The sequence below is a fragment of the Aethalodelphis obliquidens genome, unplaced genomic scaffold (assembly GCF_003676395.1).
Source record: "Aethalodelphis obliquidens isolate GAN/ISIS:26980383/991018 unplaced genomic scaffold, ASM367639v1 scaffold14, whole genome shotgun sequence".
Lineage (NCBI taxonomy): Eukaryota > Metazoa > Chordata > Mammalia > Artiodactyla > Delphinidae > Aethalodelphis > Aethalodelphis obliquidens.
Window position 1 is genome coordinate 13,918,765 of NW_020837958.1, and position 59,624 is coordinate 13,978,388.

Sequence of the window (59,624 nt, forward strand, 5' to 3'; positions counted from 1 at the left end):
AGAGTAAATCCTAAGCGTTCTCATAACATGAAAAAAATTTTTTTCCAGTTCTTTAATGTCGTACAGTATCTATATGAGATGATTAATGTTAACTAAACTTATTTTTTTTGTTTGGCCGCAACATGCAGCTCGTGGAATCTTAGCTCCCCAACCAGGGATCGAACCTGGGCCCCTGGCAGTGAGAGGACTGGGTCCTAAACACTGGACCACCAGGGCATTCCTATTAACTAAACTTATTGTGATAATCATTTCATGATGTATGTGAGTCAAATTTATACAGTGCTGTATGCCAATTATATATCAATAAAACTGGGAAGAAAAAAGGAAAAATTTTTTTTAATTAAAACTCATAATTAGATAAAGAAGTGAGCTAATGAACAAGAGATCTAAGCAATTTTCAAAGCTGGGAAATTTGCTGTTTTCCCAATAGACTAAGTTCTGGTCCCCTGTATCTCAGAGGCTATGTCTAAAGGCTACTGGTTTAAACAAATAACATACTACCCTCGTGAGGTTGATATTTTCAATTATACGGGTAAGTATCTGATAACAGATGACACTCAGATTCAGAGTCTTGAGACATTCCAAGTTATATATGGAGCCTAAAGAAACCAAATACCAGTCTTCTATTTTTATTTACAGATTATTTTATTGTAAAAAGATAAGCAATTACAGATCAGCCTGTTGCAAAATCAATACTATATTAGCATAAATGTAATTCCAAGTTTTAAAAACTCTGATCAGTTCCAAGCAGGAATAAACATTAAGCCATGATGGTACTGAAGTTATTTTCAAAAGACACCACATTGTGCTTCCTATAAGGAACTTAGAAAAATTTAAATTTCTGAGTGGATTATCTTTATCTTTTCTTCTTATATAATTACAGCCATATTTTTATATAACAGGCCATGATATGATATGTAAACATATTAATTTCACCAAGATTTTTTCATATCAAATAAAATCGTATTTCTGCTAGAAACTTTCATTCTAGTCATTTTAAGTAAATAATCAGCTGTCAAAAGCAAATACACGTTTCTTTCAAATGATTGTTAAGCTCTAACGTTCACTTACCCCTAGGAAGATAGCATTAAAAGCCATTATTACGTTATTCGCTGTAGAAAGCTGGGATTATCATTTTACAGACATAAACTTGCATTTGTATGTCTGGCGCAGGAGAATCTTCCATCCAGCGATGAGTGGGCATGTGTGTCAACATTATGCTTTGCTTCATAGGCGGACGGACGACCCTCACAGATTAGCTTTCTCCCTTGCAGCCAAGTGAGACCCAGGATTTACATAGGTGTGAATCGCGCTCTGTTTCGAAAGACCAAGACCAGCAGGTTACTTAACTCACTTGGGCAGCAACTCAGTATTTATCTTAGCTTTAATCTGTGCTCAAATGAAAATAAGCATTCAGAATTTGTTCACCTTCGACTGTCTTATACTGCCCAGGGCTAAAACAAGGAGCATGTGCTTTCCAGGTGAGTTCTTTATATCTCAAATGAGATTCTGAACAGCTGCTTAAGAAACGGAATAGCTGTCCCTGAGGAGAATCATCATAAAAGGAAACCCAACTACGCCCATCCACGACACGCCCCCTCTGCCACAGCCAGGATGCTCTGGGCTCACCTTAGGTTTCTCAACGTTGTATTTATCCAAAAGAGCCTGGATGCGGGCCCCATAGTCAGGATGGACATCGCTGAAGTTCTTAACCTGTAACCAGGTGAAAATAATGTAAACATTAGCCTAGCCCTCACTACACCAGTCCCCAGAGTCCGCCTCACAGGGTCGACTCCAGAGGGGAGGACGGACGCTTCCACGGGAGGCAGAACCACACAGCATTTACCGACACGGAGGAAGGCTTGCGTCCTGGACATATACTGGCTGAGCAACCTTGCCTAAGTCACTCATCTGAGCTTCAGTACCCACTCCTCATGAAATCAGTGAGATACCTAAATCTACCTCATACAGTTCATATCCGCTCCCCAGAAAAATAAGTGGGATGAGTAAATCTACCTCGTGGAGTACCGTGAGGAAAACGCGCTATGAGGTGAGCTCCATTTACAGCAGGTAAAGAGCTGACCTCGGAGGAACGCAAAAAGTTACAGCGATTTGCATTAAGAAACAGGCCCAGACACTGCCTGAATTTAAAGTGAGATGTACAAACACTGGCCCCTGCTGGGCAACTAAGCATACTTCAAGCAGGAATTCCTGACCGCGGGCTGATCCTGAGGTGGGGCATCAAGAACCCACAGGGGGCCTTGCAGCTTCAGCATATGTGAGAGGAGAAGGCCAAGGGGTCAAGCCCAGTTCTCTACTTACAAACGGTCTTATTCATTCTTATCAGTGAGATGAGAAAATACCCACACCACCTATCTCACAGAGCGACCGTCAGGCTCTCTGCCCCAGACAGCAAGAACTACTAGCGCCCAGGGACTTAAAGGGTTATCTTTCATACACGCCCTGGTGAAACACAGTTATAGAACCTTGCCTGCAGATAGAGCACCCAGCCTGCTGGTACATATCTCCGGGCCTTAGAACACATCCCAGACAGCTGCCCCCATGAACAGAGAAGCGGCAACCAAGAGACAAAGAAATAGCCGGGGTTCCTACATCTACAAGAGGCTAACTCCCCTGCGGCAGGCCGGGAGACCACAGCAGAGCACACAACACAATGAGCGACCATCAGAAATACCCTGGTGCCTCAGCTCAAAAGTTCAGCCTGAGTCTTTGGAAGCAGCTCAGTTCTGACCCCAGAAAACGTGCAAGTTTCTAGTTTCTTCCGAAGGAGGGTCAGGCATCACAACATCAAGTAGTCAGACTGACTTCAAATCGCAAAAATGTAATCTGTATTTCTTATCACCTGAAGTCTAAGCAAAATTGTGGCAGGACCCACATTTTGACATTGGACATTACTCTCCTACACAGAACTTGGCTGCAGTCAGACTGAACAGCATAGGAGACCATTCACCCTAAACTCAACTAAATTATTATACACTGGACAAAGAGCTAAGGATCAATGGATATAGCATATATACTGGAGGTAAAACACAGAGAGAAAAGAATCAGAGGTTGATTGGGGATTCATACTAGTTTTTTTAAGTGTGCTTAGCTCAAGTGAAATAGAAATGACACTTCCATGGAAGGGTTTTCTCACACAGCTGCACTCTCTTCTCCTGCCAGCAGGTGTCACCCTTCGGCTTACAAAGTATCGCTCACCGCTTTCTTCTGGATAAAAAGTTGTGCATCTTTCAGATGGCCCGCTATGTTCTCACACAGGCGTTTCCTCTGCTCCTCATTCAGTACGTTCAAATAGAAAGCCCGCACCTGCTCATTGAAAATAGAGTGCAGGGAATCAAATAACCACTTGAGCACCAACAAAACTCACCCAAACACCACTTTTGAAATGAAGATGCAAGATTTCTCATTGGTATAAGAATGAAAAAAGGTTTTAGAATTTAAGAATAATTTAAAATTATAGTTGAAACTGTCATGTGTTGAGTTCCTCACTTTTTATTTTATTTTAAGCAAAACAGGAAGATAATAGCTCATAACTTCTTTTTAATAATGTCCTTTGCAGCCACTGCTTATAAATCTCTTATAAATAGAAGGCAGTGTTGCCTACAATTAAAAATGCCACCACACCTTAATACTGACAAGTGCAGAATGTGCAAACCGTCATTAAATGTAAGCTTAACGCAATACAACCTTTGTTCAATTCACCCAGAACCAAAGGGGAGGAAAACACCCTAACTTATTAATTAGGTCTTTAGTTATTCAGAAGCCAAGATTTCTTGGAGAAAACAGATGTTAATAGTGGTATTTTGCTTAGATTATTGGGTTTAACCTCTAAAATGACTATCAAGAAGTTAAAATAAAAAGTAAGAGCTTAGTATTAAGTATATGAGTCCTAACAGCCTCTGCTCATTTCTGAAATTAACCATTTCTAAGTTATGGCTATGATTCTATTCTACATTTCTTTCATTCACTCATTGAGCAAATACTTATTTCTCATGTACCTATAACACACCAGGCACTACTCTATGTACTGTTCTACTAATGTTTATAAAGTCCAAAAATATCCAGTTATCCAAAGTAGCAAATTCATAAAATATCAAATATTCATAATTTTTCTGTTATCAAATATCAGAATATAATAATATTTCTTAAAATCTGAGCAAAGTCTAAATATAAGGGACTTCCCTGGTGGCGCAGTGGTTAAGAATCCGCCTGCCAAGGCAGGGGACACGAGTTCAAGCCCTGGTCTGGGAAGATCCCACATGCCGCAGAGCAACTAAGCCTGTGCGCCAAAACTACTGAGCCTGCGCTCTAGAGCCCACAAGCCACAACTACTGAAGCCCGCGAGCCACAACTACTGAAGCCCATGCACCTAAAGCCCGTGCTCTGCAACAAGAGAAGCCACCGCAATAAGAAGTCTGCACACCACAGCGAAGTGTGGCCCCCGCTCGCTGCAACTAGAGAAATGAGACGGGGTCTTCTCATTGTGGTGGCTTCTCTCATTACAGAGCATAGGTTCTAGGTGCTTTACCCACTCCAACACTTTTACCACAGACCTTTAAGAGCAGGACCAAATTCCTCTAAAAGGAAAAGTGACATTTTTACTAGTCTATACAAAGTTAGAGAATGATTTTTTTCTTTTTAGGTGTAACATGCCTACAGTAAAGGGTACTAAACATAAGTGTGAAGTTCAATGATTTTTCAGTGGACACAAATGTGTCACAACCACCCAGATCAAGAGAGAACATCACTCACACCCCAGAAGTCCCCCTACCATACTCCCCCACCCAGTCATTATCCCCTTTCTCCAACTGCCTCCCCAAGGGCGAATTTTTTTGACTTCTAATATTATAAACATTTTTTACTTCTCTTTCAAATGTACACAAATGGAATCATACAGTCTATATCCTTGTTCTTTTGCTCAATGTCATGTTAGTAAGGTTCATCTATGGTAATGTTTGTTGGAATACTTCTTTAATTTTCATTGCTGTACACTGTGGGAATATACTACGGTTTATTTATCCAAGCTTTTGTTGATGAACATTGGGTAATATGAATAAACAGTGCTGTACATGTCTTCTGCTGCTCATATGTACACATTTCTATTAAGAATCTATGTAAGAAAAAAAAAGAATCTATGTAAGAGTGCACTTACTAGGTCAAAAGACACGTACATGTTTACCTTCAGTGGATATTGACAAACAGTTCTCCAAAACACCTGAACCAATCTACACTCAGGTAAGAGTTAGAGTTGTTTCTCATTCTCGCAATACTTGGTACACAGTCTTTTTCAGTCTAGTCATTCTGGTGTGTATGTAGTGGTATCTCTTTTTAGTTTTATTTTGCATATCCCCGATGACTAGTGAGATAAACTACTCTGTGTGTTTTTCAGTCATTTGGATATTTTCTTTTGTGAAGTGCCTGTTCAAGTCTTTTGCCCATTTTTCTATTCATTTGTCTGTCGTTTTCTTATTGCTCTGCAGGAGTTCTTTACATGTACTGTATATGAGTTGTTTGTTAGTTAGAGGAACCGCTAATATATTGTCCCACTCTGTGGTTTGCCTTCTCAATCACTAATTGGTTTCTCATAAGAAAGAGAAGTTCTTTTGCTCTCTCTTCATGACTGAGTCTGATAACATCTATTGCTCTATCTGCCAATTCAGTAATCTTCTCTTCGGCCATATTTAATCTCCTTTTAAGCTCATTTACTAAATGCTTAACTTTAGTTGTTGCATTTTCCAGTTCAGTATGTCCATTCAATTCTTTTTCATTTTAATTTAATTTAATTTTATTTTATTGGCCGCATTGCACGGCATGCAGGATCTTAGTTCCCCAACTAGGGATGGAACCTGTGCCCCCTGAGTGGAAGCACAAAGTCTTAACCACTGGACCACCAAGGAAGTCCCCTCCATTCTTTTTTGACAGATTCAAGTTCTCTTATTAAATTCTCCATGTTGTCAACTGTTTTCTGTTTTCCTGAACATATTTGCAGTTATTTTAAAACCTATATCTGACAATTCCACTATCTGGATCTTCAGTAGGTTTGTTTCTATTGCCAGTTGTGTTTTTTTATCCCCCTCTTGCTTTTTAGGTATAAGGTCTTATGTGTTGGGTATGCCTGATAATTTATTACTGAATGCTGGGCATTTGCATATGAAAAAATACAGAGATAATTTGAGGCTCTATTTTCCTCCAAAGCCTTATGTTTGCTTCTGGAAGAGAGGATAGAGGGAGATCATCTTAATCCAGTCTGAGATTGGACTGGTATAAAACTGAGTCTCATTTTTTGTAAAGGCAAGTTGATTTCAGGTTTGCCCTTATTTCTAGGACGGCCCTTCAGGGATCCAACTGAGTGCCTGGGATGTTAACTAGAGGCCCTCTTCCTTAGCAGGTCCTGAACTCCAATTTTTATTCCCTCCAGACCCATGAAAACACTGTAAACTCTGCTCAGCATGTTGGCCAATACTTACAAAGTAATAAATGCCTCATGAGAAAAGAAGAACAAATATCAAGCTCATATCTCTGCACTTCTTTTCTGTTCAAAATCTTGGCCCCTCAAATTCTTGCTGCTTTTATAGCTCTCCACAGCCTTTTTGTATCTTATCTAGCTTTCCAATGTTCTCCATGAGAGGACAGGTCTGACACAAGCTTGTCTGTCATAAGCCAGAAGCATGAGTCCACGTGAATCATTTTTAAGAGTATAAACCTGGATCTTCCTATTTATATTCCATGTGACTCTTACAGTTACAGGATTATGCTATGAAGCTATAAACAGAATCTTGACTGCTTAAAAACTTGAGTTCTATATAGTGATAAGAAAATCTCTCAAAATAAGAATGATCATACAGTAAATTTTAATGTGTGAGCAACAGCCTCATTATCTAAATTAATTTTTACAGAGGTTGTATTAGCTAGCTTAACACTGGAATAGACTTCAGGTAGGTAAAATTTTATGAGAAGGAGGAATTGTATTGTAATATATTGATACTTGGTAACCTACATCACCAAGAATAAGGCAGTTACTATAAAAGGCTTTTAGGAGACATTTAATTTCATCTAAAAATGGTTTATAAGGTACAATAAAGTAATTTCTTTTTTATATACTTGTATACACGTAAGGGCCTTTCAAATAACGGTATCTTCATAGTGAATTAATTTATGTATTTAAGTATATTTTACTGGGAACACACATTTACAAATTGAAAAGCTAGAATAGGTCCCATTCTAATTTAAATATTGTTTAACACCAACTACCCAAGCAGAGATCTAAGACAACTATACTTTTTAACTTTATCCTTTTCTTACGTGTGGTATAAGTTGCACTGGGCACATTAATGAGGTGGCTGCTCTTCAGAGTCAAAGGGCCTCTTCCATGGCATCTACTAAAAGAACAGCCCCCAGGCAGCCATAGGTGATTAGAAAGAGGGTGGGCACTTGACCCCGGGCAGTTAACTAGAGGCTGGCCAAAGGCCAATGATGCAACCCACAGTGAAAACATTAGTCCATTCAATCCAATTTCCTCTCTCCAGAATCTGACTGTAGAAGTATTGAGAGAAGGAGTAAAAAAGGACCAAAAAAAAAAAGTAATACATGGAGAAAGAAGCCATAAAGAAGAAGAGTTAGGCCATGGTCATAGCAAAACCACAGCAATGTTAAAACACAAGCTATGAGGCAAAGAGGAGAAAAATAGGGAAGGACATGGTAAGAATGAGTAATTGGTATTGGAGAGCAACAGCAGACAGATGGAGAGTAGCTGAGTCACATGAATGGGGTGCCGTGCAGTGGAAACACCCACACCTTTGCTACTGGGCCTCCTAGTGCTATTTTGAATCCAGTTCTAGTCCCTTAAATCTGGACTGCCCTTCTCAGATTCTTAGATTCAGCTGTACTTAAGCTTTACTTGCCCATTTCTTAGATTTCCACGAGATCACTGCTTCCCCAATGGCTCCCACTTACATCCCGTCAATAAAATTTGGAGGAATTGAAATGAGTCTCCATACCTTGGACTAAAAGGGCATAGTAACACAACTCTTCAACTCCATTTAATACAGGCATTGATTTATGAATAGAGATGCTGCCCCTGAATTCAAGTTAAGGCATATTAGACACTCTAAACAGGGGAATATATGCAGACATTGACAAGAAGAATAACAAAGCAACTCGCACCGCAGACAAAGGAGCCATTACCTGAGTGACATTATCATCGCTGGCACTGTTGAAGCGCTGCACATCCCCAGAACAGTGGGTCCTGTGTTCCAGGGCAGAAAGCTGCTGCTCCGGAGCACCAAAGCTGTTGGGGTAATAATTTGGAGCTCCACCTTTAACAGAAAACCACACAGACTCACTCGGGGAGATGAAACATGAAGGAAGTCTACAAACAGCCAACAAAATAAGAAATAAATTCAAGTGACAATTATATTTATACATACGTGCATACACACACATACACATGCCATGCACATATCATTTTTAACACCCCATATTTAGCTACAGGCAGTACTTGGATTCTTAGAGAATATGCCATCTGCCAAACGCTTGCGGTGGCTGTCTCACTCTGCGTCTTAACGAAGAGATCTCAAATTCCCTTTGAACACTTCAGACGGCCTCATCTCTACAATCTCCTGATGCCTTCCGGTACGAATATATTTATATGAGCTTGGTTTGGTCCCCATAGAAGAAGAGACTCAAAGACATATTTCAGGTTGGAGGGTTTCACTGGGGCTTGGGCTCAGTTCAAAAACAGAATCACAGGGCTTCCCTGGTGGCGCAGTGGTTGAGAGTACGCCTGCCGATGCAGGGGACGCGGGTTCATGCTCCGGTCCGGGAAGATCCCACATGCCACGGCGTGGCTAGGCCCGTGAGCCATGGCCGCTGAGCCTGCGTGTCCGGAGCCTGTGCTCCGCAACGAGAGAGGTCACAACAGTGAGAGGCCCGTGTAACGCAAAAAAACAAACAAACAAACAAACAAAAAAACAGAATCACAGAATTCTTGGGAGCAACTCAAAGTTCTAGCTCTGCTCCAGCTCTGCTCCTTCAATCGCCAGACAAATGAACAGAGCCCTGAGATGTTCACTGAGTGCTGCAGGGTGATGTGGTGGTCAGTGGTGGATCCGGGATCTGGGATTTTTGTCCTCTCCATTCCAGCACGTACTACACTCCTATCACAGGATTCTACTTCACTATTTATTTCTTAATGGTGTTTTAAGATTCTCGGGATATCTATCCTTCCTATTGACCAAGACTTTATTCAGTTCTAGTTTCACTTTCACTTCTCTCTACAGATAAATTTTTAAAAATTTTTTCTAAAATTTGATATTTCTAGTATGTCAGCACCCATTCATCTGGAATTAGGAAAAATAATGACAATGCGATCAAAACATTTATTAAGATTTCTGGAGTAAGTTATGAGGCTCTTTTTTCCTTTTGGCATGTTCATTTTCCCAACTATACCCTGCTTCGGCTGATGTTAGCAGAAGCTTGCATTACCTGAGTACGTGCTGCCTAAACAGAAAGGATGGCCTGGAAGCACAGTAAGTGGTTTGAACAAACCAGTCAGGATTAGAAGTTTACCCAGCTCACTGCCAGAATAGATTATTCTGGGTGGATAAGCAGGAGATGCCTGTACATCACATTGACGAAGGAGCCAAATGCATGTAGGAAGAGAGGGGGCACCCGACTACCATGGAGCCCAGTTATCCACCTAAGAAATTCATTCCAGCTCAGCCACGTCCATGCGAAAAGCAAAGTGCTCCAATAACGAGCCATCACAGTGGTTTTCTGCACTAAGAATTAGCTCTTTGAAATGTGCCAATTGAGTAATTTTAAAATTTGATTTCCAAATTATCTCTCCCTTTACTCAAAGTCGCAGCTGTCTTCAAGTCATTGACTACTGGGAACAATTAAGCTCTTTCATCAAACTGCAAGGGCACAGCCCAAATGGTCTACTTTTAAAATTAGGCAAAAGGTGTGTCAAAGTAGTGTTTTTCATACATATGCCACTATAATAGTAAACGAGAATGGTAAACACAAAGCATTTACTTATTAATGACGTTCCAAAATACACATGAACTGCTCTGATACAGCCAGTCTCAATAATGAAAGGACCGAGGGAGATTAATGAAAAAAAATCACTTTAGAATAAAAACGCAGAAGACAGACACAGAAGTATCCGTTACTTTGGGCAATAACACGCTCCATACCTTTGTAAACCTCAAAGAGCAGAAATATGGCAACAACACAATACAATCATTCAGTGAGCATGTAAACTTGCTAAATACTTGGAAAAGGCTTAATGATAATGGTAACAAAATGCAAGGCACAAAGCTATATATACAAACTAATCTTAAATGTATAACAAGTATTCACAGAAAAGACTGGAAAGAAATACAGCAAAATGCAACAGTTCTGGCCTTTGGATACTGTGACTATATATGGGTTTTTCTTCTTTCTTCTCTTCTTTCCCTTATATTTTCCGAATTTCCTTTAAGGTACATGTATTATTTTTAGCATAGAAAAATAAACTTTGTTTGAATATAGACATCTATGGCTATAAATATAAATCATCAGTAAAATTTCTGAAGGGATCATGTGTCCTTCAGACACATGTAATATGGCATGTGTATGGCAACTCTTGGCTTTTGCATTTCCAAGAGGCTAAGTCCTGGTGACTTAAGAGTGATTTCAGGAATCGTCCACTTTGTGAAGAGTCTTTAAAACCCGCTCCCTAAGTTGGATGATACCCTACAACAGCCAGTGTGGAAAAACCTTTCTCCCTGCCTTTCATAGTCAGATGCACAGCAAGCAAAATCTGAGGAGGGAACTCTCCATAAAACATATAAAATAGATGGAAGTATGGAGAGTCCTCAGGCAGTTTAAACCTTCATTGATGGGCAACAAATAGGAGGTTGGCAGGAGCAGCTGCGGGGCCTCCACAGAGCAGCAGATGCCTGGGGCAGCCTGACGACCCCTGGGCTGGCGGGGCCTCCCGTGCCCTGCCCAGCAGTGCCCTCCACACCTGCGGGGTGAGCCACGGTCCCAGGCCTACCCTGATTGTCCAGCACGCACATGGGGCCGTCACGTTGGTAGCTGGCCACTCGAGCTCGGAAGGGACAGTTCACAGGTATCTGAAGATAGTTGGGTCCCAGGCGGTGGCGGTGAGTGTCGGGATAGGCAAAAAGGCGGCCCTGCAGTTACAAATGAAACAGACTTTGATGGTGTGCAGTAACATACGAAAGAGGAGTGGCCCGTGAACATCACTGTAAAGCTTCAAGCACAAAGCATCACAAAGCCCTGCCTGTCCTCCCAGTAAAGAGCAAAGTCTCTTCTCTCTCATGAAATGAGTTCTCCCTAACTGAACGGTCCTTACTCTTCCACCCCTTGGGGCCAAACAGCCACAAATCTTCACATCTGTTCTAGGTCATAACTCCTTTTTTCCTCAAGTAACAAGTTAGTGCCCAGGCTTGAATGATTTCCTATTCCCAAGGACACATTACATTGTGAAATAAGTTTGCTAGAACCCAACTAACTGGAATCATGAACTAATTCCACTCCTCCCTACTCTCTCACTCTAGGGGAGGGGTCAACCATTTGCTCTTAACAAAAAGAAGATTTCTACAAAACCAACCGTACGGGAAATCATTCCGAAAAAGCACCTCCCATGTTGCATTCTGGTGTATGTCAGATACACTTTGAGCTCTGAGACTTCCTAGATTTAAACAAAATACTACACAAAGAAAGCCACAGTGCAAAACGATGGCCCTACATTGCCACAAGGTCCTGAGTCAAAGATTAAATTACATATTTACCAAGGCAGGAGGTTTTGCCTCACACATATTTACCAAGGCAGGAGGTTTTGTAATTTCTTTCAGTTAGTGTTGAAACAAAAAGCTTTATGATTAACTCCCCATCAATCTTAGTATCCAATTATTTAAATATTCCCATTATTCAAAGCTCTATTACATAAGCAGAGAGAGTAGGAGTAGTTTTCTTTCATTACCTTCATTACTGGCCTTGAATCTGAATGAGTATTCTTATGTCCCTAATTCTATGGGCCAAAATACAAACCAAGTTGAACAGGACAACTGATGTGATTATTTTGTACCAAATCACGGAGGCCAACGTGCTCAATCCCGTCTCGCCATTCTGTCGATAATTTGCTCTGGGCTGAGCGACCCTGCCTCCCATAATCATTTCAGATAGCCCCTAAGGTAACGTTCAGATGACTGGTCATGCAGCCATGCCCAAGACCACCTACACTATGGAAGCTGGTTGCCTCCTTTTACCCAAAACAGACTAACTTGTGCTCTAACTTTACCAACAGGACAGAAGATACAGCTGAGCCAAGAGCAGCTCCTGGATATAGCCTCATCGTGTAATTCTGGTCTTGTGTCACCTTAGGTTTATAAGGCATCACTACCCCACCTGTAGGTGGAGGCCTTCAAAGCTAAGGCTGCGAAATGGGCACAGCAAGGCCATACCCTGACCCCAGCTTGAATGCAGTCCTTACCCAAGGCCCTGTGCCCAAGCTCCTTGCTGGGCCAGGGTGAGAAAGCAGAGCAAAGCTCTCCCACTCAATCAGTCAGGCCAACTTCTCCTCTCCCAGTAAACTGCAGAGTGTGGGAGTGAAGAACGGCTGCACCTGCATCACCAGGTACTCAGGGGACAGTCTCTGTGACTTGCTATTATACTACTGCCTGCTTTTCACCATGGTCTGGCTTACACTTTGGATCCCAAAGTTTTAAAAGTTAATAATCTGACCTGGTTGAAAGGCAACTGAGAACACTGTTCGTTACTGTACAACCACTACCACCTGAACATGCATTAGTTCTCATCAGGGTAATTTCCAAGCCCTCCGAACAGGCTCTCCACTTCCAATCCCTCCTCCAACGACATCCTACATATTCCTGCCGAAAGACTCCTCCTAAGGTCCCATGCGGATTCTATTACATACCTACTCAAAATAGCTTGGACAATTCCTCACTGGTCACCAAATGGCTAAGTAAGTACAACAGTCCTTCCCTATTGTATGGCCTCCTATTTTAGCAGCCAGGACAGTCTATCAATAGATAGGTATTCAATTTATAGTAAACTAAAAACTAACATAAACTTACTTTCTATAAAAGGTTCAAATGTTCCCAATGTCAAAGCAAAAAGTTATTAGTTAAAAAACAAAGGAAACAGCTTGCCTCCATAGAGAGTGACACCTGAACTAGAATCAGACACTTACATAAGAAAACAGCTGTCAGTCACTGTGGTCTTTAAACTTTGTATCATGGTCAGTCCAAGAACATGAAAGATTGATTTACTCAATAATTATTAAGCCAGTTATTTTCCTATTAATTTCTGATCCAAATAAGAGTTTTTCTCTCTTTGTACTCCTGAAAAAGCATACTGGTGAGTGGTGAAAAAATACTGAATGCCTAGGAACATTACCAAAACAAATGGTTACATTAACTCACTGGCTTTAATCAATGGAAACATAAATTGAGTTTGTAAAAATCATCTCTGGGGGGCTTCCCTGGTGGCACAGTGGTTGAGACTCCGCCTGCCAATGCAGGGGACACGGGTTCGTGCCCCGGTCCGGGAAGATCCCACATGCCGCGGAGCGGCTGGGTCCGTGAGTCATGGCCGCTGAGCCTGCGCGTCCGGAGCCTGTGCTCCACAATGGGAGAGGCCACAGCAGTGAGAGGTCCGCGTACCGCAAAAAAAAAAAAAAAAAAAAATCATCTCTGGGTCTCTTTCTACATGTGGCAAAATTCAAGCATCACCATAGAAGAGGAAATGAATAAAGTTATGCTGACCAAGTGTTACAATCAATTAGTGACAGTCCTCCATCCCACTGATTACAAATTGAAAAAGAATATTTTACCCCACAAATACCTAAGGTATTTCTACTATAACTTCTTTTAAATTAAGAGCCTAAATGTCAAAGTCTTACCATATTGAGGGACCTACAATGAAATTTGTTTTACACTGTAATGCTCATTTAAGGATGTTTCAGTCAGTCCCACAGGAACTAAGGACCCAGACAAAAGTTTAAGTGATGTTCTAGTTAATCCTTCATATAAAGGTCATGCCAAATTACACTCTGCGCGCGCACACACTCCCGCCTCAGAACCTCTCAATCCACCAGGTTTACCTGAAGCATTTTGTCAGGGCTGGGCTCAATGCCAGGCGGCATGTTGCTTGGGTCAAAAGCCAACTGTTCAACCTCAGCAAAGTAATTAACTGGATTCCGGTTTAAGACCAGTTTACCAACTGGGATAAGAGGGTAGTCATTGTGAGGCCAAACCTAAAAATAATGCCATATTCACAATTACCAGACAACCAACAGAAGGAAATTAAAGTACCCATAAAAATATCAGCTTTCAAATACAATGAAGCCAATGATGATAAGTGAAAATAACATTTTTGAATCCAACAAAATGATAAGAACTTAAGGTGAGTGCATTCGTTAAAACTTTCACAACAGTAAACATTGAGTCTTTCCCTGGGCAAAAGTACATCAGCTCATCAAAATTTGTTCCCTGCTAATAACAATATATCAGGCCACCCAGATGAACTTAGTAAACTCATCAAACAGGAACTGGAAGGGAAATGCTGGTGAGCCCTCATGCACAGGCCAGGAAACTCTTAAGTGGTACCACTGTGTTTTGTATACAACTTACGAATGCTTGACCACAATTTTTTTTAATTAGTTGCAAAGACACTTAAAAAAGAAAACAGTTTAGTTGTTAACTGACTCACCTTGGTAATATCAAATGGATTAAATGGGAAAGTTTCTGCCTGTTTAAATGTCATGACCTGGATGTAAAAAGTCCAGGAGGGGTAGTTGCCTGTGGCAATGGCATTAAAAAGATCCCGGAGGCCATAGTCAGGATCTTCCTGGGCAAGTCTTGCTGCATCTTCAACAGAAAGGTTTTTGATGCCCTGGTCAGTCTACAGAATGAAAGAAAAGAAGCTCAAACTGAAACTTATTAGCAAAGTTATCAAACTTTAATCAATAATTCATTGAAGGATTATGAGTAACACCAACCAAAGACTGGATTTTCCTCGTAACAGTAATCCTACTGTTCAAAACTGATACAAGTATGAATTTATCACTAAGAAATTCTACTTGATTATCCTGATTCTTCTCAATGTCCAGGGAATCTGTCTACACATTTTATATTTAAAATTAGTCTTTCTTTCCCTTTATGTATTCTATATTATTTGAATTTTTAAAATTGTTGACAGTTTATTTTCAATTTTTCACTCATAGAGAATGCTACATTACTGTCTTCAGACAAGCTAAAACAATTTTTGCTATAAAATATACATAACAAAATTTATCTTTTAACCATTTTAAAGAGTCCAATTCAGTGGATTTCTTTGAGGACATATCTTAAAATGGAACTGTTGGGTCATATGGTAATTCTATGTTTAAATTGAGGAATTTCAAAACTGTTTTCCAGAGCGGCTGTTATTTGAATTTTTATACTCATGCTATTTTCAGATCAGAAAAAAAAATTAAAATATAATTTTTTTTTTTTTTTGTCTGTGTTGGGTCTTCGTTCCTGCACGCAGGCTTTCTCTAGTTGCGTCGAGCAGGGGCTACTCTTTGTTGCGGTGCGCAGGCTTCTCGTTGCGGTGGCTTTTCTTGTTGCGGAGCATAGGCTTTAGGTGCCCAGGCTTCAGTAGTTGCAGCATGCGGGTTCAGTAGTTGTGGCTCACAGGCTCTAGGGCACGCAGGCTTCAGTAGCTGTGGCACATGGGCTCAGCAGTTGTGGCGCACAGGCTCTAGAGCACAGGCTCAGTAGTTGTGGCGCAGGGGCTTAGTTGCTCTGCGGCATGTGGGATCTTCCCGGACCAGGGATCGAACCTGTGTCCCCTGCACTGGCAGGCAGATTCTTAACCACTGCGCCACCAGGGAAGTCCAAAATATATCTTAAAAATAAGCAAATGATTAATGAAATTAAAGGACTTTCCCTTTTTTTTTGCATGAAGTAATTTTTTAAATTCCCTGTTTTATAATAGCTCAAGTCAGTTACTGAGATTGTGCTGAGCTAGTATCCCTCCACCCCAACTGTCTTCCTTTTTTCTTTTTTTTAAGAAATCACAGAGTCACAGTTTGTAGAGCTGAAAAGAACTTCAGTACAGCCGCTCTAAAGCAGTTCTCTGAGTATGAGCAACCAACATCAGTTTTCTGACCTTCTAAACAAGCCATTAAGATCCAAAGAAGTTAAGTCACTTTCACAAGCGCTCCTATTATCATCCCATCCTGCTCTTCAACAGTTCCCACCAGTGTCTTATTCTGAAAGATCCCCAACAAGTCAGGCACCATGGAAATATTTCTTTAGCAAGTCAACTCTGGAAGGCTGGTCTATTTCTACCACAGAAATCCCAACTCTTTCTAGCCAGTGGGAAGGTTTAAACTCTTCTTACTATTAGATCTTCAGGATTAGAAAATGGAAGTCACCATCTGCAGATCACCCAGCTAATATGGTAAACTGTGCAATAATATTTCAATACCTTTCTGATTTTAACTGAATCCCCTGGGTTTAGAAAAGAATAATCTTAGGTCAGAATAATCCAGATTGATGAATCTATGTAGATCTCATGCTACCTCAGAGTCCTCTGCTGAACAGACCCATAAGGAATCCAATCTTTCCAGGACCACTGACAGCTGGGACTATTACCCAACTTTACTGTGGCAGAACTGGAGCTCAGAGAACTTTTTTTTTTTTAATAAATTTATTTATTTATTTTTGGCTGTGTTGGGTCTTCGTTTCTGTGCGAGGGCTTTCTCTAGTTGCGGCGAGCAGGGGCCAATCTTCATCGCGGTGCGCGGGCCTCTCACTATCGTGGCCTCTCTTGTTGCGGAGCACAGGCGCCAGACGCGCAGGCTCAGTAGTTGTGGCTCACGGGCCCAGTTGCTCTGCGGCATGTGAGATCCTCCCAGGCCAGGGCTCGAACCCATGTCCCCTGCATCGGCAGGCAGACTCTCAACCACTGCGCCACCGGGGAAGCCCCCCAGAGAACTTTTAATAATATACCAAGTCACAGTTATCTAGAAGAGGGAAGATTTGAGTTCAGATTGTTTTAACTACAAAGCCACAACATGCTAGCTGTCTGAGATACAATCATTTAGTTCTGCTCTAAGTGACACTGTGCTGCTCCTTTTGGCAATTACAAGCCAATGGGTCAACTGTTTCCTGCAACCGTTCCTTGCCAAAGATTATAGATCCGAGTCATAAGTATAAAGACAGGTGACAGTTTTCCTGTTTGATATACCCACATAAGTTGTTCAGATAACAATTAAAACAGGACAGAAGAAAATAGGTCTTTGGGATATCATTAAGGGGGAGCCTATATTTGTCATGCGTCCACTTCTGTCTCTGCTTATTTTAGCAGTAGTATTTGGAAACAAGTTCTTAGGCAACCAGAGGATTTTTAATAACCTTCTAGAGTTCTCTGGCAATATTACTTATTCTAACCAATGCCAAGATCATACTAAGAGAACCCTTTAAAACACCTCAGTTAATTAAAAGATTCTCAAAAACTTCCCCCAAAGTAACTGATCTGATCTGATTGTATGAAAGCACATGAAAAAAACAAATTTGGGGCGGGAGGAAAGCAGCAGCCAGGCAGGCCAGCACACCCCTCCAACCCCCCACTGCTGCCATGATGCCCAAGAGGAAGGTCAGTTCTGCAGAGGGGTCAGGGAATGAGGAGCCCAAGAGGAGATCTGCAAGGCTGTCAGCTAAACCCGCTCCTGCAAAAGTGGATATGAAGCCCAAAAAGCCAGCAGGAAAGGATAAATCTTCAGACAAAAAGTGCAAACAAAAGGCAAAAGAGGGGTTTCCCTGGTGGCGCAGTGGTTGAGAGTCCGCCTGCCGATGCAGAGGACATGGGTTCGTGCCCTGGTCGGGAAGATCCCACATGCCGCGGAGTGGCTGGGCCCGTGAGCCATGGCCGCTGAGCCTGCGCGTCTGGAGCCTGTGCTCCGCAACGGGAGAGGCCACAACAGTGAGAGGGCCGCGTACCACAAAAAAATTAAAAATAAAAAATAAATTAAAAAAATAAAAAAGGCAAAAGGGAAGCAAAGGGAAAACAGGCCAAAGTGGCTAACCAAGAGACTAAAGATGATTTACCTGCAGGAGACGGAGAAACTAAAAACGAGGAGAGCCCAGCCTCTGATGAAGCAGGAGAGAAAGAAGCCAAGACTGATTAATATCACACACCCGGTCCTATCAGTGGTCCCTGTCTCCCTTCTTGTGCAATCCAGAGGAATATTTTTATCAACTATTTTGTAAATCCAAGTTTTTTAGTAGCTTTAGAAACAGTTTTAAGAAGGAGGAAATCCCACCTCATCCCATTTTTTAAGTGTAAATGCTTTTTTTAAGAGGTGAAATCATTTGCTGGTTGTTTATTTTTTGGTACAACCAGAAAACAGTGGGATATTGAATATGGGAGGCATTGATTGTCTCAGGTGTCAGCTTAACATTCCATAAATGGGGATAGCTTTTATATCCTATAATACAAAGCATACCAAATGGCAATTTGGAGTCAGTTGTGCATTTAAACGTCTTGAACACTTTAAATTACGTCTCTTCCCATGTTGCTTTTGGTAGAATTGTTTCCTAAAGCAAACCACTCCTTGATCTTGGCTCTCCTGGTCAGAATTTTATGCACTCTGCTACATCTTTGGTCGTGGTAGTCCAGTTTTCCTAGTAACTTCATTAACATGCTATAAACAATTGAAAATTCGAGTACATAGTGTATATATGATATTAAATCGTGAATTAGTGGGACTTATGATGTAACGGCACATCAACGTTGGAAGATATTGGTACTTGATATTCCGTTAAGGAAAATTTGCCTCCAAATTTTAAGCTGGAAAGTCACTGAAATAAATGACTCTGTGTAGTTGTGATTTTGTTTAGAAAAGAATCACCACTACATGATTTTTGTAATTTTTTTGTACATACATTAAAAACTGTACAAATTGAAATGTCTGTGTACTGATCCTCAAAACAACCAATAAAATCTCAATTATGAAAAAAAAAAACAGAATTTTTGTTTTCTGACATTTGTAACTGATTTTTCTATGTGCCTTGTTCATGATATATCCTCAATAAATCCTTAAAAATGGATGGATGGGACTTCCCCTGGTGGTGCAGTGGTTAAGAATCTGCCTGCCAATGCAGGGGACATGGGTTAGATCCCTGGTCCGGGAAGATCCCACGTGCCACAGAGCAACTAAGTTGTGTGCCACAACTACTGAGCCTGCACTCTAGAGCCTGCAAGCCACAACTACTGAAGCCTGTGTGCCTAGAGCCCATGCTCCGCAACAAGACAAGCCACCGCAATGAGAAGCCCACGCACCGCAAGGAAGAGTAGCCCCTGCTCGCCGCAACTAGAGAAAGCATGCGCAGCAATGAAGACCCAACACGGCCAAAAGTAAAATAAATTAGAAAAAAAATTATATAAAAAAATAAAGTTCTATTTAAAAAAATGGATGGATGAATTAAAAAGTTAGGAGAAATGTTTTTGGAAAGATAGCATCAGATGTTGAAAATGAGAGTGAGATTGGTATTACAGATAGAAATGCCCCAATTCTGTCTTAATCCCCTCCTGAACCCCAAAACCATATATGCTCAGAACAATGTACTCAGGGCTAGGAAAGGCAAAGCAATATAACACTTTAGTGTTTGCTAACACTTGACTCTAAACTCCAACAAAGAACTCTAGGCTAAACCAGGTAGGAATTTCCTTTTACCTAGCTTGGAGACCTGTATTATCTCTCTTTTTTTTTTTAAATAAATTTATTTATTTTTGGCTGCATTGGGTCTTCATTGCTGTGAGCGGGCTTTCTCTAGTTGCGGTGAGCGGGGGCTACTCTTCGTCGGGGCGCGCGGGCTTCTCATTGTCGTGGCTTCTCTTGTTGCGGAGCACGGGCTCTAGGCGCGCAGGCTTCAGTAGTTGTGGCACGTAGGCTCAGTAGTTGTGGCGCACGGGCTTAGTTGCTCCGCAGCATGTAGGATCTTCCCGGGCCAGGGCTCGAACCCGTGTCCCCTGCATTGGCAGGCGGATTCTTAACCACTGCGCCACCAGGGAAGCCCTATCTCTTTACCTTTGATCTAAAACCTTAGATCTTCCTTCTCCAGAGAGAAAATAATATCAACGTGCACCTGCCGGCACCAAAAATATTAAACCAGAGAGCAAGCACAAAATGAGCACTTTCCCAAATATTTATGGCAGAGCTCCCAGGGTCCAGAAGAAGAAAGCTTGACTGCTGATAGTAACTGTGTGCTATTATCCTCCAGCCACATGAAGAGACCAAAGAGAGACTACACACAGTTCTTCTAATTGGGCAGCATGAGTCTATTCACTCAATCTGTGGTCAACACAACATTCATGGTCCTACTCAACCAGATCAATACTTGTCATCCTTGAGGGTAGAGGTATGGCTAACGTGGGGGAGGCCTTGATTCTTGCCCAATCCTCAGAAGAAGTAAGGATACGTGCGTGGTGGGAGCCTTCCACCACCCTGCCCAAAGGCAACATGTACCTTATAATGGAATTTGCAGTAAACAGCCTTCCCATTCGCATCAACCAGTTTGAAAGTGTGCGACCCATAACCATTCATGTGCCTGTGTCCGTCTGGGATCCCTCGGTCGCTGAACAGGAAGGAAACCTAAGGAACAGAAAAGTAAAGTGTAAAATTTTTCAGTTTAAATCAAAACATTTTGTATTTTTAAGACATTCCTAAGTTTCCATAAGAATCTCCTAATGACATGGAACATACTAGCCAAGTGCCCACAGGAAAGGTTACCATTTGTAAAAGATGACAAACAGAAGAATTTTAAAGCAGAATGATACATAAATCATTAACCTCATGGCTCAAAATTCTATAAAGAAACGTTCAAACAAATCTGAAAACCAGCCTAACTTGCTATTCAAATTTTAATTTAATAGAAAATTTGTTTGGCACTACTTTCCCCTCATTTCCCTAATACAAAGAACTTTACTCCCTACTAGAAACTTTAATCCTTAATATTGCTAAATATCAATTGATAATGATTCTAGAATCATGTAAGGTCTAGGAATGGGGAAAGATTAAGAAAATCAATCATTATAAAACTCTTCAAGGATCAAGAAATCTGAGGAAGCCTCCCAAAAAGAAAGTCAAAAACCAATTCCGATAAAATAGCCAAAACTGGAGAAAAACGTATGAGGCATAATTAAGCGTTCCATATCAGGTGATATAACATAGTGAAAAAAGAGGTGTTCCCACCTGATGCAGAGACTCAGGACGCAGGCTCCAAAAGTCCCAGACCATGTCAGGATCCTTTAGGTGCGTTTGAGGGTTTCTCTTTTGGCTGTGGATAAAGGATGGAAACTAAATGGAAAAAGAGAGAAAAAAAATCCAAAAATTAAGTTTACAGGAATTATGGTGTCTTATACATTGCTTAACGCTAGGTTTACAGATTATAATTTTGAACAATGTAATCCTAGAATTTTAAGCTGCAAAACCCTAAAATGAAATTTGCCCTCTACATGTTTCTAGGGCAAACTGCCTCTTTTTATTCATCTTCCAAGCTCTGCAAGGAAAACTGGACCATTCCCATAACATCAGTGAATCCCGAAATGCCAAACTAAGACCAATGATAATTGTTGTTATTTGACCTTATAAAAAGATATTAAATACAGAAAAAATTTTTAAAAAGGCAATCTAGCCAATCCAAATTCTCTTCTTTCTGCTTTTCCCAGGGCTCTTCCTCAAATGCCAATCTATACAGAGTATTTGAAATCAATTTAAATCAACAAATATCTGCGGAGTGCAAAATACTTCATCACCTACCAATATGGCATCCCTGATGAAGAAAATGGGGGTGTTATTTCCAACAAGATCCCAATTTCCATCCTCCGTGTAAAATTTCACTGCAAACCCTCGAGGGTCACGAACTGTGTCAGCTGAGCCCGATTCTCCAGCTAGAAGATTCAAACGAGAAAAAGGAAGCCTCCACAAGAGTACTTTGCATCCAAGAAGCCTAAAGTCATAAAGAAACACTGGGATCTATCCTTTCCAATTCATTTTCTAGAAGTAAATTAGGTATTTAAGTGCCTGGGTTATTATTTCTACTACCCACCAGCTAACTCAGACTAAAAAGTAAACAAAAGAATTAACTGAGAGAAATGAGAGAGTGTATGTAACAACAGCTGAAAAGATTATCTACTTAACATAAAAAGATAGCTTTGTTCAAACAAGTAATTTAAATTAAGGGAAGAGAATAATTATGAAGATTAAGGTAGTGAACAAAGAGAATAAGTGAGTGTCAAAATTATGAGGTTAATACTACGAAAATGAGTCAAAACATAAATTCTTATTCTTAATTTCATTTACTTTTGCATTCCACAGTATTTTAAAAATGCACAAATTCATGCAGAAACAGAATTAATCAGGCATTGTGGTGTGTTGAGATGCAGTTTGATAGCTCTAACTCTTATTAGCTCTGTAACATCAGGAAAATCACTTACTCTCTCTGAAATAGAAAGAACCCCACCTTGCAAAGGACACCTACAGACTATAAACAATGTCAGTAAAGCACCAACCATGGATGGCATAGAGTTAATTCTCAATAAAGGGCAACTGTTATCATGGCTACTGAGTAAGATTCCCACTTCATGCAACCACTTGTAGGAAAAATTCTTTCCAAATGTCACAGAATTGCAGAGGCGGCCTCTGCATAAGTATGATTTCCTAAGACCTCAACAAACAGAATTATAAGTAACTTTCTACATGTCTTAAAATATTTTTTCTACTGTAAAACCTTGCTATCATTTGAAGAAGTGCTTGTTTTCTATTGTCTGGTAAGTTTTTTCTTGAAATTAAGTTATAAATGCCCCACATAAGGTACACGGTTGAGTTAAGCAACACCAGCAATGCAAACAGACCAACTTACCAACAGTGGAGAAGCGAACTGCAATGGGCGTCCTCTTTCCAATGTGCTCAAACACCTTCGCCTTGGAGTATCTGGTAATGTCATGCGTGACCTCAAAGTAGCCAAAAGCCCCTAAGGAAAAAGACACAGAAATCCTCATCACAAGACCGTCACTCAGGCCATCAGGCCCTCAATAGGCATCTGCATGAGAGAGAAACTGTTGGCTTAGCACTGGCCTTCTGGGAGCTTCCAAGATGATGGGAGAAGGGGAGATAACCAAACACAAAATGATGAGAGCAAAATGCAAAGTCCTAGGTCACTTAGTGCTAAGTTGAGTGCTACACAGCTGGAGCCAAAGAGGAGGAGGAGATGGGTGGGATCAGAAGGAACGAGCCAAGGTTGCCACAAGGACACAGGGCCTGAGAGGCCCCTGAAGTAGAGGCAGGACCTAGGAGAGAAAGAACAGGGTGGAGAGGAGGAGAAAACACAGGGAGAGAAGGATTGAGCATGTACAAAGGTCACCACAGAGCCAAACAACAAAATGAACAGCATATCAAAATCATGAGGGAAAAGACACGCAAAAAAAGCTGGAGAAGATGGAAGAGCAAATAAAGAAATTGGGAAATCCTAACTGGGAGTCCAAGTAAGCAGTTAAAACAAAACAACTTCTTCCTTTCTATCAAGCTTTGTTTTTCCTATTGAGTTTTTAGCTTTCTTTTAAACACCACCCCCATCTTTTGTTTCTCTAATAAAAGCAAGATAAAAGCTTTACAAAAGTTTTCAACAAAAAGGAAAAATCACCACAAACCCACCACACTAACACAACCGTCATCGATTTTGCCCAGTTTATTCCAGTGTTTATCCAGTTAAGTGCACCATCTAAATCTAATTATAATTACAGTATGTCTGTGTCGGTATTTCCATATTTTTACTTCTTCACTAAACTGCAAGATGGACTAAAAGGAAGATTACTTTTATTTTCAGTAAAAAATATTTTATATATAATGTGAAATCCAGGGAAATAACCATCATTTAATTATTGACTCCTCTATTGACAGACATTTTTTCCCTTCCCCCTGGAATGGAGATTTGGCACTTCTATTAAAGGAGCTCTGATCCTTTGAGAAGTAATTTTTAACCCAGGTGTTATGAAACAGTCCTTTTACAACAAATGAACACAGTTCTCACCTGCTCCTTTGGCGTGCACGACTCTCTCAGGAATTCTCTCCCGGTCAAAGTGAGCCATTTCATCAGTGAAAACCACATCCTGAACAAGAAGGGGCCCACGGGGCCCTGCTGTAAGAATATTGAGTTTGTCTCCTATCGGATTACCCGCTCCGGTGGTCAAGACATCAGGTTTCTAAGTGAACATGAGAGGAGAAGAGTGCAAGAGAGTCAGTACAATCACACACTTAATTTCTGCTATCACAGGGCACATCGTTTTGCATTTTTTATACCTTCTACCCAAACTCTTTACATTTCCTGTGTCAAAAGTACTGAAATACTTTTGAAATACAATTGCCTGAAATTTATAGTCAGGTCACAGAAATCCTAAGAAATCTGCTCTGAGCAGCAGGAAGATGGCTAAATAACTCGCCAGCTTGCTCCACCCCTGCTCCAGCTACAGCCGCCGGGCTCCACACAGGAAACCCCAGATACGGATCCTCCCAAACAGATCATATGTGCTGAACATGGAACGTCCAAACTAATAGTGAGACGATGGTCCCCACAGAAGCTATGCCTGTAAATGCTTTCCTCAATCTTATAAACTCTTCCTGACTGCTGCAGAGGTCAAAGCGGGTCAGCCTGTACAATGCATTCATTTCTCTCAAGCAGTGTGTACCAGCTATTTGCAACATCTCTTTTCAATTCCAAAAAAAAAAAAAAAAGTCAGTGGCTTTTATTGTCACTGATAATAAACAATTATTGGTAAGATGGATTATAGTACTCATTTTCTTTTAAACTTCCTTTATTAATTTATTTTATTTATTTATTTTTGGCTGCATTGGGTCTTCGTTGCTGTGCGCAGGCTTTCTCTAGTTGCGGCAAGCAGGGGCTACTCTTCCTTGTGGTGTGCAGACCTCTCATTGCGGTGGCATCTCTTGCTGCGGAGCACGGGATCTAGGCGCACAGGCTTCACTAGTTGTGGCGCATGGGCTCAGTAGTTGTGGCTCACGGGCTCTAGAGCGCAGGCTCAGTAGTTGTGGTGCACGGGCTTAGTTGCTCCGCAGCAAGTGGGATCTTCCCGGACCAGGGCTCGAACCCGTGTCCCCTGCACTGTCAGGCGGATCCTTAACCACTGCGCCACCAGGGAAGTCTCTATAGTATTAATTTTCTAAAGATGCCAAATGTCTCTGAGATGAGATAGGCTGTTTTACGGTAATAAAGAATTCGTTTTCATCCACTCAATTCTCCCATTTCCGTTACATCAGAAGCCTCCCAGCTGTCCCTTCTCTAGAGTGAGGACAGCACTTTTAAGCCTCACATGATCCTGGGCAGCTCCCAGCTGTGGTCACACTCTGCTTTTGACTACAGCCAACTGCCTCTCCCATGACCTCCCCTGGTCACTAGGAAATCAGGGGAGATGCAGAGCTAAGCCACCTCCAACTGGGTGGGTCCAACTCCCAGCCCTGCCAATTACCAGATGTGTGGCTACTAGCAAGTTACTTAGTATTTCTGAGGTTATTTTTCATCTGAAAAATGGACAAAAAATAACTACTTCCCAGGGTTAACACATGGATTAAGAGAACTGAATGTACACAAGATAAGGCCACACACCAGGCAAATACATGTTACTGCTGTACTGGCCATGAGAAAGTGACCTGATACCAGAAACAAAGCATTTCTGGCTTTATTTTTCTAGAAACCATGACAGATGTGTAGGTATCCATCTAGACTCTCTCGCCCTATCCCCTACCCATCCGGCAACAAACCCTTCCAAACTATATGAAAGTTTACATGTCCAGTCTGCAGTTACCACCCAATCACACCACCCTCTTTTGAAGACACACATGCGCTAATAAGTGTGACACTGTATACGTGTTTAAAATCTAAACTAGAAAATGAATCAGAAAAAGAAAGAGTGAAATTGCACAACTTCACCTTTAGTTTAAACCTAAAATCTTGATTTTTCAACCTTGGCTGTCACTGGAATCACCTGGGAACTGTAAGTTTTTTTTTTAATTTATTTTATTTTATTTATTTTTGGCTGTGTTGGGTCTTCGTTGCTATGTGCAGGCTTTCTCTAGTTGGGGCGAGCGGGGGCTACTGTTCGTTGCGGTGTGCGGGCTTCTCACTGCAGTGGCTTCTCTTGCTGCGGAGCATGGGCTCTAGGCACGCAGGCTTCAGTAGTTGTGGCACGTGGGCTCAGTAGTTGTGGCACACGGTCTTAGTTGCTCCGCGGCATGTGGGATCTTCCCAGACAAGGGCTCGAACCCATGTCCTCTGCATTGGCAGGCAGATTCTTAACCACTGTGCCACCAGGGAAGCCCACCTGGAACTTTTTAAAGCACTCGGATGCCTGGCCATCCCCCCTAGAAATTACTGATATAATTAGTCTAGGTGAGGCCCGGGCATCACTGCTATTTTTTCGAGCTCTCCAGGTGATTCCTAAGTGAGGCCAAGATTAACCACCACTAACCTAAAGCTTTTGGATGGTCTACAATTAAAATTGTAAAAAGTCTGAGTAAACTAAGTCTGTCCACCCTTTACATGCTCTTTTCATCATATAATCAAGGCACTAAAGGAAACCTAAAAATGGCAGAGGGGGGGTGGAGGGGAGGAACGTCCCATAAAGGAGAAGAGTATGAGGGAGAATACCAAGCTTAGTAAAAGGAAATGTAAACAGGTCAGAGTGTCATTTACTTTTCTGCATCCCTAATACAGGAAGGAGTTGCTGCTGAGAAACAAATGAGACCACACCACAAGACCCCTCCTCATGACCAGGTCAGTGTGATAAAGTCAAGAATAAAAACCATGCCCAAAGGAGGCAGATGCAGGGCAAGCCGGAGGAGCGAATGAACGAGTGGAGAACTAAAGAATGAGATGGTTTCGCCTGGTGACACTGAATGGAATCTTCGCTTGGCAATGCTGGAACGTTGCCACCACTGGGCCTCCCTCCCCCCAACGCAGGAATCTCCTCCACAACACCCACCCCCTGGAGGAATGAAACCTGGGTTTGTAAGTTACAAATGCAGCATTTGTCATCTCTTCTTATTCCCTGGTCTAATAGATCAATTGTTCTCACTTTTAACACCTTTCCTCACACATGCTAAGGGATATGTAATTTGCTTTTAAAACAAGTGTGGCAGGGAAAGCTTCAACATGGTCAGCAAGACAGAAGGGAGGCCAGTGGGCAAAGACTAAGGAGGAAAAGATCCCCGACTTCAGGGGGTGCTTAGGGCAACATCAGATAAGAAAAACTGACTTCGAGCACAGATAAGAGTATTTACTAGATGAGAAGAAGGACTCAGTATGTTCGCTGAGATGGAGAGAGTTAACGCAATGACGCTTTACTGAAAGTGAGGGTGGAGCTGGGAAACGGACCTCGAAAGCAAATTTTTTTTAATTTATTTATTTTTTTATTTATTTTTTTTGCGGTACGCGGGCCTCTCACTGCTGTGGCCTCTCCCGTTGCGGAGCACAGGCTCTGGACGCGCAGGCTCAGCGGCCACGGCTCACGGGCCCAGCCGCTCCACGGCATGTGGGATCCTCCTGGACCGGGGCACGAACCCGTGTCCCCTGCATCGGCAGGCAGACTCTCAACCACTGCGCCACCAGGGAAGCCCTCGAAAGCAAATTTTTAAAACTCTTTTCTGAAAAAAAGCTAGCTCCATGCAGCGAGCATTGTGATCAGCCCCAGTGTAGACACAATTTGTTTTTATTTTCGTTTGAGCCAAACTTCCAGGAGTCTCAAGCATTTAGAATAATTCTGAACTTGAAGCAGAAAGCAGTGAAAAGCAGCCCTCCAGGGCTGCAAGCAATGACAAAAATGTCCTGGAATGGCAAAACTGGGAAGATGATACCTGCTTATACGAGTACAGTCCGATGAAGCCACTCCCTGCACAAGCTGAGAAGGGCAGAGGTGACGGGGTGGGGGGTGGGGGTGGATAAGGGAGGGAAGAAGAGAAAAAATGAAAAGTCTACAAACAGCAAAGGGAGCAACCATCTGGCAGCGACGATAAGAGCAACAGCGAGGCAGATTTCAGCCAGAGGCTGGGAGAGAAAGGGCTGGAGGGAAAAATAACTCAGAGCTTGTCTGCAGGTCAAGGACACAAAAAGCAGCCACAGCATACCTGGGTCCCATCAGAAGTTCAACAGTCCCAAGGTGGACCCCTCTGCAGGCTGGATGGTGAGGGGGGGCGGCGGCAGGTGGCAGGGGAGCGGGGCATGTGGATTTAGAGCAAGGGCCCCTCAGGCGACTCATCTCAACACTCACTCATTCACCAGCCAGGGTCCCTGTCCTCCCCGTCGCCACAGACCACAGAGGCTGGCAAGAAGCATCCCTGTGTCCTGCACACACAATGCTATGGGTCTGCAGTCTTGGAGGAGGGTGGACAGAGGGCTCCTGAGGGCAGTGAGTGCCAGGAAAACCATAATACAACCATGTCCTGTAGCCTGCGCCCCTGTTTTTCACAAGCATCAAACAAAAGAAACAATATCCCATGACGCAAGCTCTGGGCTTTCTCCAGGAATATGATGGAGTGTGGTTACTGCTGGTCCAAAGCTAATTAGAAAGGACAAACACAGAATCAATGCAGTTGACAGAACTGCATATGTTCTGTATATATTCCTCATTTCCCTCTGTAACTACCATTTCTCAAGCACCTGCCATACACAAGGCCTTATCCTAGCTACCTTCATTCAAGCCTCCCAAGAACCCAGTGAGATAAATGTCATTACTCCCATTTAATGGGTGATGCCACATGCTCAGAGAATTTAAGTAACTTTACACAGATTTCAACGTGGCAGCACACGCTTACCTGCAACATATAACAAGTATGGAAGGGCAAAGATGTACCTGCCTACTTGCTGATTATTGGGGGGTTTTTGTTTGTTTGTTTTTTAACTCAGTGCAAGGTCACTTTACAACTAGAATTTTTTTAAGACAGAAGAGCTTTTCTGTTGCTGGACAACAGAAAAGAGCTCCCTCTCTTTTCTAGAGAGCTCCCTCTCTAGAAAAGCAGCATCAGTACCTGTTAATGTGTTTACATCTTTCTGGCTGCCAATTCCTCATGACATTCATACATGCTTCTCCTGGACCGCTCTTCCTGCCCCGCCCATGCCACCCCATGAGCTGGGCCAAGGGCAACCTCTTGTGCCCCACAGAATAAATATTATAATTGTCTGTGTGCTTCACAGTTTTTCCTCTCTAGACAGCACACTCCTTTTGCATCTATAGCCCTGACACCTGCCACAGTGCTCGGTTACCAACAAGTGCACAACCAATGCTGTGGATCCAACATGGGAATGAATTAAACTATGGACCAATATGAAATGGCCAAGAAGGATTATTTCTAAAAAGGAGGAGGATACAACAATAGTCTATGCCTCTCCCTGCACCTCCCCTCCAAAAAATAAAAGAGAAATATTTGAACTTATAACTTCATATTCTGATCAATCACCTTCAGACAAACTTCTTATAAAAACTGCTGCAGAAATTGGCAAAGAAGTACTTTGGCCTGGCTAAAAACTGGCACCGTGATTAGAAAGAAGGACTCAAAGTTAAAGTAAGGGCTTCCCTGGTGGCGCAGTGGTTGAGAGTCCGCCTGCCGATTTAGGGGACACGGGTTCGTGCCCTGGTCCAGGAGGATCCTACGTGCCGCCGTGTGGCTAGGCCCGTGCGCCATGGCCGCTGAGCCTGCGCAAAGTTAAAGTAAAATTCCACTTTGGCTTTGTTGTTTGTATTTTTTGGCTCAAACTAAGACACGGATGAAGAAATTTTCCTGGGAGGAGTCAGGTTGGCTTTCTCTGACGAAATATTTTATCAACCTAGCTTCCACTGATTAGTGCCCACTGCTGACACAATTTCCAAGAACTTGCTACCCATCTTAGTTTTCCTTTTTTAAATTGAAAAACAGTGGTCATGCAAACCATCCCCAACTTTCAATCCCAACAGAGTCATAACGACAGCTTCATTTTCCCAGAGATCAATACAGAATATACCTAGTATTTAGAGCAAATCACTGTCTATGACACACCCGTGTACAGAAAACCAAAGACAGTCCTGGTCCTCAGATTTCTTGGTGCTCCAGGCCTCTGTCCTGATCCAAAGAAGAGGGGAGACTTCCCCTGATGGGGCAGTTTGGGAAAGGGACCCAGGCCTACACAGGGCTCCACTCTCTCCCCTTTGGAAACCAATGGCTGCAGGCAGCAGCCACTCCTCTGGTCATCTTCAGAGCTGCCTAAACACAAGGGGTAAATAAATTCAGCTCAGGAGAGCCGTCTCAGCAGGCCCTCTTGGCCAAAACTCCTAAGCCACGTTCTCCAGTCAAGCCTCTACCGATAATAAAGGTGATTCTGGATTCCTCTCATGCCACCGACTCCCTGCTTCTCTGTCAGCTTAGGTGTGCAACGTGTACGTGAGAGGCCTAACCTACTAGACGCGCTCAAGCCTCAAAACAACAAACAGCAGCTTGCTCTGCGGGCGTTGTTCTAAACTCTTTACTCGGTGATCACATTTAATCCATCTCTCCGAGGTAAGGACTATAATAATCTCCATTACACAGAAGAGGAAACTGAGGCACCAAGAAGTTATACAACTTGCTCAAGGCCACCCACCTAGAATGGGACAGAAGCAGAATTTGAACCCAAGCAGACTGGCTCGAGGACCCAAATCTTACCCACACGCTATAGCACCTCTCAAAACAACATAGCTAACGTCTCCTGCACATATTCTTCAGGCTGGGTAATTGACATGTATTCATCTACACACACGTTTTAGATAAATGAATTCTCACAGCAATACTGCAAAGTAAGGAGAATTATTATTCCATTTTCAATATGGGAAACCAAAGAGGAGGGAGGTGAAGTAACCTGGCCGGTGGTCAAGCCTCAATCTGAACCCTGTCTGACTATAAAGCCTGACCCCTCACCTGACCCCCTAAAAGTTTAAGCCACATAAACTTCGTTTACAACCACCCTAGGGAGGAGAAAGACGGACTTAAGAGACATATCAACCAATGTAGTGTGTGAACTTTATTTGCATCTGACTTTGAACAAAGTGTTAAAAAAAGAGAGACGGACAGTGTCAGGGGTCCCCAAGACCACCCCGGGTTCAGTGATTCCCTAGAACTCACAGAACTTAGCATCTAGGCATACTCAGGCCGTTATTTATTACAGCATTTAAGTACAAAGCAAAATAAGCAAGGAGGAAAGGCACAATGAAGTCCAGAGGAAACCAGCACAAGCTTCCAAGAATCCTCTCCCAGAGTCATGCAAGACATGCCTAATTTCCCCAGCAAGCTGTGGCAACTCCCGTGAAACGCTGTCTCACAGGGAAGCTCCTTAGAGACTTGGCACCCAGGGTTTGTACTGGGGGCTGATCATAGAGACACCCTCTGACTCCCGGAAGGAAAGCAGGTGTTCAGCATAAATCACACTGTTTGCACAAATGGCTTAGGCACTGTGAGCCACTCTTACCAGTTAGGGTGGTGGGAACCCTCCAGAAAGCCAAGGTCCAGATGCCAGCTAACCTTGCCAAGAGGCCTTTCTAAGGGCAGCAGTCTCAGGCCTGCTTGGAAACTCTTTTCTGCACAGAGACAATCTGGGAAACTGATCATGCTACTTGGAAATGTGAGGATGTGAGGTATTACTGTTCATTTTGTAGATGTGACCACGGTATTATTAAAAAAAAAAAGTCTTATCTTTTGGAGATATATCCTAAAATATTCACAGATAAAATGATACAGTGCCTGCTATTTGCTTCAAAAATGGGGTGGGGGGGAGTTGGTGGGATAGAAATTCATTATTGAAGCTGAGAAACAAGGCACTTGGAGGTTCGCTAAACTATCCTCCCTATTCAGTTCTGGTTTGAAATTTTCCACAATATAAAGTTTTGGGTTTGTTTGTTTGTTTTTCCATGAAGAATCAAAGAGAAATGTCTAAGAAGAGAAATGAGGGAGAAGTTGAAGCAAGGGAGAGGAATAGGGGACCGCATCATACATGAGTGGTAGCCCTGAGCAGGCAGACTCAGCACTGCACTCAAAATATACAACAGACCAGGTGATGAACGCTGGCTCCTGCCCAGACAGGGCTTACTGTCACTAGAAAAAGTGGAAAACCCTAACTTCCATGTCGGCCACTTACTCCTCAACTCTGGATTAAGTCTGATGTGCTTTTCATTTTCAGCATCAGAGAGTGACTCACCTCAATACCACATCACACTGAGGGGGTTTTCTAGCACACAATCAGTGAACTGACAACACTAGGAAATTTTTCTGACTGCCTGAAAGGCTGAAAACTACGCTTTCTGGGCTCTAAGTGGACACTTCATCACTGGGATATACTTCATTTTGTAAGTTGACTTCATCATGGTTAAGCCACTAAGGGTCTCAGTATAAGTCAAGAACAGTTGGTCATTCTAAGCTCAAGAGGCGAGAAGGAGTTTTCATTCTACTTTACTAATTGCCTAAGTTATTCTATACCATCTGCCTGGAGAACTGCCATTCAGTAAAATACTAAGTAATACATAATGGAAAAAGTGAAATCCAATAAATGTAAGAAAAGACCAAACTGTGTTTTTCATCAAGAACCAAATGGGTCCTGTTGGTACTAAACAAAGTATACTAAAGTATCACTGAAGTGACAACAGGCCATCTCAGCAGTGTGCTAACTGGTATGGGATACGGCCTTAGGCTGACAACAATACACTCACTGCTCAAGGAACAATAGGATCTCACAGGCGTAAGTGGCACTGAGAAAACCGGACAGCTGCATGTAAAAGAATGAAATTAGAACACTCCCTAACACCATACACAAAAATAAACTCAAAATGGATTAAAGTCCTAAATGTAAGACCGGACACTATAAAACTCTTAGAGGAAAACACAGAAAGAACACTCTTTGACATAAATCACAGCAAGATCTTTTTTGACTTGCCTCCTAGAGTAATGGAAATAAAAACAAAAATAAACAAATAGGACCTAATGAAACTTAAAAGCTTTTGCACAACAAAGGAAACCATAAACAAGATGAAAAGACAACCCACAGAATGGGAGAAAATATTTGCAAAAGAATGAACGGGCAAAGGATTAATCTCCAAAATATATAAACAGCTCATGAAGCTCAATATTAAAAAAACAACCCAATCAAAAAATGGGCAGAAGATCTAAATAGACATTTCTCCAAAGAAGACATACAGATGGCCAAGAGGCACATGAAAAGATGCTCAACATCACTAATTATTAGAGGAATGCAAATCAAAATGCATTGATGCAATGAGGTATCACCTCACACCAGTTAGAATGGGCATCATCAGAAAATCTAGAAACAACATATGCTGGAGAGGGTGTGGAGAAAAGGGAACCCCCTTGCACTGTTGGTGGGAATGTAAATTGATACAGCCACTATGGAGAACAGTATGGAGGTTCCTTAAAAAACTAAAAATAGAATTACCATATGACCCAGCAATCCCACTACTGGGCATCTATCCAGAGAAAACCATAATTCAAAAAGACACATACACCCCAATGTTCATTGCAGCACTATTTACAATAGCCAGGTCATGGAAGCAACCTAAATGCCCATTGACAGACAAATGGATAAATAAGATGTGGTACATATATACAATGGAATATTCCTCAGCCATAGAAAGGAATGAAACTGGGTCACTTGTAGAGACGTGGATGGACCTAGAGACCATCATACAGAGTGAAGTAAGTCAGAAAGAGAAAAACAAATATCGTACATTAACATATATATATGGAATCTAGAATAATGGTACAGATGAACCAGTTTGCAAGGTAGAAACAGAGACACAGATGTAGAGAACAAACGTATGAACACCAAGGGGGGAAAGTGGAGGGGGTGTGGTGGGATGAATTGGGAGATTGGGATTGACATATATACACTAATATGTATAAAATAGATAACTAATAAGAACCTGCTCTATAAAAAAATTAATAAAATTAAATAAAATAAAAAAGATCTCACAGGCAAGCAAAGAACTGCCTGTCCTTGAACTGCATGGGGGAAACAGGAGCAAATGCCTGAAGAAAATAAAAAATTATTCCAAGGATTCCAGGGAAGAAAACTAGTGGGTAGTGTTTTTTCTTGTTTAATTAATTAATTTATTTATTCATTTATTTATGGTTCGTTGGGTCTTCCTTGCTGCGCACGGGCTTTCTCTAGTTGTGGCAAGCGGGGGCTACTCTTCATTGCAGTGCACGGGCTTCTCGTTGTGGTGGCTTCTCTTGTTGTGGAGCACAGGCTCTAGGCGTGCGGGCTTCAGTAGTTGTGGTTTGCGGGCTCTGGAGTGCAGGCTCAGTAGCAGTGGCACACGGGTTTAGTTGTTCCGTGACATGTGGGATCTTCCCAGACCAGGGCTTGAACCTGTATTCCCTGCACTGGCAGGCAGATTCTTAACACTGCGCCACCAGGGAAGTCCCTAGTGGGTAGTTTATTTTGTTCTTTTTTTTTCTATCGGTAGATATTAATCCAATGTTATCAGTAATCACTTTTTTTTAAAGTAGGTCTGGATGGACTCCATTGACTGTGCTTTTTTAAAAAATTTTTATTGAAATATAGTTGATTTATAATATTGTGTTAGTTTCAGGTATACAGCAAAGTGATTCATATATATATATATATATATACAGCACCTGGCCCATACATGACTGTACTTAAAATATGGGCTATGAATTAAGGATAATAAGACAAACAATCCAATGTTTTAAAGGACAAAAGATTCGAACAGATACATCAAAGAAATATATACCAATGGTCAAATAAGCATATGAAAAGATGCTCAGCATCACTGGTCATCAGAGCAATGCAAATACCACTTCCTACCCACCAGAATGGCTTAAATTAAAAGAATGACAATACCAAAAGATGGCAGGATGTGGAGCAACTGGAACTCTCAAACTCAGCTGATGGAACTGTAAAATGGTACAACTGCATTGGAAAAAGGCTTACGAGTTTCTCACAAGACATTCAATTACCTTATTCACTTACCCAGCAATTCTACTCATAGGTATGTTTTAAAAGAAATAAAAGCATATGTGTACAAAAAGATTTATATAAGATTCTTTATAGAACCTTTATTCATAACAGCCACACGCTGGGAATAGCCCAGGTGCCCAGCAACCGGATAAACATGTGGTGGTCTAATCATACAATGGAATACTACTCGGCAATAAAAGAACCATGGATACATGCAATGACGTGAATGGAATTCTAAAACATTTTTTAAAATCTTAAAACATATTTGCTGAATGAAAGCAGCATTACACAAAAAGTACATAAATCGATGGTTAAAAAAGAAAATCAACATGGTTGCCTGAGGCAAGACTGCAGGGGTTGCAGGAAAAGACTGGAAACAGCATGAGGGAACATTCCAGGGTAATGAGAATCTTCTGTACCCTAATAAAGGAACCGGATGCACAGGTGTTCATATTTATCAAAAAGCAGAGAATGGTGCACTTAATATTTGTATATTTCCTTGTATATAACAATGGTGCACTTAATATTTGTATATTTCCTTGTATATAAATTTTGCCTTAAAAGCATAAATAAGCATTGAATTCTGTTAATTTGCATGCTTACTGTTTAGGGGTCAAGTCTGCTGATGTCTACAACTTACTCTGAAATGCACCTCCAAAAAACAGGTTAAAAGATGTATGAAGGGACAGACAGATGGAATAACATGTAATAAAAAAATATACAGCAAAAAAAAATGTGGTGGATATATGGGCATACACTACATAGTTCTTCCCACTTTTCTGAATGTTTGAAAATTTTCAAAAGAAAGCACTGAAAAATTACAAAGGCCACGTGACATATGCAAAATTCCATTCGGTGGGGGGAGTCACCTCAAAGAAATAAGCAGTTTTCACTCAGAGCAGCTCAAGTAAGAAACAAGACATCAATGTGACTGCCAATCAGGACAATGTAAACAGTGCACTGAGATGCATGGGCAGAGGAGACAGCAGTATTTCAACTAGAAGTACCCAAATTATAGATGCGCTTTGCGAGCCAGCTGTTTCTCACATGGGTGACCAGGTAGGGTAAATAACCAGCGAGGTCATAATAACTTAAAAACAGTTAATGATTCTCCCAAACAGTGAAGAGGCAAGCTAGTCTCAGGGGAGTCCTTTAAAGAGAATAAATTTTGTTTTATGAAAAACTCACTACATTGTCCATATTTTTTTCAGTTCACCAAGTATTCATGAAAACCTCCATGTGAACAAGGATGCAGCAACCACTGGGTATGGAGAGAGTCCTGGCTCCAAGAAGCTGAGTTCTAACCTTGACCCTGCCACTAACTAGCCACCTGTCCTTGATTGATAAGATGCTAAGTCTCTCTGGGTCACTTTGACTAAGAACTCATGAAAAACTAAATACCCTAGTAGCATATAAGGAGCAAAATGATAAATTTTCCAGGCTCTTAGAAGAGAATGGCAGCCTTCTCACAAACAGGGAACTATAAGGCAATCCATGGGAACTCAGCATTAATACTAGTTCATTAACACTAACCTGGTTTTAAGAAAGAGCGCTAGACATGACTCTGGTCCTCTCTCTGCCATTAACCAGCCACCATGGGAACTGGGCAAGTAAGTCCCTCAGACTCTCTGGGCCAATTTGACAAAAGAAGACTCAAAACAGAAGTGCAGAAACTAACACAGTATTGTGAAGTAATTATACTCCAATAAAGATCTATTAAAAAAAATAATAAATGCTCTCATCCCATCCAACCTTCTCAGAGATGCCCTTCAAGGCTCTGCACCCCAGGGTACAGGCCAGGAATGCCTAGCCCACCACCACTGGGCTGAAATCCTACTCATCTTTAAAGCACTTGTTCAGATGTCACCTGCTTTGAGAAGCCTGCCAGCCCAGTTGGTCACTCCCTGTACACTCTGCAATTAACCTATATTAGCGCCCTCACCACATTGGATGGTAATCATTTGTTTATCTGTCTTGTCTCCCAGACTGGACTTGGAGCTTCTGTGTGGTGCAATTCTGGCCTCATTGGAATTTGTACCACTCACCCAGCACTGTTCCTAGCACATGCTGGCACTCAAAGCATATGTGTAAATAAGTGCATTAATTAATCACTAAGGTCACTTCTAGCTCTAAAATGCTAGACTTGATGTTTTTAAGTGCAAAAGAAATCATGGGTGTAAAAATCTTTTTATTTAGTTGTTTTATGCTGTGTGTACGGTGCTGCGGACGTCGACATGATAAAACACGGTTCCTGTCCCCCGGTACCCCACAAATATGAAAGCTGGTAGTCACTGAGCAAGGGCAAAGCTAGAGCCAGTTCCGACTTCCCCCCTCACTTCCTTTCCTGCAGCTGCAGCTCTCTGCCTCCTTCCACATGAGCCTTAACTCCTGCCTCAAGCTGCGACCTCTGTCCCAGCTGGCAAAAGCGCAAAATTATAAGCCAACCACCCGCGACCTGCGGCCCACGACAAATCCTGGACACACACGCACACCCACACACACACACACACACACACACACACACACACACACACACACACCCCGCCCGTTATCTTGGTACAGCCGAACCGCCGCGCTGGAGAAGCAGGGGCGGTTACTCGCCGACACCTAGCTTTCTGCGCGGACCGTAGGGCCGTCTCAGAGAGCGCAGGGTGTACCTGCACGGCTCGCTGCTCCTTCCAGAGCTTCATCTGGTCGCTAGCTGGATCCCGGCTGTCCGCCATTATGTCTGGCGCTGCAAAACGCTGCAGGGCACCTCTACTCTCGCGTCTCCAGCCCCGCGGCTAAAATTGGCTACTTCAGACTCCGCCCCTCAGCTCCGGCCCCCCCCTTGTCCCGCCCCCCCTGGAAGGACCGCCTCCTGATTGGCCGCTCGAGCGCCAGGCGGGATGGGATTGGAAACCAAATAGGGGCGGGGCTGGAACTCGGAGGGGAGAGGTTGGGGAGAGGTTGGGGAGGGGTTGGTAAAGGTGGGGAGACCCGCGGCTCAGACCCCCTAACCTCGGGATTAAGGAACCTAGGGCCGGGGCCCCGAGTACCAGGACGTGACTCTCTCCTCGGTTCATCAGCATCCTTCAGGTTGCCCTGGGACGCAGCGGTTGGTGGACTGCCAGTTTTGTTGAGGGAAAGCTTAGGTCCTGCTGGGTGCGGCTTTGAACTCTGTAAATATGCTCTCAGCTCTTAAAAAAAAAGAAAAAGAAATTCTGGGTTGAGTTCATCTGTGCAAAATGAAGTTTTGTCATGTTCTAATGTTAATATTGTTTACAACTGAAGGATTGATGGAATTTGGAATAAATGCATACACTGATTCTGCATTTAAGTATGACCAGTGGTCACACTCTCAAATGTTGCATTATTTCTTCTTTGTTACAGATTATGCACAGAAAGACGTGCCTTTTTAAAAAACACAGAAAAGCAAAATATTGGCAAGTTCTAAATGATCTTAATAGTCTAAAATACATAGGAAGAAAATTCAACCTTTTAGACTCCCTTTTTGGTTCAGAAGCTCCCCATTTTTGAGTGTCTACTATGTGCTAGACACTGCTGATGGTTGCCAGACTCTATCACTTAATCTTCACAACAAAAAGACATTAAAGATCAATGAAGTCTCCCCACCATGACAGTATAAACAAGCATCAAGAGGTTGGCTTGCTCCTGATGTAGAATAATTAACTAAGTTAACTAAGATGCTCAAACCCACTATTTATTAGTAGAAATGCTGGCATAGAGTTTAGAAAATCTCTTCAGTAAGTTAATGGGGCTGATTTTTGAGGTGTTCGAGCAGTGCATTTTAATAAGTGAAATAGCAGAATATATTTTGTGACATTCCGGAAGAAAGTTGCTCAAGAGTTCAAAGATGCAAACAAGTTCTATGACTTATTTTATGAAAATATCTTCAGTTGGTGTTTTACTCATGTCAAGATGCTTAATTAGATGAAGTGTGAAAGGAGGACTTTCTTGTCCCCAGCTAGAGAGATTGTCTACAAAGTTGGAGACAATTGCCTTGGCATAATAAAGCTAGGGAAAAAATGGGACTCCTAGACCTCAACAGAGATCTGTACTCCTACAACTTCTCATCCTGAGGCCACATCATAGATTTTTCTTCCACTCTGTGAACCTCCCACTCATAGGGCATCACACTTATTCTTCAGATCTTCCCTTCCCTCAGTTGTTTCCATCCTCGTGTGGTCAGGGATTGCCTTATTCCAGACAGGCTGTCACTCTTTTCTTTTACTTGTGGGTTCATATCACTTTTTATGCTTGAGCTTGTCTTTGAAATGTTAGCATACTGTTAGGGCTCTAGTTCAGTCACATTTGTATGAAAAAGGATTTTTGTGAATAGAACTGGAAATCTAACCACTGTTTATAACATTATTTGCATGAGAATAAGTCTTTCAAGTTGAAATTAAGTGAAAGGAGCTAGGGAGGGCTACCAAAACTTTTTGCCAAGTCACATTACGCTTACCAGACCTGTTAGAAAACCCTAAAGTAAGAAATAAAAACACAGGGCCCGTAGACAACTTCCAAGTATTCAATAATGTACATGATTTCTCCAGTGGTTCTGTGTAAATCTCATCTCCTGTACCCACTGATGCATATGTCTCCTTATTTTAAAGGCCCTTTGTTTCCTGGGCCTCAGCTACTCAGCGGTAGGACTTTTGATTCTTTCCAGTTTTCACCATGAGTTGAATCAAATGCAATTCCCTCTCCAGATCATCGCTTAACTTATCTGCTTCTCTTGAAAAGTAGGCATTTTTTTGTTTGCCCCTCCAGATCCACTCTCCACCCTTCTCGATCCTCATCTGTACTCCAGGAATCTTGATTTTTATCATCCACTTGTCCCCATGATACCCTGCCTTCTTGTTGAGTTCAGCCAATGGTGGGCCGGCACGAGATGGGAACTTAGGAGGAGAGAGGGGCCAAAGTATTCATTACATCAGCTCCGAAGTCGGATTTACCACGAAGTTAATGAAGCTTAAATTTTAGAGTTCCTCACCTACACACGTTCCTTCCAAGCTTCTGAGAGGTGTCCTCACAATGTGCTTACGTGCAATGTGTTTTCATAAAATTAGAGTGAGATATTTAACCATGATTGAATATGACCTCAGTCTCTTTTGATTCTGAATTCCCCTCCATCACACTACCTCTCTTATCAGGTGTCATTGGAGTGACTAGTTATTTTTGGCATTCTGTTAAGGAGACATTGAGCTGGAGATTCATTTAGTTGGGTTTAGTGGAATACAATTAAGTGACTTGCAGTCTCTTCCATTTATAGTTAGTTATTATTCATAAAGTTTCACAGGCTAGAGAGTGGCAGAGTTATGTCTGACTCTGATACCAAGTATCTATGTGGCCTTTTCTCTGTCTGGTGAGCCTCACTGAGCCTTTGATTCCTCTGTCTAAAGGCACAGTAGTCCATCCTCAGCCTCTTGCCAACGTTTGACACTTTTCTCACCTCCAGCACACTTTGTTGTCTTGTCACTTTGTCTTTATCTCCCACCACTGCCCTATCTGTACTCCACACTCCACTAAGCTAAGATTCTTGACTTTGTTGAACCTTGCACTGCTCATGCTCTTCCCTTGGCCAGAAATGGTCTTCCCTAATCACACTTGCTTAGGTTCCTATTAATTTCTTGCCGGTTTGACATTAAAAAAATGATGGGTTTTCCCTGGTGGCGCAGTGGTTGGGTGTCCGCCTGCCGATGCAGGGGACACGGGTTCGTACCCTGGTCCGGGAAGATCGCACAAGCCGCGGAGCAGCTAGGCCCATGAGCCATGGCCGCTGAGCCTGCGCGTCCGGAGCCTGTGCTCCGCAACGGGAGGGGCCACAACAGTGAGAGGCCCGCGTACCAAAAAAAAAAAAAAAAATTTGAGAGATGTGTCAGACTGTTAATGAAATATTATGCTATTTTGGGGGGATTCTGTGATGTGTATGGTACTTATCAGATTATTCAAGTTTCTAAGTTGTGATTTCTTTTACCATTGTAAATAAAGGTTGATTTTTGTGCCTAAGTATATGTTCTTTTCCTTAAAGAAGCAGTGCAAATTATATAAGCTTTGAATCCCACAGGATCGGGATCCATTCCTACCAAGCTCACTGCCGGCCTACCCTGCCATGATTCCTTGATTTCTTGGAAGCAGCCATTTCCTACAGCTACAGGTATAATTGGTTCCAGAAACCACTCTTTTTCTTTGCCTCTTCAGACCCAAGAATTGCACAGCCTACCTGACAGTCACAGGTGCTTCTCCCTTTTTGTACAGTCTCTTCATGAAAATTTCCACAATTTTCCCTTCAGAGTGTGCTATTTTTTGCAGGAATTCTGACTGATACAAATCATAAAAAGCAAAATAATGTGATGCATCTTATTTATTTATTTTTTATTGAAGTACAGTTGATTTACAATGCTGTATTAGTTTCAGGTGTATGGCAAAGTGGTTCAGTTATATATATATATATGTGTTATTACAAAATATTGAGTATTGTTCCATGTGCTATATAATAGGTCCTTGTTGGTTATCTATTTTTTATACAGTAGTGTATATATGTTAATCCCAAACTCCTAATATATCACTCCCCCCCTTTCCCCTTTGGTAACCATAAGTTTGTTTTCTATGTCTGTGAGTCTACTTCTCATCTGTAAATAAATTCATTGGTATCATTTTTTTTTAGATTCCACATGTTAGTGGTATCATATATTTGTCTTTCTCTGTCTGGCTTACTTCAACGTGATGCATTTTAAAGGACACATTCTGTAGATATTACAGCACTGTGTTGGACAATACTTGTCCAACCAGCATGGTACAGGGCAGTAGTTCTCAAACTTTTGATCTTAGAACCCATTTACACTCTTAAAAATTATTGAGGACTCCCAAGAGCTTTCTTTTGTTAATGTTAGAAATTATTGAAGCATCCAAACAGAAGAACTAAGAATATTACTAATATTAAAATTCTTTAATTTGTAATTTGTTTATGAAATAAATAATAGCTGTCTTTGAGTCACTTTGGAAGTTAGCTAATGAGATGTCAGTATGGTCCACGTGAATGTTAATAGAAGCCAAGTTCCATGGTGTTGAACCTCACTTCTGAAGGCACATATCAGAAAAATAAAGAAGGAAAAAAATGACAATATATCTAACTATGACTTATTTATTGAGAAATTAATATGCATATTGGAACTCTCAATCTCAACATTGCCAAGATAGAAGGTGATTATGATGAGGCAAGCTTCCTTGGAAAATTGCAGTGGTTTCCAACTTTCCATTGGCTAGGAAATGAAAGAATTGCAAACCTCAAAGAGACTTGACATGAATATTTTGAGCTCTAAAACAGAAAATTGTGAACAAAAAAATATTATTAAATACTGAGGGCCGAAGTCCTCGTATTTTTGAGAACTGAATTTAGAAAAAACAATCCCTCTGCTGCTTACTGGCTGACCTGAACTAAGGGCAGGGATGGCTTTTGTAACTCTCCCCACCCTTTCTGGAACATGACCAGCCCATTGGGCAGTCTTATTATAGAACGCACAGTTAAACTGGCTCCCTGGGGGTGGAGCTGAGGCTGCACTTTGCCAGTCTGAGAGTAGTGTGCACCAACAACACAATCCCTGCCTTTCATTAGTTTTTCCTGGGGCTTGATCTTCTATCTGAACCCACAGAAAACTGCCACTGGCATGGGAGTGGTGATGGTGGTAGGTGCCAGGGGGAAGGGGGAAGAAAAAGCATCAGGATCCACTGGAGAAGCCAGTTATTTTTAAGTGGGACAACATTAATACAATAGACATCTGTTCCATTGAGAAAAGACCTTTGTTTAACGTATGGAGCTTTCAGTATAAATCGCAAAATGATCTAACCTGTAGATGTTAGGCTGGAGTATTGGAATCCTCATGCCTTACATCAATGGGAGCTATCATTGCAGAATTTAGTTCCCTTTGTGTTTCCCCCAAATGTGCACTAATTATTAACTTTTAGACTTATAGCTTAAGAGCTGTAAGTAGAGCTAGCTCTGAATTGAAAATCGAATGCAGCCAGCTAGTAAGCCCTCAGTTGTTCAACATTCAAAAGGTTTTTATTTGGTATCAACCTGGGCAGCCTCTAGCGTTCAACAATTCATAAATTGTTATGATCCCTGCCCTTTGGACCCTATCATCTAGTCTTTCTCAAGCTAACAAGATCACAGTTTCAGGAATTAGTCAATCAACTGTTCCCGAAGGACAATCAACTAAACTGGAAGGAACCAACCAACCCCTACAAATTAGCAATTTAAAAATAAGGGGTTACAATCTAAAATGCATAAGGAACGCCTACCACTCAATAGCAAACAAACAAACAAAAACAACAAAAACAAACAAACAAAAGCAAATAAGCCAATTAAAAAATGGGCAAAGACCCAAATAGACATATTTTCCAAAGAAGACCTACAAATAGCCAACAGGTATAGAAAGAGCTGTTCCACATCACTAATCATCAGGGATGTGAACATCAAAACCACAATGAGGTATCACTTTATACCTTTTAGTATGGCTATTATCAAAAAGAGAAGCAATAATAAGTGTTGGAGAGGATCTGGAGAAAAGGGAACCCCTGTACACTATTGGTGGGAATGTAAATTGGTATAGCCATTATGGAAAGCAGTATGGAGGTTCCTCAAAAATTTAAAAAGAGAACTCTCATATTATCCAGCAATCCCACTTCTAGGTATATATCCAAAGGAAATGAAATTAGTATCTTCAAGAGATGTCTGCAACCCCATGTTCATTGTAGCATTATTTACAATAGCCAAGATATGGAAATAACCTAAATATCTGTTGACAGATGAGTAGATAAAGAAAATGTGGTGTATATATATACACACACACTCACATACAGTGGAATATTATCAGCTCTATGTAAACACACACACACACACACACACACACACACACGCACAAAGGGAAATCCTGCCATTTCCAACAACATGGACGAACCTGGAGGACATTATGCTAAGTGAAACAAGTCAGACACAGAAAGACAAATACTGTAGGATCTCACTGACATGTGGAATCTAAAAAGGTCAAACTCACAGAACCACAGCATAGAATGGGGTTGCCAGGGGCTGAGGGGTGGAGGAGATGAGGAGATGTTGGCCAAAGGGTACAAACTTTCAGTTATAAGATGATTAAATTCTGGAGATCTAATGTGCATCATGGTGACTATAGTTAATAATACTGTATTATACACTCGAAGTTTGCTGAAAGAGTAGATCTTGAGTATTCTCACCATGCACGAAAAATGGCAACTATGTGAGGTGATGGATGTGTTAATTAACTTGATTGTGGTCATCACTTCACAACATACACATATATTAAATCATCTCTGTTTACACCCTAAGTATATACAATCTTTATTTGCCAATTATACCTCAATACGGCTGGAAAAAAAATAAATAACTGAGGTCCTCATAGATTATTATATCCATGCATCTGTAGTTCAAAACTAGTTAGAAACCAGGACTAGAACCCAGCTCTGCGGACTCCCAGACTTTTCCTCTTTGGCGATGTTTACTTTCCTTCCCACTTCCCCACACACAAAAAAGCCTAGTTTCACATTTTAGAATCCTTATACCAGTATATATCTGAAGACACACACAGGAAATCAACGGCCATTGACTCCTGGCCGTATTGCAAAAGCAAGATGTTGTTTGTCTTGTATATTTGCCAACTGCTAGAGTACAGTTGTGACATAAATTTGTTTTTCATGAAACATTCTCTATTTTTAAAACCAAAGTTCAGCAGAAAGCTGATCACATGAGAAGTACGTCACATATAACTTTGGTTGATAGATGGACTTAAATGATAAATATTAAATAATGGCATTAATCTCTGCTTCAGTAAAGTCCCATCAAAGCTTACCTTTCATAAACATGTACTATTCCTTTAAGTTGGCTTTTCAGATTTCCAAAAGGATTTAGCATAACCTTTGTCATAGTGATTTTTTTTTCTTTAAGATATATTTTTAATTAAGCAAGTAATTCATGAGTACTTTATTGTGTTAAAACAATCAAACTATACAGAGGTGACGAGTTAATGAAGTCACAAGTCAGTATGTAATAGTGATTTTTTTATGTAATATTGATTTTTAAAATATGCTAGACTGAGGAAAAGTTGTGAAATATATTTAGGAGTGGAAAGGCAGAATAAAGTTCCCTGTTTCTTTCTTCTTCTTTCAGGCACCCAGTGGGTTCAATGTCCTTTACCTTAGTGTACCACGTAGAGTAGTTAACAACTGTTCATAAGAAAATTGTCAAGTAGTTAATGTTCTAGTTATCACCCCAAACAATTCATTTAAAAAAGAAGACCCAGGAAAAACACTATCAATACAAAGTATTGAATGCTTATAAGGAATTTAGGCAACACCCAGAAAGTGTATTTTGCAGGGGTAGAGGGGTTGGAGGGAGGAAAGAGAGAGAAGTGGGGAGATGGGAAAGAAGTATAGAATAAAGGGATCTACCATATGCACAGCACTGGAGTTACTTCTACAGGTTGTCAATCCAGCTGGGGAGGATACTGATAACATTCCTCAATCATGGACAAGGAGACAAAGTTTGCATTTGTCACTTGCCCAATGTCAGATGACCAGAAGTACAAAGCCTGATCTGATTTATATTCTCTTTATTATAAATCCCATGTGTTTTCCACTACCCTGGCATTGCTGCTCTATCATTGTGCCAGGCGTGGCATATACAATGCTATGTTTAATTCTCACAACAACCCCATGAGATAGATATTGTTCCCAATTTCAAAATTAAGAAATTGCCTCAGAGAGGTTAAGTCATTTTGCCCAAGGGCCCACAGTAAAAGAGAGAGCATTTAGTAGATAGGTGAGTGCAAAGCTATGCCCTAGTATTTCAGTGTTTCTCAAACAGACCATGAGAGTGTGTGAACCTATTTTCAGAGGCCTGAAGAGTCTTTTCAAGAACTTTTAAATTTTGTATTTTGGGGCTTCCCTGGTGGCACAGTGGTTAAGAATTCGCCGCCAATGCAGGGGACACAGGTTCGAGGCCTGGTCCGGGAGGATCCCACATGCCGCAGAGCAACTAAGCCCGTGCGCCACAACTACTGAGCCTGCACTCTAGAGCCCTCGAGCCACAACTACTGAAGCCTGCGCACCTAGAGCCCAAGCTCCGCAACAAGAGAAGCCACCGCAATGAGAAGCCCGCGCACTGCAACGAAGAGTAGCCCCTGCTCACCTCAACTAGGGAAAGCCCGCACGCAGCAACAAAGACCCAACGCAGCCAAAAATAAATAAATAATTTTTTAATTGTATTTTTATTTTTAAGATAACATTTAAAATTTAATAGAAACATATTTTGTACAGCCAATGCAGGGGAGGAAAACTTTTCCCTTCTTCCTTCTATGTTCTTTGGCTGGCCTAATAATTAAATTGACATAAAACAGATTAACAGGAGAAAAACAAATTTAATTTCACAAGTACAGGAACCCCCCCCAAATGTGTGGCTCCCCAGCAGTCTGGCAATTAAGGCTTATACGCCATTCTGAGCTAAGGAGAAGGGGGTAGGGGCCTGGCACTTGAAAGGGGAAGAATGCAATTCACAGAAAGATGGGAAGAGCAAATGTTTGGTAGCTAAACGTGTGCTGGGCCACGTAGATAGGTCTTCCTGATGAAAAAGGTTATCTCTGCTAATAGCTCTTTCTCTGGTACAAGCCTCTTATCTAAGAGATAAAAAGAGATAAGAGATAAAAATCTCTCCTTGAGTCTCTTGAGCCTTGATCGTCTTCAGTTTGAAATCATCCACATGCCAAAGTGACAGTTTTGGGTAGCCTGCCCTGAGCCCCATCACCAAGTAATGCAATGACATTTCAGTGCAGGCATTTATATTCATATTTATAATCATCATAACCTTTAAAGTCTTGGTAAACATGTTGAGTTGCCACTGGATTGGTGTGTCCTCATGTCCAAATGGCAACTCTCTTTCATTGGTACATAGAGTTCATTTTTTTGCAGTTATAAGACCATATTTCTTTTCTGCAGTGATAATTCATAACTGAAAAATTATTAAAACATTATCTGATATATCAAGACTGTTGCAGCTCTGCAGTTTCTATGTAGGAGAGACTTTAATGGCTCTAGTGGGTTGGAATTAGGAGCAACAAGAGTTGTCTTGAAGCTTCATTGACAAGGGAGTGATTTTCTTTTCTTTTCTATTTTTTTTTTTATAAATTTATTTATTTATTTATTTAGGCTGTGTTGGGTCTTCATTTCTGTGTGAGGGCTTTCTCTAGTTGCGGCGAGCGGGGGCCACTCTTCATCGTGGTGCGTGGGCCTGTCATTGTCATGGCCTCTCGTGTTGCGGAACACAAGCTCCATACACGCAGGCTCAGTAGCTGTGGCTCACGGGCGCAGTTGCTCCACGGCATGTGGGATCTTCCCAGACCAGGGCTCGAACCCGTGTCCCCTGCATTGGCAGGCAGATTCTCAACCACTGCGCCACCAGGGAAGCCCTTCTTTTCTATTTTTTTAATAGATCTTTATAGGAGTATACTTGCTTCACAATACTGTGTTAGTTTTTGTTGTACAACAGAGCAAATCAGCCATATGCATACACGTGTCCCCATATCCCCTCCCTCTTAAGCCTCCCTCCCATCCTCTCTATCCCATCCCTCTAGGTCATCGCAAAGCACCGAGCTGATCTCCCTGTGCTATGGTGCTTCTTCCCACTAGCTATCTATTTTACATTCGGTAGTGTATATATGTTGATGCTACTCTCACTTCGTCCCAGCTTTGTCCTCCCACCCCATGTCCTCAAGTCCATTTTCTATGTCTACCTCTTTATTCCTGCCCTGCAACTAGGTTCATCAGTACCTTTTTTTTTTTTTTTTTTTAGATTCCATATATATGCGTTAGCATATGGTATTTCTTTTTCTCTTTCTGACTTACTTCACTCTGTATGACAGACCCTAGGTCCATCCACCTCATTACAAATAACTCACTTTCGTTTCTTTCTATGGCTGAGTAATATTCCATTGTATATATGTGCCACATCTTCCTTATCCATTCATCTGTCAATGGACATTTAGGTTGGTTCCATGTTCTGGCTATTGTAAATAGTGCTGCAGCGAACATTGTGGTACATGTCTCTTTCTGAATTATGGCTTTCTCGGGGTATATGCCCAGTAGTGGGATTGCTAGGTCATATGGTAGTTCTATTTTTAGTTTTTTAAGGAACCTCCATACTGTTTTCTCTAGTGGTTGTATCAATTTACATTCCCACCAACAGTACAGGAGGGTTCCATTTTCACTACACCCTTTCCAGCATTTATTGTTTCTAGATTTTTTGATAATGGCCATTCTGACCAGCATGACATGATACCTCATTGTTGTTTTGATTTGCATTTCTTTAATAATTAGTGATATTGAGCATATTTTCATGTGCCTCTTGGCCATCTGTATGTCTTCCTTGTTGAAATGTCTATTTAGGTCTTCTGCCCATTTTTTAGCTGGATTGTTTGTTTTTTTGATGTTGAGCTCCATGAGCTGTTTGTATATTTTGGAGATTAATCCCTTATCTGTTGTTTCATTTGCAAATATTTTCTCCCATTCTGAGGGTTGTCTTTTTGTCTTGTTTGTGGTTTCCTTTGAGATGCAAAAGCTTTTAAGTTTAACTGTCTCATTTTTTTATTTTGTTTTTTTTTCCATTACTCTAGGAGGTGGGTCAAAAAAATCTTGCTGTGGTTTATGTCAAAGAATGTTTTTCCTATGTTTTCCTTTAAAAGTTTTATAGTGTCTCGTCTTACATTTAAGTTTTTAATCCATTTGCAGTTTATTTTTGTTTATGGTGTTAGGTAGTGTTCTAGTTTCATTCTTTTACATGTAGCTGTCCAGTTTTCCCAGCACCACTTATTGAAGAGGCTGTCTCTTCTGCACTGTGTACTCTTGCCTCCTTTGTGGTAAATTAGGTGACCATATGTGTGTAGGTTTATCTCTGGGCATTCTATCCTGTACCATTGATCTATATTGCTGTTTTTGTGGCAGTACCATACTGTCTTGATTACTGTAGCTTTGTGGTATAGTTTAAGTCAGGGAGCTGGATTCCTCCAACTCTGTTTTTCTTTCTCAAGATTGCTTTGGCTATTCAGGGTCTTTTATGTTTCCATATGAATTGTAAAATTTTTTGCTCTAATTCTGTGAAAAAAGCTATTGGTAGTTTGATAGGGATTGCATTGAATCTATAGATTGCTTTGGGTAGTATAGTCATTTTCACAACATAGATTCTTCCAATCCAGGAACATGGTATATTTCTCCAACAGTTTATGTCGTTTTTGGTTTCTTTCCTCAGTGTTTTATAGTTTTCTGAGTACAAATTTTTCGCCTTCTTAGGCAGGTTTATTCCTATGTATTTTTTTTTTGTTGTTGCAGTGGTAAATGGGAGTGTTTCCTTAATTTCTCTTTCAGATTTTTCCTCATTAGTGTATAGGAATTCAAGAGATTTCTGTGCATTAATTTTGTATCCTGCAACCTTGCCAAATCCACTGATTAGTTCTAGTATTTTTCTGGTGGCATCTTTAGGATTTTCTATGTATAGTATCATGTCATTGGCAAACAGTGACAGTTTTACTTCTTCTTTTCAAATTTGTATTCCTTTTATTTCTTTTCCTTCTCTGATTGCTGTGGCCAGGACCTCCAAAACTATGTTGAATAAGAGTGACGGGAGTGGACATCCTTGCCTTGTTCCTGATCTTAGTGGAAGTGCTTTCAGTTTTTCACCATTGAGTATGATGCTTGCTATATGGGTTTGTCATATATGGCCTTTAGTATGTTGAGGTAGGTTCTCTCTATGCCCATTTTCTGGAGAGTTTTTATCATAAATGGGTGTTGAATTTTGTCAAAAGCTTTTCTGATTCTATTGAGATGATCATATGGTTTTTATTCCTTAGTTTGTTATTGTGGTGTATCACATTGACTGATTTGCATATATTGAAGAATCCTTGCATCCCTGGGATAAATCCCACTTGATCATGGTGTATGATCCTTTTAGTATGCTGTTGGATTCTGTTTGCTAGTATTTTGTTGAGGATTTTTGCATCTGTGTTCATCAGTGATATTGGTCTATAATTTTCTTTTTTTGTGATATCTTTTTCTGGTTTTGGTATCAGGGAGATGGTGGCTTTGTAAAATGAATTTGAGAGTGTTTCTCCCTCTGCAATTTTTTGGAAGAGTTTGAGAAGGATCGGTGTTAGCTCTTCTCTAAATGTTTGATAGAATTCGCCTATGAAGCCATCTGGTCCTGGACTTATGTTTTTTGGAAGATATTTAATTGCAGCTTCAATTTCATTACTTGTGATAGGTCTGTCTATATTTTCTAATTCTTCCTGGTTCAGTCTTGGAAAATTGAACTTTTCCAAGAATTTGTCCATTTCTTCGTGGTTGTCCATTTTATTGGCATATAGTTGTGTGTAGTAGTCTCTTATAATCCTTTGTATTTCTGCAGTGTCAGTTGTAATTTCTCCTTTTTCATTTCTAATTTTATTGATTTGCATCCTCTTCCTTTTTTTCTTGATGAGTCTGGCTAAGGGTTTATCAATTTTGTTTATCTTCTCAAAGAACCAGCTTTTAGTTTTATTGATATTTGCAATTGCTTTCTTCTTTTCTATTTCATTTATTTCTGCTCTGATCTTTATGATTTCTTTCCTTCTACTGATTTTGGGTTTTCTTTGTTCTTCTTTCCCTAGTTGTTTTTTGGTTTTTTTTTTATAAGAAGATGTTGGGGGTAGGAGTTTATTAATTTATTTTATTTATTTTTGCTGTGTTGGGTCTTCGTTTCTGTGTGAGGACTTTCTCTAGTTGTGGCAAGCGGGGGCCACTCTTCATTGTGGTGCACCGGCCTCTCACTATCGCGGCCTCTCTTGTTGCGGAGCACAGGCTCCAGACGCACAGGCTCAGTAGTTGTGGCGCACGGGCCTAGTTGCTCCACGGCATGTGGGATCCTCCCAGACCAGGGCTCAAACCCATGTCCCCTGCATTAGCAGGCAGATTCTCAACCACTGTGCCACCAGGGAAGCCCTCTCTAGTTGTTTTAAGTGTAGGATTAGATTGTTTATTTGAGATTTTTCTTGTTTCTTGAGGTGAGATTGTGTTGCTATAAACTTCCCTCTTAGAACTGCTTTTGCTGCATCCCAAAGGTTTTGGATCATCATGTTTTCGTTGTCATTTGTTTCTATGTATTTTTTAATTTCTTCTTTGACTTCTTCAGTGATCTCTTGGTTGTTTAGTAGCACACTGTTTAGCTTCCATGTTTTTGTGTTTTTTACAGCTTTTTTCCTGTAACTGATTTCCAATTTCACAGCATTGTGATCAGAAAAGATGATTGATACAATTTCAATTTTCTTAAATTTTCTGAGGCTTGATGTGTGACCCAAGATTTGATCTATCCTGGAGAATGTTCCATGTGCACTTGAGAAGAAAGTGTATTCTGCCACTTTTGGATGGAATGTTCTATAAATATCAATTAGATCTATCTGGCCCATTGTGTCATTTAAAGCTTGTGTTTCCTTATTTATTTTCATTTTGGATGATCTGTCCATTGGTGTCAGTGGGGTGTTAAATTTCCCTAGTATTATTGTGTTACTGTCCATTTCTCCTTTCATGGCTATTAGCATTTGCCTTATGTATTGAGGTGCTCCTATGTTGGGTGCATAAACATTTGTAATTGTTATATCTTCTTCTTGGATTGATCCTTTGATCATTATGTAGTGTCCCTCCTTATCTCTTGTAACAGTCTTTATTTGAAAGTCTATTTTATCTGATATGAGTATTGCTGCTCCAGCTTTCTTTGGATTTCCATTTGCATGGAATATCTTTTTCTATCCCCTCACTTTCAGTCTGTATGTGTCCCTAGGTCTTAAGTTGGTCTCTCATAGACAGCATATATATTGGTCTTGTTTTTGTATCCACTCAGCCAGTCTGTGTCTTTTGGTTGGAGCATTTAATCCATTTACATATAAGGCAATTATTGATATTTATGTTCTTATTACCATTTTCTTAATTGCTTTGGGTTTGTTATTGTAGCTCTTTTCCTTCTCTTGTGTTTCCTGCCTAGAGAAGTTCCTTTAGCATTTGTTGTAAAGCTGGTTTTGTGGTGCTGAATTCTCTTAGCTTTTGCTTGTCTGAAAAGCTTTTGACTTCTCCATCAAATCTGAATGAGATCCTTGCTGGGTAGAGTAATCTTGGTTGTAGGTTTTTCCCTTTCATCACTTTAAGTATATCCTGCCACTCCCTTCTGGCCTGCAGAGTTTCCACTGATAACCTTATGGGGATTCCTTTGTATGTTATGTTTTTGTTTTTCCCTTGCTGCTTTTAATACTTTTTCTTTGAATTTAATTTTTGATAGTTTGATTAATATGTGTCTCGGTGTGTTTTTCCTAGGGTTTATCCTGTATAGGACTCTCTGTGCTTCCTGGACTTGATTGACTATTTCCTTTCCCATGTTAGGGAAGTTTTCAACTATAATTTCTTCAAATATTTTCTCAGACCCTTTCTTTTTCTGTTCTTCTTCTGCGACCCATATAATTCGAATGTTGGTGTGTTTAATGTTGTCCCAGAGGTCTCTGAGATTGTCTTCAATTCTCTTCATTCTTTGTTTTTTATTCTGCTCTCAGCAGTTATTTCCACCATTTTGTCTTGCAGCTCACTTATCCATTCTTTTGCCTCAGTTATTCTGTTATTGATGTCTTCTAGCCTATTTTTCATTTCAGTTATTGTGTTGTTCATCTCTGTTTGTTTGTTCTTTAGTTCTTCTAGATCTTTTTAAAATATTTCTTGTATTTTCTCAATCCACGCCTCCATTCTGTTTCTGAGATTCTAGATCATCTTTACTCTCATTACTCTGAATTCTTTTTCAGGTAGATTGCCTACTTCCTCTTCATTTATTTGGTCTTGTAGGTTTTCACCTTGCTCCTTCATCTGCGATATATTTTTTTGCCATCTCATTTTTTTTTTAATGAGTGGGATTGTGTTCCTGTCTTACTGGTTGTTTGGCCTGAGGCTTCCAACACTGGAGTTTGCAAGCTATTGGGTAGAGCTGGGTCTTGATGCTGAGATGAAGAACTCCATGAAACCTCACTCCAGTGAATATTCCCTGGGGTCAAAGATTCTCTGTTAGTTCAGTGATTCATACTCGGAGCTCCCATGGCAGGAGCTTCGGCCCGCCCCCGTGTTTGTGAACCAAGATCCCACAAGCCACCTAGGGAGGCAAAATAAATAAATAGCAAAATAAAAAATAAAATTAGACTAGGAAATTAACAGATATGTTAGGAAAAATATAAAAATAAAAATATAGATGCATCAACAACTGGAAGGTACATTAGTACCACAATAGTAAAAAAGAGGAGGAGGGAAAAGAAAAAAAACCAAAAAAAGGGCGGGGGGGGGGCGGTCCTTGGCTGCGGAGGGCGAAGCCTAAGCAAGGGTGAGGTTTGGGCAGTGAGTGGAGCCAATGCTCAGAATCCACAGGGCTGTGGGGGGGTGGGGGGTGGGGCTTAGGCTTAAGGAACAGAAGGGGCCCAGGTGTGCCCCCCACCCCTGGTCTCAGAGGGCAGGGGACCTCACCTGGGAGCTCAGCAGGCTTCCTGGGCTCAAGTGGGCGGGGCAAACGCCCTCCTCTCCAATCCTGCTCCTGTGGACTGGGACGGCCCCTCCCGTCTGCCTCTCCTGATCTCCCCGGCCTCCCTCCGATGCCTCCAAGGACCCACGCGGCCTGGATGGGGCTTTGGATAGAGGGGAAGCAGCTTGGGAGCTCAGCAGGCTCCCCTGCCCGAGTGGGCCAGTGGATCGCCCTCTGCGCCTCTCCCACACTTCCCGGAGAGTCCCTCCCACCTGCGTCTCCTGATCTCCCTGGCCTCAGGGGTGCCGATCCTGTCTGGCCTCCACTTCTCCTCCCCCCTCAGTCCGCCTACGTCCTACCGGTTCACTTTGGGGTTCCTCCCGTCTCCTTGGGCATCAAAGTCCCCCACCAGCGGCCAGCAGGCACCCTAGTTTTGGGGTGACGCTAACTCCGCTCTTCCTACACTGCCATCTTGACTCCGCTTTGGGAGTGATTTTCTACAAATAAATTGAGCCCTCTACAGAGCATAGTTCTCTCCAAGAAACTCTTCTAACATTTTCATAAAATGATCATTATTCAATTACTACATGTTTTTCACTCTTGCACTTGTTTAAAATAAAGTGCCTTTCCTCCAGAGCCTTATGTAATTCCTTTGCTAGTAACTCTGTACCTTTCCTGATTGCTTAATTTAAATGTAAGAAACTCTAAAAATTCTTAACCATGGGACATGGATATAGCGCTGATCAGAGCTTTGCTCTCAGTAGTTAAATCAGCATTGAGTCTGGACTGCCAAATGGATTAGGAATAGTACAGATTTTAATGGCTAAAGTCACAGTTAGCTATGTAGACCTTTTGATTTCAGCACTTTAACACACAAGTTCCTCTTGTTATCCAAATTCACTCTCCAAACTCTCTGAACACAGGAACTGAATTCATTTGGATCACAAGGAATAATTTTATAATGAATAAAACATGCCCCCCAAAGTTCTTTGTCCTTAGAAGTCTCACCCAAGGAACCAAGAAACGATACTGACCGATGTTATTCATTCCATAAGAAAACAGAGATCAACATTTCCTCTACAGGATCTTTTTGTGCCTCTTTAACATGTCTTGAAAACAAAGAATCATTTGGCTCTGAAGTGAGAAAAGAAGACATCTATACCAATGGCATTTAAAAATAGTGTATCTAGAAATGCAATTAAAATTAAGGACTATAGCAGAAAACCATGTACATATATGAGATTCAAAAGTTGAGCATATCACCAGTACAAAGAGGAGGTTTTAGCAATTAGATGTATGTTTAGTGATGAATGATTGTAAGAAAAAAATATTGCAAGCTATGAAGACATGGTTAATTTGAAGAAGTCTCTACTCAGCCTTACCTAGTGGAGGGGAAAACAATTAGTATTCAAAACCTTAACTAACTGTCCTCTCTTTTGTCTGCTAAGATTGTTGTGGGGAGGCACAATTTATATCCATGAATTATAATATGAGTGATTCTATCTCTATACCACACCCATGCACTTGCGGACAGTAACAGGAAGAGAAAACCCAGCCTAGGGTTTAGGAAAGACATCATTGAGTCCTTAGCTAAGTATTAGCATCCTGCAGCTGAGTTTGGGGGCAGTGGAGTGAGCTGCATAGTAAAGCAAAAGGGATTTTAAGTTGTTGAGGTACAGTGGTATGGGGGTCAGAAGGGAGGAGTCCTAGAAATCACCAAGGGAATTTTGAAGAACAAGAGAATCTGATCCCGTTTTGTTATGGGCTGGATAGAACGGCAGCATAATCCTCCTTGCCCCTTTCTCCAAAACTTTATACGTCTGATTCTACAAATGACTTTTTTTTTCTCGTGGAGGATAATAGGAATCAAGAAAAACGTGATTGAGTCACATGTTGAGGTCATTATTGAGGCAGAAAAGTAACAGCAAACGGCAGTATTCCCCCTAAACTTGGGCCAGATGGACCCGGCCCCAGACTCCAAGCCCCAGTCTAAAGCAGTGCTATTCACACTGCAGTGGGAATGGAGTCCCCAGTGGGGCTTGTTAGGTGTTCAGGGAGGGCTGAGATTCTACAGTTCCAACAAGCTTCTGGGTAATATTGATGCTGCTGGTCTGAGGACCACGCCACCCCCTTCCCAGACCATGCTCTGATACCCTGCCCAAAGGACCCCAGCCCATGTACAGGACTTGCACTAGCTTTATCCCTGGATCCATCCTCCTAATGACAGCCCATGTTGCTGGTGTGCATGCCACTAGGACTAAGGTTTGCCCCAAGGAGTGGCTATTTGAGGGCAAGTGGACAGAACTTAGACATGCTGGGATGTCCACGGCTGCACATGAGACCTCTCGTGGTGTGAGATGGTGGAGGAGGGGGCACGGAAGAAAATAGGAGGGTGGAATGGGAGTGGAGGGGGTTGTTGATTGGCAGGGTCCAGTTCTCCCCACACTGCCAATTTCCAGGGGTAGACCAGAAGTCCAAGAATTCTAAATTTCAACCTAGTCTTCTATGTTGTTGAAGGCATATTCATCAAGGTAGGAGGACAGTACAAAATTTTATTTTTAATAAATTTATTTATTTTATTTATTTATTTTTGGCTGTGTTGTGTCTTCGTTGCTGTGCGCCGGGTTTCTCTAGTTGCAGTGAGCAGGGGCTACTCTTTGTTGTGGTGCGCGGGCTTCTCATTGCAGTGGCTTCTCTTGTTGAGGAGCACGGGCTCTAGGCACGCGGGCTTCAGTATTCGTGGCTCATGGGCTCTAGAATGTAGGCTCAGTAGTTGTGGCTCACGGGCTTAGCTGCTCCGCGGCATGTGGGATCTTCCGGACCAGGGCTCGAACCCGTGTCCCCTGCATGGGCAGGCGATTCTCAACCACTGCACCACCAGGGAAGCCCCAGAGGACAGAACAAATTTTATTTAATAGTTTGTTAAATATCTAGACAACTGTTAGGTGAGCTTCCCTTCTTATTTCTGCCCTGCCCTGGGCTTTGTAAATATTAGGGGCAGGTCCCTACAAAGGTACATGCCTCAAGCCAGAACAAGAGTTGTGTGGGAGCTGGATCCAGCCAGAGTGAAATTTCACCAGAAATGTGCAGAAATCCTGCAAGGATGTGCCTTGGGAGACTTGAGCTAACATCTGGGTTACATTTAAGTGTTTGGAAGTTATCAAAATATGATAAGGCTATCCTCGATAAAAAGTTGGCCTCATCCCCAGACAACTTACAATGACCTTCGAGAACTTGTGAACAAAGGCAAATAATACATTAGCCACGTTTATTTCACATGTTGAAGCATGAGAGGAGACAGTGAACAATCAAACAAATTAATCTCTAAAACATTGAAGGTATTGTATCTTTTTTAGTTTTCCAGCTAATAGAGAAATGGCAAAAGCTAGAGAGAATTACCAAATATATTTCAGTGGTTCCATACATGAACTTTCAATGTGAAGGGTTACAATAAGATTATAAAACAACACTCACACTTCTGTGTACACAGAAGACCAGAGTGCTAATATTCTTTTCTTCACGAGGCCGTAGGAAGTCCTGACCAGTCAATTCAGAAAACTTGCTTTTTTTTTTTAACTTTTAAAAAAAAATTTTTAATTTTATATTGGAGTGTAGTTGATTCACAATGTTGTGTAAGTTTCAGGTGTACAACAAAGTTATTTAGTTATACATTTTCATACATATTCATATATAGAACGCACTTGCTGTTAATACCCTTCAGATTTTCTTTCTCATTGCCTAAATTCTGTGGCTATTAGAGACCAAGATCAGCCAGGTTGATTAGGGGCAGCATGAAGTGTAAAGAGTGTTGGCCCAGGAATCACAGACCCCTGGATTTTAGTCTCAACTCTAGCCTCTAACAAGCTGTGTGACCTGGGGAAGCCGTTAGACCTCTCTGTGACTCATCTTTAACATAACTACGAGGGCTTCAGCACACACATTCTAGGGTATTGATGGATATAGTATCTATTTTCCCTCTTAAAGTACTGCTGTTGATGGTATTATTTTCTACCACTGGAAGAACCAACATATCACAAAGAATGAAAGAGGAGACATACATCAAATCTCATTTTTACTGGTGAGAATACTGAGGCTAAAGTTCAAAAAGAATCTGTATCAGTTAAGGGTCACTTAAGCAGAAATGGGGAATTTCCTGACTTGCAATTATGAAGTCTGTGGCTAGGCAAGGTTTTCAGGTGGACATCTTCCCAGGTTCAAATTCAATGAAAGGAAATTGGAGGACCACTCAGTCACTCAATCTGCATTCTAGGATCTTGTTTTAATTTCCCAAGAATCCCTTGAGGTAAGTATTATTATTTTCCTTATTAAATGAAAGTATCTATTTCATGGAGCTGTGAATTTAAAAGAAAACCATGCATAAAAAAAGTCCTCTGCACAATCCCTGGCACAGAGTAAGAACAAGAAATGCCAGCGATTTCATATATATTTACTTATTTCGTATTTTACTATACATAATGGATTACATATATTTTATTATCTACACTAGAGGGTTTTAAATTGTGCTCTAAGGAAATAAAAAATTTCACTAACAATGAAATAGTTGGCACCGATAATGAGGATTACTAAGTGAGGAGCTCATTTCTTGATTTTTTAAAACGTATTTTACATATTTGTATGTAAGACTTTGCTTGAAAAATGTTTCACTGCTAAAAATAGATTCAAAAACCTCTGATGTATTCCAAGCCATGAATTTTACTGATGATAAAACTGAAGCACAGAGAGCTGAAATTCTTAAATTCTCATCTTTGAACATCTTAATACATCTGTTAGGATGTACCCGGTTGCAAATACGTAACAGAAAATCCATGTTAAGCAGTCTAAATAATAAAGGGAAACAATCAGTCACATAACTAGCAGGAAGGCCCATCAAATAAGTAGGGCCTATTTCAGGGTTGATTTGATTCCACAGCTCAAGTGGCATCACCACTGTCTGCTTGTCTTATTTGCTTTTGCTTGTTGGCTTTATCTTCACCTGGCTTCCCTCATGCATGCAAAATGGCTTCAACTGTTCCACATGTGAAGACCACCCAGGCCATTCAGAAAGAATGTTTGCATTCCAAGTGGGAACTCTGATCTTTCACACTCATTGGACTAGTTGGGGTCATGTGACTACCTCTGAACCAATCACTATGTCCTGGGGGACTGAACATACCATTCAAGGTGCACTCTTGAAGTTGACTGGAATGCTGTTCACCTTTCTCCAAAGATGGGGCTCTCCAAAGATGGGGTATATGCTCAAACAAAAAGCTGGATACCAAGACTTCCCTGGTGGTGCAGTGGTTAAGAATCTGCCTGCCAATGCAGGGGACATGGGTTCGATCCCTGGTCCGGGAAGATCCCACATGCTGCAGAGCAGCTAAGCCTGTGCACCACAGCTGCTGAGCTCGTGTGTCACAACTACTGAAGCCTGTGCACCTAGAGCCCATGCTCTGAAACAAGAGAAGTCACCGTAATGAGAAGCCCATGCACCACAACAAAGAGTAGCTCTCTCTCACTGCAACTAGAGAAAGCCCGTGCGCAGCAACAAAGACCCAATGCAGCCAAAAATAAATAAATTTTTTTTAAAAAGAAAAATAAATGGTTTGACCAAAAAAAAAAAAAAAAAAGACATGGATACCATTAGGAAGAGAGGAATAGGAAAAAGGTGCTCGATAAGCAAGCAACCAAGTGCCTTTAACTGTGTGACTCTAAGTTACTTCCCTTCTCTCTCTCTCTTTTTTTTTTTTTTTTTTCCTTTTTTGGGCCATGCTGCGAGAATTGTGGAATCTTAGTTTCCCGATCAGGGATGGAACCCGAGCTCTCTGCAGTGAAAGCTCGGAGTCCTAACCACTGTACCGCCAGGGAACTACCCCCTTTCTCTTATAAAATAAGGTGTTGGATTTGATCAGTGATCTCAAATGTTA

At 41.4% G+C, this 59,624-nt stretch overlaps 1 protein-coding gene across 2 annotated transcripts; it reads right to left on the minus strand.

The window, feature by feature from the left end:
- Positions 1 to 624: 624 nt before the first annotated feature.
- On the minus strand, positions 625 to 37,939 carry CAT (catalase). Of its 2 annotated transcripts, XM_027115046.1 has the most exons (13): positions 37,763 to 37,939; positions 24,132 to 24,303; positions 22,965 to 23,075; positions 21,863 to 21,993; positions 21,296 to 21,400; positions 20,570 to 20,695; positions 14,764 to 14,955; positions 14,156 to 14,308; positions 11,063 to 11,201; positions 8,206 to 8,336; positions 3,220 to 3,327; positions 1,630 to 1,713; positions 625 to 1,314 (listed from the first exon to the last, which is right to left on the minus strand). In XM_027115046.1, the coding sequence occupies exons 1-13, from the start codon at positions 37,826 to 37,828 to the stop codon at positions 1,249 to 1,251; spliced, it is 1,584 nt and encodes a 527-aa protein (XP_026970847.1). In that variant the 5' UTR covers positions 37,829 to 37,939; the 3' UTR covers positions 625 to 1,248. The 2 variants fall into 2 exon arrangements, with proteins under 2 accessions (XP_026970847.1, XP_026970848.1); XM_027115047.1 differs by lacking the exons at positions 14,156 to 14,308; positions 14,764 to 14,955 and having other exon boundaries at positions 633 to 1,314; positions 37,763 to 37,876.
- Positions 37,940 to 59,624: the final 21,685 nt, after the last annotated feature.

Coding starts and splice junctions, on each gene's coding strand:
- CAT (XM_027115046.1), bottom strand. CDS start 37,828: ATGGCGGACAGCCGGGATCCAGCTAGCGACCAGATGAAGCTCTGGAAG. Junction 8,337..11,062: donor GTGCGTGCTGGACAATCAGG/GTAGGCCTGGGA, acceptor TTTCTGTTAAAG/GTGGAGCTCCAAATTATTAC. Junction 1,315..1,629: donor ACAACGTTGAGAAACCTAAG/GTGAGCCCAGAG, acceptor CTTTCGAAACAG/AGCGCGATTCACACCTATGT.